Raw genomic sequence first — 69901 nt, forward strand, 5'->3', positions numbered from 1 at the left:
TTCAAGAGGGGGCAGCCTTTCGCCTGGGCAGCCTGGCCCGCCAGGAGCCCGTGTGACGGGGGTGTGTGGATGCCACCGGGGCAGGGGGGGGCTCTGCAGCTCTGACAGGTGCAGAAGCCATCAAGCCCACTGCGCCAGGGACCCACCCGGGGCAAAACGAAGCTCAAAATCTGCCCAAGGTGGCAGGGGGCGGCCACAGAGCGGGGCCCGGGACACACCAGTGCATCCCCTGCATGGTAACACCCAGCACCCAGGACGTGATCCCAAGAAAATCACTCGCAGATTAGAACCCCGTTTGTTGAAAAAGAGTTACCGTCTTCCTGGGCTGCCTCTTTTGGGATGGCTGGCTTTCTCTTGGTTCTTCTCGCTTTCCCCAAGGCAGCCGGCTTTCCTGGCCCCGAGCCACACTTCGCCGAGTGTCTCTGCATGTTACTCTGTTGGAGAAATGACACGGGGCGCATGGAGAATCAGCAGCCCCGACGGAATGCCATTTAGAATCCCACGGGTAAAGACCCAGGCGCTGGAAAGTGGGGAAACGTGTGCCTGGTATATTCTTTCTTTCTTTCTTTTTTTAAAAGATATTTATCTATTTTAGATTGAGAGAGAGCGCGCACTCAAGTGGGGAGAGGTGCAGAGAGAGAGGAACAAGCAGACTCTGCGCTGAGCACAGAGACCACCACGGGACTCGATCCCATGACCCTGAGATCATGACCTGAGCCAAAATCAAGAGTGGGAAGCTTAACCGACTAAGCCACCCAGGCGCCCGATGCCTGGTATGTTCTTGTACAAAAAAGGTGGCTTTTTTAAAAAAGGGGACCCCTCTGTTGTGTTTAGGTCTAGCCAAAAGTGAGCTTATTTTAAATATATATATATTTTATTTACATATATATAAATTTATATATTTATTATTTTATTATATTTATTAAATATATAAATTTATAGTAAATCTATATATAAACTTAGTAAATTTATTATAAATTTATATATTTATATATAAGTATATAAATATTTATTTTTGAGTAAATATAAATAAATAAAATAAAATAAATATAAAAATATATATTTTTTATCATAGAAGTCAATGAGAAGACAATATCTATTCTTCTAGAATGCGTCTACTCTCCAAAGTGAGGCTTGATGTTGAACCAGAGATTCAATAGACTGTCAATTTTAAGAAAATCAATCATACACTGTATGAATTTCACTGCCCTGCCAACCTCTCTCCTGACCTACCATGCATGGAGTTAGGGAACGTATACACAACACTCAAAATTAAGAGGGAAGTCACAGATTTCCCGGTCAAGACGATTAACGATGCATTCCTACATAGGAACACTTAGGATGACTTAAGTTAGGAATCTTCCACTGTTTGGGAAGTTCATATGGAAAGTAAGATCCTGGTGACGTGTCAGTCAATTTGCTGATGATATAAAATCTCCCACCTAATTTCTACTTGGCTTCAGCATGGTGCTCCGCTGGACTGTCCTGGTTTTTATGGGTAGAAGGGGAAGGATTCATGTGTAAGTGGAGGGGGAATGTTACGGGTTACTGAAACTTCTTCCATTTTGGGTTGGCAAACGATGGTCCATGGGTCAAATCCAGTCGGCCAACTGTTTTTGAAAAACAAGTTTTCTGGGGGCGCCTGGGTGGCTCAGTTTGTTAAGTGCCTGCTTTTGGCTCGGGTCATGATCCCGGGGTCCTGGGATGGAGCCCCTTGTCCAGGCTCCCTGCTCGGTGGGGAGCCTGCTTCTCCTTCTCCCTCTACCACTCTCCCTGCTTGTGTTCTCTCACTCACTCTCACGCTCTCAAATAAATAAATAAATAATATATATATAAAGTTTTCTGGAACACTGCCATGTCTATTTGTTTATGAATTGTCCATCTATGGATGCTTTTGTGTTACAACAGTAGTTGGGCCAGAAACTGGTCTGCAAAGCTGAAAATATTACTATCCGGCCCTATACAGAAGAAAGTTTGCCGATCCCTGATGTATATGATGATCATGCACAAACGGAGCCTTTTGGGGCCAAGGATTCTTTTGAGGATATGATGATCGCAATGGCCTCTTCCCCAGCAAAGCATACTCGTGCACACATACAATCTCCCTCCAAATTCATGAAGCTCATGGCTAACGACTCTGGACATCGGCTTTGGATTAATAAACAACCAAAAACACAACCAGCCTTTAAAAAGTAAGTGCGCTAAGATTTTAAGTAAACCAATATGACATTGGTTTACAATATGACAGGGGGCAGAGCGGTATGACAGACATATGCATCAGAGGACTGTTTCTCAAGAGAGGAAGGACCCAGCATTTGGAATCCAGAACAGGGGTCCTCACTGGGGAGGAAAGGTGCTCACAGCCCTATGACATTCTGGTGTGGAAACCACCACATGTTAAAGAATGAGAGTTTGTGAACGATGTACTTTCTAAAAATTAAATTGGATTCAAGTACCCAGATATGCACATATTTCTTTATCTTTAAAGAGTTCATATTTTAGGGCAGTTTTAGGTTGAGAGCATAATTGAGAGGGAGACAGAATTTCCCTTACGCCCCTTGCCCCCGCACACGCACAGCCTCCCCCCATTATCCGAATCCTCACCAGAACGGGGGATGCTTCTGTTACAATCAATGAACCTACATGGACACATCACAATCACCCAAAGCCCGTGGTTTACACTGAGGTTCACTCTTGGTGGTGTTTGTTCTGTGGGTGTGGACAAATGTATAATGACCATATCCACCATTCTATTATCACACGGACTAGTTTCGCTGCCCTAAAACTCCTCCGTGCTGCACCCGTTCATCCCTCCTCCCCAACCCCTGGAAACCACCCATCTTGTTACTGTGTCCATAGTTCTGCCTTTTCCAGAATGCCCCATGGTTGGAATTGTACAGTGTGTACCCTTTTCAGATTGGCTTCTTTCACTTAGTAATATGCATTTAGGGTTCTTTCATGTCTTCACGGCTTGATGGCTCATTTCTTTGTAGTCCTGAACACTACTCCCTTATCTCGATGGACCTGTTTATCCATCACCTACTGAAGGACGTCTTGGTTGCTTCCAAGTTTTGGCGATTATGAATAAAGCGGCTATAAACATCCGGGTGCAAGTTTTTGTGTGGACGTAAGTTTTCTACTCCTTTGGGTGAACAGGAGTGTGAGTGCTGGATTGTATGGTAAGAGTATGTTTAGTTTTATAAGAAACCACCAAACTGTCTTCCAATGTGGCTGCACCATTTTGCATGCTGCCCAGCAACGCCCAAGCGCTCGGTCTGCTCCACTTCCTGGCCAGTGTCTGGTATTCTCAGCGTTCTGGATTTTGGCCATTTTTGTTAGGTGTGTGGTGGTGTCTTGATTTATTTGCATTTCCCTGATGACGTACGACGTGGAGCATCTCTTCCTGTGTTTACTTGCCACCCGTATGTGTTCTTTGGTGAGGGGTCTGTAAAAATCCTTGGCCCATTTTTTAAATCAGGTTATCTGTTTTCTTAGGGTTGTGTTTTAAGAGTTCTTTGTGTATTTTGGATGACCGTCCTCTATCCAATGTGACTTCTGCATATCTTTTCCCCCTGTCTGTAGCTTGTCTTCTCGAGTCAGAGGTCGTGCATTTTAGTGAAGGCCAGCTTACAGATGATTTCTGTCATGGATGGCACCTTTAGTGTTGTCCCTGAAAAGTCCCTGCCAAACCCTAACAAGATTTTCTCTTGTTATCTTCATGGGTTTTATAGTTTTGCATTTTACCTTTAGGTCTGTGATCCATTTTGAATCAATTTTAGTGTAGGGTGTCAGGTCTCTTTCTAGATTTTTCATTTTCGCTGAGCACGGAATCCCACGACCCTGAGATCATGACCTGAGCCAAAATCAAGAGCCAGCCACTCAACCGACTGAGCCACCCAGGCGCCCCTAATGTGCAGAGACTCTGATAGGAATTGCACTGAACCTATAGATCAAGTTGTAAAGGACTGACATCTTGACATTGTTTTCTTATCCATAAACATAGACTAATTTTCTCCATTTATACAGTTTCTCTTAGATTTCATTCATCAGAGCATTTTTCGTTTCCATTGTAGCAATTCTTTGTGGTTCTTTCTTAGGATTTCCATCCCTCTGCTCGTGTTGCTTACCTGGTCTTACATGCCGTCTACTTTATCCACTAGCGCCCTTAGTGTGGGAATCAGGGCTGTTTTAAATTCCTGATGATTCCAACATCCCTGCCATGCCTGCTTTTGCTGTTCTGTCTCTCCAAACTGTGATTTTACCTTTTGGGATGACTTATTAAGTTTTCCTCATAGCTGGACTTGACGCCCCGGGGAAAAGGAGCTGCTGGAAACAGGGCTTTGGGAATGCGGAGGGGAGGTGTGGGGAGGGGGCGTGTTCTGTAGCCTGCGACCGGGTCTCACTGTGTCCGTGAGTCGTGCCTCTGGACTGTGAACCTCACAAGTGTTTCTCGGTTTTATTTTCCACCTCAGGTGGGACCGGAGGGCTGCTGTGGGCTGGAGTCGGGTGTCTCCCTTCCACCGGGTCACTTAGTTCTGATGATAGCCCAGTGGGTTAGGCTCTGGTGAACTAGTTTCCCCAGAGGGAGACCTTGTTTGTTAAGGAGAACAGAAGGTTCTGGGGTATTTCAGATCGCTTCCTCCCCTTTTCCCGGCTGGAGGGAAGCAGAAGCGGATTCTTTTTCTGACATTCACTGTGAGAACCTGGTCGGGCTCCTGGTGGTAAAACCCCCAGTACAGTGGGGGCCTCTGGGACTGGGACTGTAGTTTCTCTCGGACTTGTCCACCTGAGCCTCCAGCGAGTCTTCAATTACCATTCAGGTTTTCCTGCCCCGGCGCTGGTTCCCCGTGGAGGCTTCTGCCTGCAAGTCTCTGCTCTGGAACCCGTGACTCAGTGTTCACCTGTCCGTCTCCATTCTTCGGGGCGGTGGTTGGCCCTGTGTGCTCCCCTCTCCCTACAGATCCTAGAAGAGCTGATTTTTCAATCTATTCAGGTGTTTACTTGTTGTTAAGACAGAGTAGCAACTTCCAAGTGGAACCAGAAATGGGTTGTTTAATTTTTTTAACAGCGTTATTGAGATTTCATTCATATACCATAGAATTCTTCCATTTAAATTGTGTAATTCAGTGGCTTATTCCTAGTGTTGTAAAACCATCACCACCATCAATTTCAGAACTACATTTCAAAAAGAAACCCTACGCTCTTAGGAGTCACCCTCCGCCTTCCTCTCCCCCAGCCCCTGGCAACCACTAAGCTACCTTCCATCTCTGTGAATATTCTGGACATTTCCTAGAAAGGGAATCATAGAATATATGGCTTCTTTTAAGGTTCACCACGTTGTCACATGTACACATTCCTTTTAATGGCTGTGTAATATTCCACTGCATGGATATACAATGTTTTATCTGTTCATCGGTTGATGTACATTCAGGTAGTTTCCACTTTTTGGAGCTGTTTATGAATGACGCTGCTATGAATATTCGTGTACAAGTTTCTGTGTGGTCCTTTTGAGTATATGCCTGGGAGTGGGACAGCTGGACTGTGCACTAACTTTACGTTTCACTTTTTGAGAAACAGCCAGACTATCTTCCAAGGTGGTGTCACCATTTTCAGATCCCACCGGCGCTGTGGGAGGGCTCTGATCTTCCCGCATCTTTTGTTATCGGTCTCCTTTGACTGTAGCCACCCTCATGGCTGGCCCTACATGTTCTCGCTATGATTCTGCTTTGCATTTCCTGAGCAACGAACGACGATAAGCATCTTTTCATGTGTTTATAGGCCATTTGTAGATCTTGTGTGAAGAAATGTCTATTTGGATCCTCTGCCCATTTTTCTTTGGGTATTTGTCTTTCTATCCTTATGCTGTAAGAGGTTTTATACGTAGGCACACCTCATTTTACCGTACTCTGCTTTACTGCACTTGTAGGCGCTGTATTTTTTATAAATGGAAGGTGTGTAGCAATCTGGCATCGAGCAAGTCTACTGATGCTGTTTCTAGAAAGCTCATACTGTATCTCTGCATCACACTTTTTTTCTTTTAAAGATTTTATTTATTTATTTGACAGAGAGAGACACAGTGAGAGCAGGATCACAAGCAGGGGGAGAGGGAGAAACAGGCTTCCCGCGGAGCAGGGAGCCCGATGCGGGGCTTGATCCCAGGACCCCGGGATCATGACCTGAGCCGAAGGCAGACGCTTAACGACTGAGCCACCCAGGCGCCCCTCTGCATCACACTTCTGTAATTCTCGCAATATTTCAAACTTTTTCATCATTATTGTATTTGTTACGGTGATCTGTGATCAGTGATGACAACTTGCCAAAAGCTCAAATGATGGCTAGCACTTTTTAGCTATGAAGTATTTTTAAATTATGGTATATACTTTTTTTTAAAAGACATAATGCTATTGCACGCTTAACAGACTATAGCATAGTGTAACTAACTTTTATATGCACTGGAAAACCAACACATTCCTCTGACTCACTTTATCGTGAGGTACTTTACTGTAGAGCTGAAGCCCACGCTATCCCCAAGGTATGCCTGTATTCTAGGTGCAAGTCCAAATACACTTTCTTGAATGCAAGAAAAGTTTTCAAAACTTCTGATTGTATGTTCTGAGGAATTCTATGAGGCAGACTCATTCTTTTCTCTGTTTTCTGGTTCTTCACACCAAAGGGCAGGCTCTTTACAATGTTGACAAGGTATGAACGCTGGGTTTGGAGTGTTGTCACTACTTGTATTTGAGAATTTGAACTTAGGAGTATTAACACTCCAGAATTACCCAGAAAACCACAAAGAGAAAAGATAAAGCTTTCTCCTCCTAAAGAGTCAACTTCAGATAATTCAAAACTTTTATAAAAGCTAGCCGGGAGCGCATACATTGTCTAAGGGTCTGGCTCATCATCTGTCGTGGTTTTGCAATGACCACAAATTCTTCCACACTTTTCCTTTCGAAAGGAACCCCATCCCCCACCTCTTGAATGTGGGCTGGACCTAGTGATTGGTTTTTAATGAGTAGAAATAATGGGCCACTTTTAAAACTAGCTGACAAAGGGCACAGTTGCTCTCTCCCCCTCTCCCCCTTGCTCTGGGTCATGAGGCCACTCGAGCAGCCCAATGAAGAGGTCCACGTGGTAAGGAACCGAGGCCTCCTGCCAAAAGCCATGGAAGGGCACCATCTTGGGAGTGGAGCCTCCAGCCCCGCCAGGCCTTGGGTGATGTGGCCCCCAGGGGACAATATCCTGACAGTAACCTCATGAGAGACGCCGAGCCAGACCCATCCATCCAAGCGCCTCCCAAATTCCTGCCCCACAGAGAATGTGCGGTAATAAACGTTTGTTGTTTTTTAAGCTACTAAGTTTTGAGGTGATTTGTTAGATAGCAATAGATAAATAATACACCGCCTAAAAAAAAATAACATGGAAGACTAAATGTCTTTCTTATCAGAGCACCAGCAACACTGCTCTAAGAACGTCTCTGAGATATTTTGAAAATTGTGTCCTCTCTGTGAAATAGCCTAAATCTAATTCACAGGAACAATGTTAACATGTTACACTTAAAGCAGGAGTCTTTGCAGATTCTGGGGAGTATGAGAATTCCCTAAAACGATTTGTAGGATTTTGTTTGCAGAATTGCCTTTTTTCACGGAAGGGGAGACCACACTTTCGTAAGATTTTCAAGAGCTCTGTGACTCCAAAAAACTAATAACCACTTCCCTAAGGCAGGACAGATAGTGCCTTCAGACCTGACAAGTTTCTATAATTGGGTTTAAACTCCCTGAGTGTGTCAGTGCCCGTGAAACAGAGGAACCTCTTCGAGGAGGACTTACTGTGACTCAAGTAAGCTTACCCAGCGGGAGAAGCCCTTGCCACACTTGGGGCATTCGTAAACGGCCGGGATGAAATTGGCATCATGGTACTTCTTGAGGTGCACATTTAGAAGTTGCTTCTGTCGGAAACATTTATCACACGAGAGGCAGGGGAACGGCTTCTCTCCGGTGTGGGTGCGTATGTGAACGGTCATATGACGTTCCTAGGAGGGATGGGGAGGAAGACAAGCAGCTGAGCTACCTATGGGGACTTTCTTAGTCCTTGACGTTATTTATTACATACCTTTCCTCCCTCCCCAACGATGAGCATATGATTAAGATAAGTGAGGGCACAGTCTGGCCATCTAGGAACCAAACTTGTCCACCCTGCTGTGAGGCCACCAGCAAGCTCTGGGCATGCAGTGGAACATTCCTTGCGGAGTGAAACGATAATCACCTGGCCCTCCAAGAGAGCTCAGGGATTTGCAGCCCGACTTCTATAACTATTTGCAATGACCTGAGTTTACAAAGGGCAGATAGAGCCTGGACACAAAAATCTAATGTCAGAGGGGAGCCTGGGTGGCTTGATCAGTTAACATCCGACTCTTGGTTTTGGCTCAGGTCATGATCTCAGGGTCGTGAGATCTGCTCTCAGTGGGGCGTCCGCTGGAGAGTCTCTCCTTCTGCCCCTCCCCCTGCTCATGCATTCGAGATCTCTTTTTCGAATAAATAAATAAATCTTAAAAAAATTTTTTAAAAAATCTAATGCCAGAGTTTCAAGTCAGTGGCTACTTGGGGCTGGAAGAATATTAAGCCTCTAAATATTTCCCCTCCTGCTTCCTGATAAATATTAGGACAAATCTTACTATCTATTTAAAAGCGTAACAGTGATAATAACTCTTCTTAGCAAAGAAATAACCAAAAATTTTAACTAAGATTTACATCAGTAAATAATCTCGAGAAGCAGGACACAAATATATATAAGGTCAAGCAAAAGTACCTGTTTTATTTAAAACACTAGGATCACGCAGAGGAGACACATGCCCACTTCTATGTTATTGTTCATAACTGAATGGACCGTGTTTCTCCAAGGCTCCCTCCTGTGGGTACCCTGTTCCCCACCCGCCTCTCCTCTCACCTTCATTTCCAGACAGCGTGGCCCTGGTGGGACCTTGACTCCCAGGGTGGGACTGAGTGATGCTGTCCTGGGAGGAGGGTGGGTGGAAGGGCATGTGGGGAAGAGGGTCCTTTTTGTATTCCATTCCATTTCAATCCACTGATCTATCTTATACTTTGAGTGAATCTTTTACCTACATGCACAATTTTGTAAAATAAGCGACTGATTGGTCATCTGGTAAATCTCAGTTTATTGAGCTATGGAGAGCTTCTAACTGTTGACACATTTCATGACACTGTATAAAGAAATGTTTTCTTAAAATCGCTCCAGTCTCGTTAAAAAAGTCTTCAAGTGTTAGCAAGCTGTCAAGCTCATGGTGGTGGAAATGCAAACTTCTAATTGTTTATTTCCTCGTGACAGCTGAAATCGTATCTTTGCCAACACATCTTCCTTGAAGTGACAGACTCCCTTTATTTACTTTCAAAAAGGCACAGAGTGTTGCCACATGTCTGAGATGGAAGCGGTGGAGTCTGTCACTCGTTCTCTCAAGTGAAAACAACAGCTCAGGAAAGAGTGGCTAGTTGAGCTGGCAACTCGGACAAGGCGCCGGGAGCTTCCGTCCCGATGGCCACTGGGTTTCGGGAGACGGCAGCGGTACCTCATCACTGCAAGTATTCGGGGTCAAGACTGAACGAAGCCGGTGACTGTCACCACCCCATCGAGAACAGTCTTAAGGAAAACTGCCTTTATCTTTGCAGCCAGCACAGGACCGTGAGGAACACAGTGGAGACCAGTCCTGCTTCGTCGCATCGCTGCTCAGCTTGGTTCTGACACACCTTCTGACGCACGCCACTTTGGTACCATCACCACCCAGGTCAACATAGCGAAAAGGGCAAATACTGTGTTGGCGTTAATTAATTAGTTAATCATCTTGATTTACGGCCCTGACTGGTTTCAAGGACGTGCAGGAGTCGTAAACCGTATCTTTTTTTTTAAAGATTTTATTTATCTTAGAGAGGAAAGAGAGAATGAGAAAGCACGCACAGGGAGGGAGGGGCAGAGGGAGAGAGAGAATCCTCAAGCAGACTCCTCACTGAGTGTGGAGACTGACTCGAAGCGCGATCCCACGACCCTACGACCCTGAGATCATGACCTGAGCTGAAGCCAAGAGCTGGATGCTTCACCGACTGCCTCACCCAGGCGCCCCTGTCAACCATACTTTGAAGAACTGTAGCTTTGACGTACTGGCCCCTGGCTGCTCTCTGGTTATTCTGAACACCATCTTCCAAGAAAGCATGACCTTGTTCAGTATTTTCAAAGTGACAGAGGACCCCCTTCCGACCCGCCGTTTTTGCACACCCCGCTGCCTTCCTCTGCCCCCCCAAATCGCCTGAAACCTGGTACCTGCTTGCAGGCATAACTACAGTGTTCACACTTGAACCTCTTCTCGTTCTTATGAGTCTTCTGGTGCTGAATGAGGGCGTAGCGTTCATGGAAGACAGCAGAACAACAGCGACACTTCATCTCTGCGGCCTTGTAAGTATGCAGGTTCCGCAGATGGACACCTAAAATAGCGACAGAACGGGGGGCGCTGAAACCGTATTACTTCTGTTAGCTGCTCTCCCAAGCTCTGTGTCGGGGCTTCTCCATCTCAGCACTACTAGCACCTGGAGCTGGTTTCTTCTTGGGGAAGCTGTCCTGGGCGCTGTAGGAAGTTTAGCAGCATCCCTGGCCTCCTCCCAGTACATACCAGTAGCATCCTTTCCTCCCCGGGTGTGACAACCAGAATGCCTCTAGATATTGCCAACTGCCTCCCAGGGAACGAAATCCTTCCCCGCTGGGTGCTACTGCTAAGAATGCACCGCATGCTGACAAGTCCGCTGAATACCCTTTTCACCACAGAGTGAGATGTCGTTTAGGCTGGGGCATATCGGACCCAACGTGTTCATTGAACAAAGCACCTCGAGAACCTCATCATGGTGCGGGCGGGTTTTTGGGATAATGTTAAGGTGGTTTCACATTAAAAACATATAACTTCTGTATCTTAACTTAAAAAAAAAGCCCAGATGTTCTGTTGGAAGTCAATGCCCTGGTTTTTTCCTCTGTCGTAGCTGACCTAGGACTCGCAGTGAGGTCTGATTGGACACGCTCTAGAATAATTTCTGCTGAACTGCGTCTAATGCGTGGTGGTTTGTGGTCCTTTGTGGAAAAGGCCAACCCCAACAGACACCTGGAGGAGGTACACCCTCGATGTGCTGACTCAGTCACTGAGGAGCCTGATCTCTCCAGTGGCGGCAGAAGACTTCACTGGTTCACAAAGCATCTTACCAGGTACGAGGAGTGGGCCGCCTACTGAAATGGGTGTGACCTACATCATTTCGTGTTTCCTTTCTGGGCAACAGGCTTGTGGTTCTTGTACCCTACAAAGTCCCACTGGGCTGTGTTTTGTGGCATGCCAGTAACTACCGTAACATTGACAGAATGTTCCAGATTTTAAAAAAAGAAAAAGTTAAGGCTTCATAAAACATCCTCACTCTTTCAGAAATGTTCTCAAAACCGTGTATCTCATCTCCGGAATTTCTCCGGGCAGATCGGTGACTTATATTTGTGCTAGCATGTTGAGTGTTACATGCTTTGGTAAGAGAAGTAAGATCACGGAAAATGGGAAGCCCAGGAGCCCCAAAACATAGGAGAGAGGCTCATTCACTCACGGTTGCTCCCACTCCTAAACACTGCCTGGTTTTCCCTGTGGGCAGGATAAAACCCAGACTCCTAAATCTGGCATTCAGAGTCGCTCATCGTGCATTCCATTTTTGCTCTGTGATGTTTCTTGCCATTGAGAGGGCATACCGTATCACAGCAAGGATTTCAGACCATAGGCTGGCCTCTTTTACTGAAGTGAGTTCCCTAAGGAGAGGGCCGTTTAAGTTCTTCCTTTTGTAACCTCAGCACCCTGAACTTTTTAGGATCACAGCAAGAGTCTAAGAAAGGTTTGCAGAGTATCACTGATGAGAACATTAAGAGAGTCAGAACCTACCTCCAGGCCACCTCCCGGCACCCTGGCACCTCCCAACTTAGGGGACCGTGGAGCAATTCATGCTGTCTCTCTAAGCCCCTCCATCATCTGTAAAAACAGGCCTGCTATGGAATGAAACAGTATCCGTGGAAGTGCTTTAGGAGCTTAAATACCCGTGACTGCTTAGCGGGTGTACCTGGAAATGAATGGGCGCTAGGCCAGGACTCCAAAAACAAGCCATGAACCCGCACTTCTGCAATCTCGCCACTAGATGGCACCACAGGACCTCTGAAAAAAACCCCTCTTGAGCTGGTCCTGCAGACCAAGGGCCTCCCTGTCATCAGGCCCAGCGCTCCACGGGTTTCCAGGCTGTGCCCCCTAAGAGCCAACCAGTACTGTCCTTAAAGGAAGTTCAGGAAGCCAGACACTCACGCAGGTCGCTCTTCCTCGCGATGACGGTGGCACAGTGCGGACACTGGTATTTGGGGACATTCTCGCTGTGCTTCTGTAGGATGTGTATTTTCATGGTGCCGCTCTGGGTGAAGCGTGCGTGACAAACGTGGCATTCGTACGGCTTCTCACCTGTGACACGGACGACGGAAGTGACCCTCTGCACGGGGGCTCCGCCCAGCAAGCCCGGATCCTCTCCAACGCTCCCTGGAGCTGAAAGCCTTTCTTTTATCCCCGAGGCCCCTCTCTCAACCCCTTCCTTGTGTATTTAGCCCCACGGTTGGAGCCCGATGCCCAAATCAAGCCCAGACAACGTTACATCAAGTACAGCTGTGGGGACGGCGGCCCAGACCGGCGGCCCTCCTACCATCTGGGGGCTACTCGTCTGCTGGCCACCCGGTTCCCACCCTGGTGTATAGAACGAGACACACACGTAAACATAGTCTTCATACAAAAAATATATATAAAGTAAGTGCTAGAAATACCGTACAATCCACTAATTCCACTTCTGGGCATTTATGCGAAGAAAACAAAAGTAGTGATTTGGAAAGATACGTGCCCCCCGTGTTTATTGCAACGTTACTGACTGCAGTTGAAATACGGAAGCAGACCGACTATCCACTGAGCGATGAAAGGATAAAAAAGAGATGGTGTATATATATGTTTATATATAAAATGGAATATTGCTCAGCCATCAGAGAAGCATGAGATCTTGCCATTTGTAATGAATGACATGGGTGGACCTAGAGGGAGTTACGCTAAGTGAAGAAGTCAGGCAGAGACCATAGGATTTCCCCTGTATGTGAGATCTATGTCACAAAACAGACAAAACAGACTCATAAATGCAGAGAACTTGGGATTGCCACAGGGGCGCGGGGTTGAGGGACGCGCCGAGAGATGAAGGGGATTAAGAGGTATGAACCTTCAGTTGCAAAATAAAGAAGCTACGCGGACGAACAGCTCGGCCTGGGGCACGTGGTCGGCGGTACTGTAATCACGTTGTACATGTGAGCTTGTGCGGTGGCAGAAGGGGACCACACTTACGATGACATCGGGTACAGTATGTGACGGGACAGTCTCTCTGTTGTACACCTGAATCTAGTGTATGTGTCAACCATAGATCCATTAAAAATAAGTAAAAAATTAAGTGCATTACAAAACCAGCACACTTTACATTCTGCCTTAAAATTGGAGGGTCAGTTACCAGGGGACTTAAATCCCCGACACACCCACAGAGGCAGACACGGGACGGCGGTCTGCTTCTCCCCACGGCCCCCCACCCCAAGGCTAAGCGCACATAACGGTGCGGATCAAAGTCCCCATGTCAGGAAGAATGAAGATGCTTGCTCTGACATCTGAGCTTCCCACGGGCCTCGAGGAACATTCTGTCCAGGATCCCTTGGAACAGGGACACCGCACCGAACCAGCGGGGCCTCCCGCGCGGGCCGGCGTTACCTGAGTGCGTCCTCATGTGCCGCTTCAGCTTGTAGGTGTCTTTGCTCGCGTAGCTGCACAGAAGGCACTGGAAGGGGCGCTCCCCCGTGTGTGAGCGGATGTGGCGCTTCAGCTTACTGGCCTGCGAAACAAACAAGGGGCACGGAGCGCCATCAACACTTAAGAGTCCTGAGAGTCTTCCATTAATCAGCATGATAAAAGATCTGGAAATTGCTCCTACGTTAACGTCAGCGCGGATTTCACGGGCCCAACATGGTGCACCGGTCATGACTTTTTGTTTTCCGCCCTGACGTTTTCCGTTTGATGCGTGCATCTGAGGTCCTTGGTGGGTAACGAGCGGTAATTTCAAGAGACTCTCAGACTCAACTTCACTTTACAAAGGGAACACTGAAATCTAGTGGCTCAGAGCCATACAGGATTTGGTTTTCATTTCCAAAGCAAGTTTAGATCAGCTCGCAGAGGCCAGAAGACATCTGTTGGCGTAAATAACGCGGGAGCCTTGAAACAGTGGGTCTTTAATGGACCACAACGTCCCTGTGAAGCATTTCACAGTTGCGAGTTCTGTGGACCCGAAATGGCACGGGAGTGGAGAGAGGCCTCCCTTTCTAGTAAGGCCAAGTTCTAGGTGTTAGTGGTTTCTTTATAAGAAGAAACTTTTAAGTAAAAGGAAGCAACTTCTAATTTGATTAATTACACATCCCAGGCAATTAATTAAAAGGCAAACCTCATATTCCCTCCGTTTGATCTTTTTTTTTTTTTTTGCTTGACTGTTTGATCACCTTCTAGAACTGTTCTTTTTCTGTACGCACTTACTGCAGGCCTTTATCTGCCTCGGGCGGCTGTTGTCAGAAAGCCAGTGTCAGCCCTACCTGCGATCTCAGGAAGGCTAGGCTCGGTCTGGCTCCCCAGTAAGGGACAAGCATTCATAAGCCTGGAGAACATTCGAGAACAACAGAAGACTTAGAACGGAAAACAAGGTCTGAACGGAAAGCTTCAGCTTAGCATTTTAGAAGCAAAGTGGTCGTCTTCAAGTCTATGAGGAGGCAAAACAGAAAGTGTGAACAACTGCAGCATGAAAGGTTTGCTGAGCCGGGCGGCAAAGGCAGCTGGGCAGAAACGTCCTCCGTGGCTTCGGAGGGAGCAGGGAATGAGGGGCGCTCACAAGCCGTCGGGAGTGTGGTAACCTGCCCGCAGCCTGGATACATTCCTGCTGGCCCCAGCGTGAAGGGACGGTGCTAGGGGAGCTTAGGCTACTACCCCTGCCCCTTACAACAGAGCAGCAGGGCAGGGCCTGGAAACTGCACAAAAGGGGTGAGAGCCGTGGCAGAGCGTCCTTCAGTGTAGGTGAGGGACCTGCGTGTGGATGGCCCGTCCCCGAGAAGGGTCTCCGCTGACACGCGAGCTTGTGCTGAGACGGCGCAGGGCACCAACATGGGGGCCATTCGAGTCAGGGAGTCTCAGGTGGCTTTGTGCTTTGAAACCTTCACTGTGTGTTTCCACACACAGCCACCACCTTTAACTCCGATGACAAGTAATTTTTAAAAATAGTAATAGGGGGAAAAATTTCTTGGAACCAAATCCTGACGCCGTCTGTGAGCTTCCCTCGTTTACGAAATGTGGTTGCATCATGCCTATATAAACTCCAGCCCTCCCCTCTAACTCTGTTCCGAGTGAGTGTGTGATCTGTCCCCAACTGGGCTCGGACCCAGGACCCAGCGTGCACACGAACAGAGCACAACGGAGCCCTTAACCCTTCCTTGTAGGGAGCTGACTTTGCAGAGTAGGTGTCCCAGGCGGCTGTCATTCCACTTGGAGTGTGGCTGAGCCAGCCAGAAGGTATAAATAAAACAGTCTGGCCGAAATGACCATGACATACCACTGAAGTCTGAGAAAGGTGGTCTCTCTATAATTAAGAGAGGAAATGGGCCACGTCTGATTCTTCACACAAGCTGTTTTGTATCTGACCAGGTGCCACTGAGGAACGGTCCTAAGTTGCAGTGAAAACTCAGATTGGTTCTGTGTTCTCTTAGACCAAATACCCCTGGATTTTGTAGAACAGAGTTACACTCCGTAAAACGCCAGATAGGACTTTCTAACACATTTGAGAAACATCTCTCAAGTATAAGTAATTTCATTTGTAATTTTGCTGTGGTTTCACTAATTGGGAATCAAAGAAAAAAATTCAATTTTCTATTTTTCTTTCTTTTTTTTTTTTTTTAGAGCGAGAGAAGGGCAAGCAGGGGATGGGCGGCAGAGAAAGAGAATCTTAAGCAGACTCCATGCCCAATGGGGCTCAATTTCGCAACCCTGAGGATCGTGACTTGAGCCGAAATCAAGAGTCAGACACTTAACCTACTGAGGCACCCAGGTGCCCCTCCAATTTCCTATATTAAATTTAGAAAACAGAATGAGTATTATTTCCTGCATAGATTTTGTATGAATAATATCTTTAGTGAAACCTATTTTGTAAGAGATTCTATTAGCGTAGCTTAACTTTCACATCAACTTCTTACTAAGAGTGCCATGAAGCTTTAAGTACATGAGTGAACTTACTTCCACACTGGCGTACTTGCACATGGAACACTTAAAGGGTTTCTCGTGAGTGTGTTTATAACGTCTGTGTCGGACAAGTTCTCCACTGGTAACAAACGCCATGTCACAGTCACCACACTTGTAGGGTCTGGTTCCTGAAAAATCCCATAGTTTATCCTATTAAACAAGGCTTAGCCACACAGTTTCCTAGGAATTTATAACCTATAAATTAGACTCAGTTTCAGAATGCTTTAAAAATTAAGAAGAGACCCTTCATAATCACAAAAACGCCAGACATATAGGAGAAAAATCTTTATAACATTTGATGTTTTTAGGCAAAATCGAAGACAAAACTGAAGTCGTGAAACCAAACATGTTATTTTGACGTGCAGATAGGTAGATTTCGCATTCGTATATAATTTTAACACTTATCCTTAACAGGAAAGATCCTTCTCTTCTGGTTTACCTGTGTGGGTGTTGACATGATTCCGCAGAAGAGTGACGGTGCGGAAGGCTTTCAGGCAAAGGTGGCACATATGGGGCTTTTCAGCGGTGTGAGTTTTCATATGACGATTAAAACTCGAAATTCTAGAAGAGGTGAACATGCAGATATCACAGTGGAAGGTTCGTTTTATTTCTGCAGGAAGAAGAAGATGGAGAGTTTACAGATTTGTAAAAATCTTCCTTGAGATGTTCAAATTCCACTGAAACACAGCAAAGTAACTTGGCATGTCCTTTTTTTAGTGTCATGGGGTAACCCAACAAAAAACATTTCATGCAAACTGTAGTAATAGACAAAACAAACTTAAGACAAAATCTGTTACAAGAGACAAGGATATTATACAACAAGAACAGAGGAAATTCATCACAAAGGTAGACCAATCATAAACATATACGTGCCTAATAACACAGCCCTAAAATATCTGAAGCAAAAATTGACAGAGCTGAAGGTAGAAAGAAGCACTTCAGTAACAGTGGGAGACTTCAATACTCTACTTTCAACAATGGAGAGGACAACTAGACAGAGTATCAGCAAGGAAACAGAAGACTTAACGCTATAAACCAAACAGACATAACAGATCTACAGAACACTCCACCCAACAACAGCACAATAGACGTTCTTTACAGGTGCATACAGAACATTTTTCGGGAAAAACCCTGTGTTAGGCCACACGACAAATATCGATAAATTAGGGGCGTCTGGGTGGCTCAGTCAGCTGAGCGTCTGTCTGCTTTCGGCTTGGTCGTGGTCCTGGGGTCCTGGGACTGAGCCCTATGTTGGGGTCCTGGGATTGAGCCCCACATTGGGTTCCCGGCTCAGCGGGGAGTCTGTTTCTCCCTCTCTCTGTCCCCCGGCTCGTGCTCTCTCTCTCTCTCAAATAAATAAAATCTTTAAAAAAATGTTGATAAATTTAAAAAAAGCATAGAAATCATATGCTCTCTGACCATCATGACATGAAATCAGGAATCAATAAAAGAAGGAAATTTGGAAAATTCATAAATATGTGGAAATTAAACAACGCACTCACAAATGACCAATGGGTCAAAGAAGAAATCACAAAGACACTGTGGAATACTCTGAGCTGAATGGAAGTGAAACCCCAGAGACCAAAGCTTACAGACTGCAGCTAAAGCAGTGCTCAGAGGGAAACTTTTAGCTGTAAACACCTACACTGAAAAAGAAAAAGCATCTCAGATCAATAACCTAACTTTACATCTGGAGGAACTAGAAAAATAAGAGAAATCTAAACCCAAAGCTAACAGAAGGAAGGAAATCATGAAGATCGGAGTGGACATAAATGAGATAGAAAACAGAAAAATAACAGAATCGATAAAAGCAGAAGTGGGTTCGTCTAAAAGATCACCATTAACAAATCTTTACCTAGACTTGCAACCAAGATACAAAGAGAAAAGTCAAATAAACAAAATCAGGAAGGAATGTGGGGACATTACTATCAACTGTACAGAATGAGAGGGGTTATAAGTGAGTACTTTGAACGACTGTATACCAAAGAACCAGATGACCCAGATGGAATGGAAAATTCCTAGAAACACACAAACTACCAACATTGGCTCAAGAAGAAATAGAAAATCTGAATAGCCCCATAGCAAATAAAGAGATTGAGTCATTAATCAAAAAACTACCCACAAAGAAAGCCCCAGGACCAGAGGCTTCACTGGAGAATTCTACCAGAAGCTTAAAGAATTAACATCAATCCTTTTCAAAGTTCCCACACAGAAAAGTAGGACACTTCCTAATTCATTCCATGAGGCCAGTATTACTCAGATACTAAAGCCAAAGACACAAAAGGAAAACTATGGACCAATACCACTTATAAATATAAATGGGAAAATCTCCAATAGAATACTAGTAAACCAAACCCAGCAGCTTATTAAAAGGATTGTGCACCAGGACCAAGTGGAATTTATCCCAGGAATGGAAGGATGGTTCAACATATGACAATCAGTGCAACACACCATATTAACAAAAGGAAGAGGAAGAAAAGCACCATCATCTCAATAGATTCAGAAAAAACACTTCACAAATTCCAATGGCTTTCATGATACAACACCCAACAAACTTGAAATAGAAGGTTTATGGGTTGAATTGTGATCCCCCCAAAGATGCACTGAAGTCCTAATGGCAAATATCTGTAATGATGACCTTGGCAGATGTCATCAAGCTTAGATGATCATATTGGATGAGGGTGGGTATGACTGGCGCCCTTAGAAGAAGGGGAGAAGAAACACAGGTAGACACACACGGGGAGGGAGAATTTTCCGTGACAACAGAGACAGAGACCAGTGACACAACTATGAGCTAAAAAAAATGCCATGATTGGGACAATTCCAGAAGCTGAGAGAAAACACATTCCTGGAACACATCCCTTCCTAGAGCCTTCCAACACCATGATCCCAGACTTCCAGCCTTCGGGACCGTGAGAGAACACCATCCTGTTCTCTAAGCCACCCAATCCATGGTGTTTTGTTGCCCAAGTGCCAGGAAACAAATACAGGTACCAATTAAAAAATAGGCAAAAAGGGGCGCCTGGGTGGCTCAGTCGTTAAGTGTCTGCCTTCGGCTCAGGTCATGATCCCAGAGTCCTGGGATCGAGCCCCGCATCGGGCTCCCTGCTCGGCGGGAAGCCTGCTTCTCCCTCTCCCACTCCCCCTGCTTGTGTTCCCTCTCTCGCTGTGTCTCTCTCTGTCAAATAAATAAATAAAATCTTTAAAAAAATAAAAATTAAATTAAAAAAAATAAAAAATAGGCAAAGGATTTCAGTAGACCCTTCTCCAAAGAAGACATACAAATGGCCCATAAGCACATGAAAACATATCATCTTGCAGTTAATTTTTTACCATCTTCCTACATCATTAGCATCAGGGAAATACAAATCAAAACCACAACGGGGTCACTCTTCATCTCCACTGGGATGACTCTAGTTTTTTTTTTTTAAATGGAAAGAAGTGCTGGCAAGGGTGTGGAGACCCTGGAACCCTCCCACACTGCTGGGGGGAAAATGTAAGTTGGTGTAGCTGTTGCGGGAACCGGGAATTCCTCAAAAACCGAAATATAGACTGAAATACAGACCGACCATATGACCCAGCGATTCCTTTCCGTTCCTATGAACACACCCAAAAGAATAGGAAAAGAGCGTGCAAACAAAAACCTGTACGTGAATGCTCCCAGCAGCACTCCTCACACTGGCTAAAACACAGAAACAGCCCAGATGGTGATGGATGGATGGATGGAGAAACAAAACCCGTGTTATCCGTATGACGCACGGCTACTCAGGGATGAAGGAACGAAGCACTGATAACACTAAGTGAAGAAATCCAGACACAGAGGGCCACATACTTTATGTGTATGAGTCCATTTAAAGAAATGTCCAGAGATGACTGCTAAGTGGGTACACTTCTCTGTTTTTCTTTAGATTTTATTTATTTATTTTGGGGGGGCAAACCAGGGGGGAGAGGCAGAGGAAGAGGGAGATGCAGACTCCCCACGGAGCAGGGAGCCTGACCTGGGGCTCAATCCCAGCACCACGGGGATCATAACCTGAACCGAAGGCAGACGCTTAACCCACTGAGGCACCCAGGTGTCCCTGTGGCTCACTTTTCTTTGGGGGATGAAAAGAGCCTGGAATTAGCGGGGACAGTTGCACACGATTGTGAATAGATGAAAAATAAAATGAGCTAAGAACTGGGAATTTGGGGGTATGATCTCTTGATTTAAATACAAGAGAAGCATGATATATATGTACATATATTATAGCAAAGACTGCAAACTCAGCCGCCTACTGAAGCCAGGGGCCATGAACCCAAATGAATGATTTGAACCACATGTAGGAAGAACAGGCAGTGTGACTTTTAAAAGAGTCACCTCCCGGCCCTGGCACCTGTTGCTGGGAGGAAACAGCCACGTGTGGCCAGAGAGGACTGTACAAATGAGCTAGAAACTGAGGTCTGGGGGGTGAGCTCTCTTGTTTTAAGTAAGTGAGAAACTAGTATTTTCTAAAAAGCTAAACAAGTAATTTTTGAGGGTCAACTTCCCTCCGTGGGCTGCGGCCGCCATGCAATCTTAATTTTAATATGACTTGACTTGAGCTTCAAGGTCCTTCCTAACCTGGCCTAATCTCCCTCTTTGAGAACCCATCTGAGGAGCTGTCCCCCATCAGTAAGAAGCCACATACTTTCGGAGCTACCCCCACAGGCCGCTTCCAGCTGCCTAGAATGGGATCCCCAGTCTTAATGGCTTCTGAGTCCTCTTCCCTGGCCTCCCCTAAGCATCCCCTCCCTACAAGGCGACTCTGCTGCCTTCTGGACATCACTCCTTCTTCTGGTCCTGAGGCCCCTGCCCTTGCCTCCATCAGCCCAGCGCCACCCCTCCTCTCCCCATGGGGCTGCAAACCAGGCGTAGATCAGGGCCCACCTTCTATGTGTCTCTACAGCACTTTCCAGAAGCGTTTCTACTCTGCTTTAAAAACATTTGTGTCCAAGACACAAACTCTTCTGGATTGGATTCACAACACAGAACATTAGTTTAAAGTTTCTCCCATTTCCTGGCAGTTGGAAAGCACCTAAAAGTCAACCACATGAAATTTCAACCACCATCTCGGTCTCCTAAAGAACAATGGCAGCCCCCTCGTACGCACGGTCTCCTATGCTACACGAGCTGGCCTACCCTTCGTCTTTTTTGGTTTTTTTGTAGAGGTGGCTTTCTCAACATGTCCTTGACTTGATGCAGGTTTATCTTCTTGCTCTTCCACGTTTAAGTCTGAAATGGTCAGCACAATTTCGTCTCTTCCTTCATCTCCAGGCTTTGCTTCCACAAGAAAGAGCTGCTCTCCCACCTGCAGATCGAATCCTCCTTCAGCCAGCAGCTGGTCCTCCTCCTGACCTTTCTCAAACTAATAAACAAAAATGAGTATTCACACAAATACTATACTCTTAATGACAATCCATTAAACTCTTTGCCTTGATAAATCCATAGAACACAGAGAGAAACACCAGAATTAAAGCACAGAAGATCATCTATTGCAACCAAAATGCCGACACCATAATTATTAAGCATCCAGGGTTTGGGGAAGGAAACATAACAGTTTTTTAAAAACACAAGGCGCCTTATAGCGTTCTCCTTGGTGTAACTTTTTAAACTCGTCGAAAAGAACAGGTGGTCGCCCAAGATTGTCCCTGGGTGGTCTTTTTACTGTGTGTAATTTAAACTGCAACTTTTAACTCGCTTGTCCCTACCTAATGGTGCACAAAGAGCAACTAAGAAAAGAACAAATGCAGTCTGAGTTTTTTTTTCCCCCACCCTGCCCAGGGTCTGTTTATTCAACCCAGCCATACCTTTAGCAATCCAGCGCTTTCAGCCAGGCTCACCACAAACTTACTCTCTTCACTGGCCACGGCCATGCTGCCTTCCAGAACGTGCAGCTCCATCACCTCCTCCTGGATGCTCACGGCGACGCACTGCTGGGTCCCCTCGCCCAGCCACAGCAGAGACTGCAGCCCGCCGCCGGCCTGCTGGACCATCACCTGCAGGCCTTCCTGGGGCTGCGGGCTGAGCCAGCTGATGTCCTGCAGCTGCATGTCTTCGGAGAAGGGCACCGTCTGCAGGGTCAGAATGTGCTTCTCGCTCTCCTCCGTGCTGAGTGGCGGTTCTTGCTCTCCCTCTGGCACCTTGGCCTGGAGGGGCCCGTAGGGGCCTGGGGCCTGCACGTCTCCGGGGCCCGGGGGCTCCCTCCCTCTGCACCCTCCATCTTCCTCCTCCTCTAATAGGACTTCTGGGATCAGCTCCAGTGCTTTGATTTTGGTAAACTGCTCGGGAGGGACAGAGAGCTCAGTGCCTGCCATCGTGAAGTGGCCTGTGTGAGAAATAAGAGAGCGGTCTTGGTAGGGCACAGTGGGGTTGGATCAAGGCATGACGAGGTCCTGGCCTCCCAGGAGTCAGGACTAAGTTGATTCGGCATAGGCCTAGAAGGGACTGAGCCTAAACAGTGTTTAGGCGAAGGCAGGAGTTAGTCCAGAAGATTCTAGAACTAGTAAGTTTGGGGCTTGAGTAAGCTTTCAGCACATGCAAATGCTAGGCCTAGCAATGTGGGGCCCCAGATGGGCCAGTGCACGCTGCTAGGCCTAGGAAGCTCGGGCCTGAGCGGGCTTTCAGCAAACCCGCACGCTAGGACTAGGGCTAGCAAGGTGGGACCTGAGCACACTTTCCACCATTACACAGTTCCAGGCTGAGCACCATCTGCGCCACGCGGGCTTTGGGCCCAGAGCCTCTAGCTCACGCAAACTTAGCCGAGCAGGCTTCAGACCCGGTATGCCCACCCTCTGGCCTGGGGGCGCCCCCACTCCCGGTCCCTCCCTGGCCCCTTCCCTCCACGCCAAGCCCGGGGCCTCTCCACCCACCCACGTGGGAGCAGCCTGTGTTCTGGAGGGGGCTGGAGTCTAGTCCCTGGGGTGGCCCCTCACCCGGGAGGCGTGGCCCGGCCGCGCAGCCCACCCCGTCTCGGTGGCTGCTGCCTCGTGCCGCGTGCTGCCCGCCACTGCCTGCCGCCCGTGGGCCGCCTGGGCGCGAGGGTCAAGGGCGGCAGTGCGGCAGTGCGCAAGCGCGGGGCGGGAAAAGAGGGGGGGTCGGCGTGTAAGGGGCGGAGCCAGGGAGAGGGGGCAATGGATGCTGGGGGAGCCAAAGGGGGAGGGGCACCCTCAAGAGCTGCTGAGACCTGGGAGGGATGGCTATGGAGGGGAAATAGGGGGACACCCTGCAAGGGGTGCACAAAGACCCCTTGGGAATGGATGTGGAGGGAAGTAGAGGGGGCACCTGCGGGGGGCGCTGAGATGGGGGGCCAATGCAGAAGGAGGGGAAGGGGAGCAGGACCTGCAGGGGGCGCTGAGAGACCCAGGGGTGGATGGATGGGGAGGGGAGTAGTGGGGTCACCTGCAGGGGGCGCTGAAATGGGGGGGATGCACGAGGAGGGGAAGTGGAGCTGGATCTGCACGGGGCGCTGAGAGACCCGGGTGGGGGTTAGATGGATTGGGAGCGGAAGTAGAGGGGGTATCTGCGGGGGGTGCTGAGATGGGGGGCAGGATGCACGAGGAAGGGAAGCAGAGCAGGACCTGCAGGGGGCACTGAGAGACCCAGGGGCGGATGGATGGGGAGGGGAGTAGTGGGGGCACCTGCAGGGGGCGCTGAAATGGGGGGATGCACGAGGAGGGGAAGTGGAGCGGGATCTGCACGGGGCGCTGAGAGACCGGGGTGGGGGTTAGATGGATGGGGAGGGGAAGTAGAGGGGGCACCTGCGGGGGGCGCTGAAGTGGGGGGGATGCACGAGGAGGGGAAGTGGAGCGGGATCTGCACGGGGCGCTGAGAGACCCAGGGGCGGATGGATGGGGAGGGGAGTAGTGGGGGCACCTGCAGGGGGCGCTGAAATGGGGGGATGCACGAGGAGGGGAAGTGGAGCGGGATCTGCACGGGGCGCTGAGAGACCGGGGTGGGGGCAGATGGATGGGGAGGGGAGTAGAGGGGGCACCTGCGGGGGGCGCTGAGATGGGGGGGATGCACAGGGAGGGGAAGTGGAGCGGGACCTGCAGGGGGCACTGAGAGACCGGGGTGGGGGCAGATGGATGGGGAGGGGAAGTAGAGGGGGCACCTGCGGGGGGCGCTGAAGTGGGGGGGATGCACGAGGAGGGGAAGTGGAGCGGGATCTGCACGGGGCGCTGAGAGACCCAGGGGCGGATGGATGGGGAGGGGAGTAGTGGGGGCACCTGCAGGGGGCGCTGAAATGGGGGGATGCACGAGGAGGGGAAGTGGAGCGGGATCTGCACGGGGCGCTGAGAGACCGGGGTGGGGGCAGATGGATGGGGAGGGGAGTAGAGGGGGCACCTGCGGGGGGCGCTGAAGTGGGGGGGATGCACGAGGAGGGGAAGTGGAGCGGGACCTGCAGGGGGCACTGAGAGACCCAGGGGCGGATGGATGGGGAGGGGAGTAGTGGGGGCACCTGCAGGGGGCGCTGAAATGGGGGTGATGCACAAGGAGGGGAAGTGGAGCGGGATCTGCACGGGGCGCTGAGAGACCGGGGAGGGGAGTAGTGGGGGCACCCACGGGGGTGCCCCCAGAGACTTAGGGTAGGAGCTCCGGCAAGGCAGGGAAGTGCCGGGGAGGGAGAACTCAAAGGAGTTTGAAGATGGAGTGAGTGGGTGGACAGGTTGGGGGGGATGGGCGGGGGCGGAGAGGAGGGAGCCTCTCAGGGGCTCTGGAGAGTCTCGTGGGCATGATGAGAACGGCATGGAGCCCCAGACATGGGTGGGGCGTGGACGTCAATGGACAGAAGTGGGAAGGCGGAAAGGGGCCCTGGGGAGGAGATGCAGGAGGCAAGAAGGAAGGACCGTGGATGCTGAGCGGAGCCAGGGCGGAATGGGGGTGAGGCTGGTGGGAGCCCAGAGCGGAAGGAGGGCTGGGGTGGGAGTCGGGAGCTGCAGGACCACTTTAGTCTTTCCCAGATCTTTAGACCTTATAAAGTGCTTTCCTGAGCACCTGAAGGTAGGTGGGAGAACGCCTGGGGGAAAGCGAGGGAGAAACGGAGAAGAGAGGGGCGCACCGCGAAGCACCACGTGCCCCCTCCCCCCGACTGGTCACAGGAGGGGCTGCCTGTTGTGCGAATTTCACCTCCATACATTCTTTGTAATAGAAATTAATAATTTTGATAGTTGGGTGGGTGTCTCCAGCTAGTTACAAAATAAATACAAGTTTGGAGCTAAGGGGGTGATTAAAATCCTTTGCAGTTCACTGATTTATTTTTATTTATTTATTTTTAAATTTTAATTATTTTAAAAGAATTGATTCTTGAGAGACAGAGAGAGAGCATGAGCGGGGTGAGGGGCAGAGGGAGAAGCAGACTCCCCGCTGAGCAGGGAGCCTGACGCCCGGGTTCAATCCCAGGACAGTGAGATCATGACCTGAGCGGAAGGCAGACGCTTAACCGGCTGAGCCACCCAGACACCCCTGACTTTTTTTTTTTTTTTTTAAAGGTGTGGTTTTACAACATTCCAGGGAATCATTCTATTCTGTTTTCACTTTTTTCAAAATTTTAATAAAATTGTAATGGAATTTTCTTGTTTGCTGATTGTGAATAAATTTATTTGGATGATGGGGGAAAAAAAAGAAAACAAAACCAAAACCCTCCAGGCAACTCAGAGGAGAAAGCAGAGTCTCCAGGAGGAGGCTGTGATGGGTTTCCAAAGCCTCGGTGGAGAGTTGTTGGCTTTCCTTTGGCCTGAGCATGTCTTCCACCAGCTCAGGATGGGTTTCTCCCCCGTCCACAGCCAGAGAACTCTCTCTGTCCATGAAAGCGCTTTCCACCTGCCAACCGCTTTATTCCCCACATTGTTTCCTATAGTTCTTGCGATTTTACTTCACATCCTTGTGCATAGTGCGGATGCTTTTTTTTTTTTTTTCCCATTTTCGATGGTACAAAGAAGAACTAAATTCACTTTTTAAAAGAAACTCATGTACCAGCAGTAATGCATTTGTTCGTTAGATGCTTGGATCTGTGTCTGGGGTTTCTATTACAATCTGTGTACTCTACAGAGAAGATAACTGTTGGAAGGTCACTGGGAAAATGGTGTGTTCTAATAACTTCTTTTAAATCATTTAAATGAGTTTTTCTGCTTGAACAGTCACCACCTATTTAGTGCCTTCTCTGGTAATTTTGCATTTATGGTTCTAACACTTCTGGAGCTGCAAAGTTCTGCCGCTCTTTATGTTATAAATTTGTGATCAGAAATTCCAACTACCGATTAAAAACAAATTTGTTAATGGAGACCTAAGGCCGGTGGGAGGATGGATGTGGAGAGGGGAAACTGAGGTAGGCTTGGAGGGGAAAAGTAAGGGCTTAAGAGGAGAAGGGGGGAGAAGGGGAGGTGCAGCAGGGGGAAACTGTCCGGGAAGAGGGGAGGAGTGACATGGAGGAAGGCGACTGGCAGGAGGTAAAGCAGAGGAGACAAACCTGCAATTTTCTAAACTTTGCTCCTGAAGTGGGAAGTTGCACTAAAGATTATATTTGTTTTCCTTACTCTTAGCAGACGTTCCCGGGAGTCATTGGGAGGGGGCCATCTCAGGACCCACTAGGGGGCCTGCCACTGAAAGATGTGTCCCTTTGGAGCTTCTAAGAGGGTCCTGTTTGAGAAGGTGGGGACACCCCAGAAGGTCATCTTCCTTCCAGAGTGTCCAGACAGCCCCACTGACCGGGGAAAGGAGAGGAGCCTTTACGAGTGGATCACGAGGAAGAAAAACCATGCTCAGGGCCGTGAGGTGGCCCACATGGCAGGCTGCCGGGCTGGCTGTGCCTGGGGATGGCTTTAAAAGATCTGGGCGGCAGTATTTGGAGCCTACGTGTGGGCCGGCCTCGATCTCAAGGCAGTGGGCACATCCGGTAGTCCTGGAAGAATCTGGAAAGTCGGGACCTCATTTCAGCAGTGCCAGCATCCTAGGGGTGCGGCTGGCTTTGAGTAGACACTGCAGCCAATCCTCATTCCCTGTGGAATCTGAACCGACCCTTCCCTTTGGACTCCAGAAGCCTCCCTGCGTACTCAGATACTAGAACATTTGTGGGGGGAGACACCTCAGGAAGGAGACGTCGGCTTTCTGCCACAAGGCCTGTGGGGCACAGGAGACTAGGAACAGAAGAGATGTGATCCCACTGGACCCTGAGTGTGTGGAGCAGTTTCTTCCAGGTAGATTTTTGATCCCTGCCGTTTAGGGGATCGAGATAGAGTGCAAGGCAGGGTGCCTGCATTTAGTCTAGAATGAAAAAAAAAAAAAAAAAAAGACAATTAACTCTTGGGTCCACGACCTTCTTGTCACACCTAAACTCCCACAGACGCGCCTCCATTCCTTCCTTGATCTGCCCTCCCATGTCCCTCTTTCCAAACCTTTTTCCTGCGCTTCCTTGTCCCTGCTCCATTCTGATCCACCCACTAAGGACCCCAAGGAGCCTCACTAGATGTAAGCTTTGCTGCTGGACCCTCAGGCCCAGACCTTTGTTTGGCATGTCGTAGGTGTCCCCCAGCATGCCAATGGCTCTGGCGAGGCCCTGCTGAGAGCCAGGAGACCCGGTGGCATCCTCTTCTGGACGTAAATGCTGCTTGGTCTCCTAAAAACGCCCAGGGCGCTGATGGGCTAGCTTGGGTTCATCCAGGGTCTGTCCTACAATTATTGGTCACTTGCCTCCTCCAGGCGACAGTGATGCTTGCAAAAGCCTTTTGTCCCGGGCCAGCTGCCTGCCCAGTGGGTTGCTTGAAGGTTCTCACAGCCCTCTAGCATTGTCATTTCAGCATTTGGGGCGGTATTGTGTTCCTTGGCACTTCCTCGCCATCAGCTTTTGGTCAGCCAGTGTGGCTCATAGTAGAGAAGGGCCCTGGCCAAGGATAGGGTGCATGCCACACACAGGGGAATGACTGGGAAGGCCATGCTGGTGCTTGGCTGCGGAAAGCAGATGTTCTAGTACCTTCTACTCAGCTCTCTTGGTAACCAGCATCCCCTCCGGGCCATGCTTTTGACCCAGTAGGCATAGGATGTGTGGGACGGATAGGATCTCTGATATCACTCAGGAATGTGATAGATTTAAACAGAGAGAGATAAATGGCCAACATAAAACTATTTAGAAAGTTCAAAATAAATGAGTGTTCTGCGGGGCAGGAGGGAACAAAGTAGGCCAGCAGGTGCTTCTGTCTGCTTGGTGCTTCCAAAGTTAAGGGTCACGAGCCTCCCCACTTACTAGTTCCCCGGGCCCCTAACTTGAGTGCAGAATCTTTCCGAGGCACGTGCTAAGCACCTAAGTCTTTGAAGCTCCCAAGTGGGAAAGGAGTTCAATATCGAAATGGGGCTAGAAGACTGAAATTGTCAGCAAGTCTGCACCAGGAGCCCGTGTGAGCTGAAGTATGCTAAACACTTGACGTGTTATCTCTTGAATCAACCAGAAAGCCTACAGAGGGCAGTGTCATAATCCCCTTTTCACAGTGAAAGAAACAGAAAGGCTAAGAGACTTGGGAACTGTGATTCAGAGCGTCTCTACCTTAAATACTGTGTTAATTGGCCCCTTAGTGTGTGTATTGTTTATTGCCACATGGGGGCTGATCTATCTAACTTTCGTCTGTCTGTCTATCTACCTATGATGTAGTTCAAAGGTAGGAGATCTTTGTTTTGCTGACAGTTGTACCCAAGTACCTGGGACAGAAAGGGCCCTTGACAACTCTTTGTGGCCTAGCTGGATGGTGGAGTCCATGGTCCTTAACCATTCTTGTTCTTTTTAATTTTTAAAAAATTTTAATTTTTTTAGTGAGAGATAGAGATAGAATAGGAATGGGCAGAAGGAGAGGGAGGGAAAATCTTAAGCAGGCTCCATGCTCAGTGCAGAGCCTGACATGGAGCTCGATCTCACGACCCTGAGATCATGACCTGAGCCAAAATCAAGAGTCAGACGCTTAACTGACTGAGCCCACCCAGGTGCCCCTTAACTATTCTTTTTTTCAATGCCTCTCTAGCATACAGGAAGCGTGAAGTGGGTTTTTATATCCTAGAATCTTAAGTAAATGTCATGGTGGTTTTCTCTTCCTGCTCTATGGCGATATTTACCCAAACAATTATCTTTGACCTCTTCATTTTAAGGAACCTTCCGGAAACTTTTTACTCCATGCAACAGTTGTTCATTCATGCTGTGGGTATTTGTAACTAACTCGGCTGTCTCCCCTGTCAGGAAATAGGGTGCTCAGAAGGCCTTTCTAAAGGTAATCCAGTGCCCAGAATTTCCAGCTTGGACACTGGATGTGGCATTTCCCAGGATGGACCTCGGGCCTGCTTTAAGTTAAAGAGAATTGAATGCAGAATAGACTAGAAGGTAGTACTGAGATATGTTGTAATTCCCCCAGCTGTGTGGGCTCCTATAATCCGCTCAATCCTAAGGAAAAGAGCCAAAAGTTAAACACCACTTTGTCCAATATTAGGATCAGACCAGGTTTTTGTTCTGCCTGGCTGGTTGTTCTGTATTTATTTATTTATATTGCTCTGCTGATAACAACTGGCACATAAACTGTGATTTAATCCACTCTTAATGATTAGTTGGGCTTCCCCAAGTGTCATAAAGATAACTTGTACCAAAAAGTACGTAAACAGCCCAGCTCTTTTGCCTAAAGTGTTATTGCTGTCACTGATTTCAACCAATGGGTTGCAAAGGAGTGTCCATTTTCAAACACGCCAGTTAAGCTATTGGGCAAATGTTGTTTTTTATATGGATCATTATACTTTGAACTTTGGTATGAACACAGAGCGTGTGTACTTTTATTTAATGAGCAATTCAGAAGTGCTCATGGACTTGGCCAAGGGGTGAGGAGTTTGGGGACAAAGGAGGCCCAGGAAAAAATTCTTAAAATTGTTTAGAATGTTTATGAGAAGGAAAGGGGCAGGGTCCAAGCATGGGAATTTGACTATTAAGTGAAAGTGGACCAGGTGTTCCGGAACTCTCCAGAACTTTATCATTATAATCTCTGCCTTGTCCTGCTTCTACAAGAAGAAGCATTTGGGAAATAAATAGATCATCAATAAAAGTTTTATTACATTTAATCTAGTTACATGGAGTCTGAAAACAAGCATCTTGGGGGAGAAATCTGGGTATGTGTACTCCAAACCATGAAGAGTGGTTACCTTTGGGGGCTGGGGTGCTAAAGGAGCCGATGTGAAGGACTTTCTTTTCTCTGCATAATTTCTCTCAGTAGTACATAGAGCTAGTGCAAAAGAAAAGGTGATCTACTTTTATGTTGTTGGAAAAAAATCTTGGAGGATCAAGTGTCTACAATAAATTCTGACGGTTTATGGACTGTGTTCCATTTGTCCCTACTCCAGGAGGCCACATGCCAGGTCATAAAAATGGTACTCAGCTTCCCAGCTGTGTGGCCTTCAACGGGTTACTCACCCTCTCTGAGTCTCTATTTTCTCCTCTGTAATTTGAGCCTAATAATAGTACCTTCCTAATTTTATTATTGTGAAGAATAAATGCAATAATCCATGTCAAGTGCCTAAAAATAACACAGTGCCTGGGATATAGTAGATGCAAAATAAATGTTAACTCTTTTATTATTATTTTCACTCACTTATGTAGCAATTGTTACTTATAATAAGATTATTTAGCATCACTGGAATTCTGCAAGTTTTCTGAACTTCACTTTCTAAATTTCTTTTGCTGGTTCCAACATTAAATCGTCCTTTTAAAAAAAGGGCATCCCTTGATCTTCTGGCATAGGCCAGATAGAGAGGTATGATATTACATTTTTTAATTTCTCAAATGGGTTTAGCATTAGAGAAAGGTCCGGATTCGGGGGCATAGTTAGATCGCACCTAATTATATGCTAACTAGAGACTGCTATGCTGAGAACTTGAGAGGGATGACACTTGACATCGTCTGGTGCCAAGGACAGTTTGAGGATGTCCTGCTTTTCTGCAGAAGCTGCTCCATTCTTGCTCTTGCTCATGGGTCCGTGCTCGGTTCCCAGGACCCAGGACTCACTTTACTCAACTTCTCAGGGCATTTGGTGCTGTTGGCCACTCACTCCTCTCTTTTTTTTTTAGAGAGAGAGTGAGTGAGAGAGAGAGCGTGTGCGTGTGTGCACATGAGGTGGGGAGGTACAAGGGGGAGGGAGACGATCTCCAGCAGTCTCCATGGCCAGCACTGAGCCCAACACAGGGCTCGATCTCATGACCCTGAGAGCATGACCTGAGCTGAAATCAAGAGTCGGATGCTTCACCAACCGAGCCACTCAGGCGCCCCACTCACTCCTCTTTCATATACTTTCTTCGCTTGTGTTAATATGTTAGGTTATAGGGCAAAGGGGACTTGGCAGATGTGGTGAAGGCAAGGATGTCGAAATGGGGAGATGTTCCTCATCTCTGGGTCTGTGTCGTCACAAGGATCCTGGTAGGAACAAGGCAGGAGGGGCAGAGCCAGAGAAGGGACACATGGTGATGGGAGCAGAGAGAGGTGGGCAGGTGCTGCTGGCTTTGAAGGAGGAGGAAGGGGCCACGAGCTAAGGGAGGCCGGCACTGGGAAGCTGGAAGAGGCCAGGAGATAGATTCTGCTCTAGAACGTCCAGAGGGAATGCAGTTCTGCTGACTCATTTTAGACTTCTGACTTCCAGAACTGTGCGAGAACAAATGGGTGTTGCCCTGGGCCACTGGGTTTGTGACGTGTTCCAGCAACAGCAAGAAACTGGTACTCCTGCACCCAGGACACCCCACCCTGGTCCTCTCCTCTCCCAGGGCGGGGTCTCCACATTTTCAGTGCACGAAGGCTCCCAAATGTCCGTCTCCAGCCCGGAGACTCCATCACCCATCTGCCTGCTCTCTCTGCCCCCGTCAAGGCACCTGATGGGCAAACCTAACTTGTCCAAAGCAGAACTCTTGAGTCCCTTTACCCAAATCCCATTTCACCTCATCTTCCCATTGCAGTTAAGGAGATCCTTCTAGATACTCCAGCCAAAGGCCTCAGGGGTCCTCTTTCTCTCATACCTGCGTGCATTCGTCAGCAGATCTTGTTGGCTCTACCTCAAAATATTCCCAGAACTGGCCCCCTTCTTTCCTCCCCAGCCCCCACCCTAACCCAGGCCACTGCTGCTGGATCATATCTCGGCTCAAAATGCCACCAGGCCGCACGCAGGCCCCTCCAAGCGCCATGAGGGCTGGTGCCCCTGCCCCGCTTTCTCCTCCCAGACTTCAGGCTGCCCCCGTCTCTTCCACCCCTGCTCCCGCCACATGGCCCCTTGCTGCTCCTCATCCCCCAAGCAGGCTGGTGCCTCAGGGACTTTGGACTCTGAAGGATGGCAGAAAGTGCCACCCCAAAGTACACCACTTTGGCACGTGGATTCTTTGGAGATGAAGGCACTTGAAAAACAGCAGGTGCGGGCAGGGCAGTCTGATCGCCCCCTTTCTTCCTGAAGGCCCCACATGGATGATGGGCTCCAGGTACCAGGAAGAGAGGAATGTTCTTATCACCAGGGACCAGTCATCAAGGCCAAGAGAAATCCATACACACAGGCCCTGTTATAATAACTCCCATCCGCCCGCAGTCTCCCTGGATGTGATGGTGGCTTTTCCACTCTTTTTTCCTCTCTTTGCTCGGCTTGGCGTGGAGACGCTCTGGCTGGGTCCCCGTTTCCCCTCGGGGGCTGGGCTCGTGTAACAAGCTGCATGCGAGCCTCCTGTTCGTCAGCCTCAGATCAGCTCCATTCTCAGGCCCCACTGGAGACCCTCAGAGGGCAAGGAAAATATTGCCTCCCCTGCGCCTCGATGTTCTCTTCCCGTGGAATGTTCTTGCCCCACACAGTAGGATGCTGTTCTCCAACCACCCCTGCAGCACATCTCTGTTCAACCCTCCCTTCTCTGAGGCCTTCCTGACTTCCCTGTTGAAAACCGAAACCCCAAAGTCCCTCATCAACTTAATTTTCCTCAGCATTTGAAAGCTGCTGGGGCGTCCTTCCCGAATTGAACGCTGCTCATGGTCTGCTAACAACAAGCGTAACTAGAACGCAAGCTCCCCTAGGGCAAGGGTCCTCCCTGTGTCACCTTCGCTGTTTGCTCCCTCCCTGGGACTAGGTGAGTGCCTGCGGGGCCCTCAGCCCATGTCTTCAGAAGGAATGGGTGCGAATGAATAGCTGTGCAATCATTTTACACAATAGTTTTCCCTGGTTCTAGGAGCTGAGTGTTCAAAATAAATGTGTAGTGGGTTCGGCTTAGCCTTACGTTTGGTTGTCTCTATTGTTTGACGTAATAGGTGTCTGATGTTTCTTCAAATTCTCCGTTTATAGAAATTATAAAGGCCTTGTGCCGTAATAAAACAACATAAAATAGAATCCCCACACCGAGCTAAGAGTATATTCAGAGTTTACCTTTCTCACCCAGAGTAGCTCCGGCTTTTGATTGACACATGTCCCCAGGTTCATTTTCTACAGAATGAAAAGTCAGAATCATTACTCTGGAAAGAGGAAGGGACAGTTTTCGTTTGGAGCAAAGTTCTACATTTGGGGTGTCAGAAGACACAGGAGAGGTGGCTTTGCCCTTCATCTTTGTGGGCTGCCTGCCAAGATGCTGCTCTCGAAGGGCACACAGTCTCCCCTCCACTTTGGGGTCCTCAGGGCTGCACTTTGGAGGGCCAACCAAATGTTCGTGGGAAGAAAGAAGGAGGAGGGCAGGGAGAGAGCAAGCCGTTTGAAAAGCAGACTGGGAGCTCTGGTTGAGTGCCTGGGGGGCTGGCGGATAAACCGGGGTTCCCAGAGGCTGCCCTGTAGGCCGGGCACCCGCCTCTGACCCGAGGGGGAGGGGACCCTGTGAGGAGCAGCTCCTCTCCCACTCGTCCTGAGGGCAGAATAATGCGGACGGGGCCACTGCCCTTGCCAAGCTCCCCGCGGGTACAAGGGGAGACCCCCTCCGCGTTATAACGGGACTGCTCTGGTTACAAAGGAAGAATGCACCTGTTTTCTTTTTGCTTTTTGTTGTTTGTTTATTTGTTTTTGAAGGAGTGGGGCATGGAAGGAAAAGAACAGAAAGGAAGGGGGCAAAGGGTTGGCCAGGCAATACTGTGAAATGGCTCAAACATCGCTTACAGAGCTTGGTCAACGACAAGTCCTGCGTATCTCCTCCCAACCTCCAGCGAGCTCTGTGCACACACAGAGACCTTGGGGCATGGTGTGTGTGTTATGTGCTCTGTGTGTGTGTGTGTGGTATGTGTGTATGTGCAGAAGTCACAGAGAAGCCTGGGCTCCACATATCTGTGAGCATAGGGCAGCCATCTGTAGGGCCAGGGGGTAACGATCCACACATGGATTGAACCCAGAACTGGGGGCTCGGACACAGAGACCAACCCTAAGGATTTTGGTTTTGTTTTTAAATTTTTTTGTGTTGAAAATAATTATAGATTCACAGAATGTTGCAAAGAAATGTGCCCTTTACCCACTCTCTGTCAAGGGTTACATCTTACGTGCCTACCGCATGATGTCCAACCCAGCAAATGGCCCTAGGGACAGCTCAGGTTTTTCAAATTTTCACTATTACGCACACTCCTTTGTGTGCATGTGTGAGCACTCCTATCCCACGTGTAGACCTGCGTAACCGGCAGCACAATCAGGACAGTCACAGTCCCCTTGCCACGGGGCTCCCTTGTGCTCCCCTCCTGGCCCCGCCCAGCCTCCTGCGGAAGGGCACTGGACTTTTCCACAGGACGCTGGCCGAGGCTCCCGCCCGTCTCATCTAGTTAGGAAGGCCGCCTGGATTCTGGTACCACAACCCGGGAACTCTGCGGATGGTACTGAACCGTAACTGACTTGGATGCCTGGGAGCTCACGTTCCAAAGGCCTCTGGGCTCACAAAGTCAGCGGGGCGCAGCCCCCCTCTGCACTGGAAGCGGCCTCTGACTGGGAGGGAGTGGGGATGGCTCACAGGGGTGAGGGTCTGAGGTCAGGGATCCCTACAGACTGGGAACCAAGGCCTCAGGTCGCTGAGACCCACGGAGGCTCCACATTGTCAGATTCATTTCCCTGCACCCCAGAACCCTACTTGGTGCCCCTGGGGCTGCGACTGCTTACGTGAGGAGCCTTAAGGTTATGGATATGTTACGGGTCAATCATGTATTTTTTTTTTTTTAAGATTTTTTAATTTATTCATTCGAGACACAGAGATAGAGAGAGAGAGAGAACATGAGCAGGAGGAGAAGCAGAGGGAGGGGGAGAAGCAGGCCCACCGCTGAGCAGGGAGCCCGATGCGGGGCTCCATCCTAGGACCCTGGGATCATGACCCAAGCTGAAGGCAGACGCTTAACCATCTGAGCCACCCAGGCGCCCCAATCATGTATTTTTAAATGTAGGGAGAGGATTGCACATCTTTTTGCTTTTAGGGACCAGGCAAGTCACTGGCTCTTGGCAGCCGGAGGCGGGATGGGTGCCCTCCCCCAAGGGGATAGCGTTCCCAGCTCCCCTGTGGCCGGGACCTAGAGGGGTAAGGAAATTCTCCCGAGTTTTCAAAGTGGCAACTAATTAAAAGAAATGTTAAGCCCTCTTGTCAACCAAACAAAATAGATGCTGGAACCAGATTTGGCCCAAGCCAGCTGGTGCCCCCGACTCTGGGACATCTTCCCGCTGGTTCTCAGTACAGTCACAGAAGGAGAAAACACAGAAGGACGACTTGGGTGGTTGGCACCTTGGTAGCACTCGGAAGCACTTGATTAGCTCATTAAGTCATTGTTTTTACCAAATGAGAGTTCTGGAATGACAATAACGAACGTTTGTATCTTGCTCTAGGCTCACCAAAGCCATGTCTTGGAATCACCCCCTGGGGGCCGGGGTGTGGAGAGCTTGTCCGAGGGCACAGTGCTGGGAGGTGGGTGCATGGAGCCAGGGTGGTGCGGGGCGCCCAGCCCCCCTGGCCCCGAGCCCCCAGCTGCACGACCGCTACTTCAGCGGGGCTAACCGAAGACACGATGAGCTCTTCCCACTCGGGAGGAAGAGTTGACGATGCTGGCCCTCTAGACTGGAGATGGAGGCTATTGTAACTTCCTGAAGGACTTTCCTACGGAATTTAGAGTAGACCATTTCAACTGTGTGCAGAGCCCAAGCCCCATCACTCCCCTATAGCCGATTTTCCTCAGCACCCTCAAACCCACCTGGTAGGAGCCATTCCCCCAACTCACGCACGCATGCACCCACAGGGACACACACGCACTCCCTGGGTGTTCGCTCACGTGCCCCGTCTCTTGGCAAGCCCAACTCCGAAGCAGCTTTCTTCTGAGTCTGGCCCGGGGCTGCCAGGCACCTCTGAGTCTCTCTTCCTCCTCCTCCCTGTTGTCAGAACCCCTGAGTGGGCAGGGAGGAGGGAGGGCGGTTCCCGCAGGGCTGTGTGCATAGACCACGGGCAGGAGTTGGGCTCTATTTGGGTTCGCTAGGAAGCCACGGTGTGGGGGGTTCAAGCCAGGGGGGTGACACGATCCAATATACATTTTAGAAATCTCCCTTTAATTCTTGTCTCATGGTTGTCCCCTCCAGAGAGCCCACTACAGTGCCTTAGACTTCATCGTGGTAACTGTGATCCTTGTGGATGGGGACGTCTGTCGTACTTCCATCTGCTTTCAGGGACAGCGGATGACAAAGGGCCGCTCTGTGGAGGGTGACAGCCGGACTGGCCACCGTCCGCGTGTGCAGTTCTGAGGGAGCTGTGATTGTTTTCCCGTCGGGTTACCATTTATGGAGATGCTCACTGGGGACCTATTTAGTCTTGACAATTTCAAACAGCCCGGGCTGAAGTGTAAGGATATTCGTCTTTGGTTTGCTGACCTTGAATATTTGATCTAGAAGGAGGCCAAGATGTTGGCTCCTTCTTTTTGGACTGCACTTTCCACCCCGGCTTGCAGCGTCTCCCTGCCCCAGCTCCCGCCAGTAGCTTCGACCTCACACCAGCTCCCCCTCGGCCCCAGCGTGGCCAGGCTCCGGCCTCGTGCTTCCTCCATGCCAACCTGTGCCCACTTTGGACTTTGGAGGCCTCCTCCCTAGGATGTAAGCGTGGTGCCTCCTCTCATCACCGCCGTACTTTTCCCAGTGTAGCTGCTAACCAGAACACTCCCTCCCCAGCGCTTGATTTCTAGCACACCCTGTGTTTTTAAATCTCCTTTATCTGAATCCTTGGTTACCTGTTTGCCTGCTTGCTGTTGGTTTCCCTTTGGGATGTAGCCCCAGGAGAGCAGGGCCCTCTCGTTCAGCTCGGTTCCCCAGAGCCTTGAACAATACCTGGCATTCATCTGCTGAATGAACTGGAAGAGTCCAAATACAAACGTGCTTTTAAGCCCCAAGTTCCTGCAGTGAGCTGGAGTCAAGGCACAGCTGATGTTCTTGACCTTGACAGTAGTCTAACTCGCCCAGCTCACTCTTCCCCATCGTTATCCCTGCGCACGCCTTTAGCTCTTGAGAATGAGCCCTCTCCAACATGCAGCGTTCCAGAGATCGGGGTGCAGGACCCCGTAGTTAATGTGTACCTACACGCCTTTTGTCCTTCTGCTTCAGCGCTCAAGGCCTGCTTTCTTCCCGAGAGTTGTCTCTGGCCTATCTCCAGCAATCTGCCAGGAAGTTATAGACTAAGCACCCTTCAGCAATGAGACTGGACTTCCGTTGTTTTTGCAAGATGAATTCCGAGGTGATTTTCCAATTACCAGCAGTGGTCAGAGCAACAGAGACAAAAGACTGCTGAGTCTTTGCCTCGGCACGGATGGGCCCTCGCGCCAGCCGGAGCTGGGTGTTGTGTCTTAGTGATGAATGCAGGGAATCAGCAGCTTAAAAACCAATTAGCTTTCTGCTTCTTTCGCTCATGCGGGACAGTGCAGGGCAGGGTTTGACTGCTTGAGAGTGGAGTTCAAATAGGGCCAGGCGTGGAAGTTAAGCTAGCAGAACTGATGAAAGGAGCCCGTTTCAAGGACGTACGTGCTCTGAGCAGCCTCGAAATGTTCATCTCACTTGATGGAATGCCCCTGAGTCTGAATCGTCAGGACAGACATTAAGGACGTGGTAGCTATTGATGCCTGTTCTGGGTCATCACGCCTGAAGACACCACGGGGCTTTCATCTGCGAGGGCAAGTTTATCTGTACAGTTGCTATCCACAAAAATGTCAAACGTAGATGCACTGATATCCATAAAGTGGCGTTTGTGTTTTCTCTGCAGCTGTTTATGGGACATTCGGATTTGCTAATTGCTGTGTTTTGTCATGTGGGTTGACGTCCCGGGGTGACCGAAGGCACAGGGTGATGGGGGGGGGTCACCCCGGAGCTGTCATGTAGGCTCAGGGCCTGACGTCTAGCCTTGAATGTCCAGAAATTTGATTGTCAAGACTCCATGATGGAATAACCCAGACTCAGAAGGTATTGGTGTGTGGACTGGGGTACCAAGGTCTTTATTTGCAATAAACGCTCCCTTTCTAGGGGGACAGACCCCACTTCTGCCATCCAGGGTGCATCGTTCCTCACAGCTACTGTGAGCAGGGATAGCCGTGATAGGGTGGGGGACAGACCTCGTCCAGAATCCCAGCTTCACTGAGGGCCCCGGAAGAGCTAGAACCTTTGTGAGCCTCAGTTTCCTTAGTTGTAAGGTAGCCACACACTTCCCACTCTCGGGGCAGGTGGGAAGGGAGATTAAGGGAGAATACATGTTCAAGTGTGGGTCCAGGAAGAAACCGGGAATGGTTTTAATGAAGACAGCCCAATGCAGGGGTGACGAGCAAGACTCCGGAGCCAGTGTATGGATTCCTAGCCCAGCTGCGGTCACCTGAAATCAGCTGCTTCCTATTTCTGAGATTCTGTGTCCTCATCTAGACATCGGGATCAGAATATGATCTACCTCACAGACCTGCTGATGCGCCGAATGAGACACCGTGTGGAAAGCAGGGAGCCCGGTGATCGTTGTACCTTGACCTGGTGAGGGCTCCTTTGAATGGTGGCCACGGTTACCGGGAACATTCGTAGCTGTGATGATAGAAATCGTAGCAGCTATGGAGCACCAACCTGCCACAGAAGCAAAACAGCCTACAGATGAAGGTCGCTCAGTGAGAACAAAATCGAATGGAGAGGCAGACAATTTAGGGCAGAGCTTCCCAACCCTGGCTCTACTGATGTTTGGGCTGGTTGATTCTCTGGGGAGGAGGCTGTCCTGCACATTGTGGACGGTTTAGCAGCGTCCCTCACCTCTGCCCGCACAAAGTCAGCAGCACCACCCAGCTGTGACAACCAGAGATGTCTCTGGACACTGCCAAATGTCACCCCGCCTGAAAAGCACTGGGCTAGGTGACCACTTCACCCAAAGGCTGGAGAAGCCTGTGGTCCTCCCTGGCATGCTGCATCGCCCACACCTGTCCAGACTCCCACCTGCCCAGTTTTTTGCTTTGCTTCTCCTGTTCTCCTGTCCTCTCCTTTGTCCTCCACTTTATGGCAAATTCCAAATGGCTATGATGAGCCAAGGGACCAGGCTCAGCCTCTGCCCTCATGCCCACAGACCTTCTACCTCCACCGGCTTCCGTCAGCGCCGCCCCTGCTCACATGCCCCACGACCCCACAGTCTAGACCACAGATATCCGAGCCTCCCTGCTCGGATGTGTGTAGATGCCCACCATAGGTCCTAGCGTTATAACCTCGGGGACATGAGTCAACCAGGCTGGATCACGGATTCCTGTGCAAAATGGGGACAATGATTGATCTCTACTTTGGGTGCTTGCAAGAGGATTAACTGAGATTCCATGGGTTCCTACCTCTTTTCTCTCCTGTCCAGTGATAATCTTATTCTAAATTGCGGCGGCACTTCTTCTGGCCTCTTGATATTTACCGCAAAATGATTTTTTTAAGGACAGAGTTTAACTTAATGTGTCTAAGCTTCTTTTTTTTTCGTTCTATTACCCCAATGCCTATATTTGTCTGCATTACTGTCCAATTTAAAGTGTTCCTTACCAGCGGAACTCAGTGGTTTGTAAATCTCTATATCATGACTGGAATAGTTTGTCCCCCTGTAATTTGGATTAATGTCTGAGAAGGCCTGGCTCAATGAGTAAAATTTTAAATTATTTTCCAATTAAAAGAAGATATTTTATTACTTGCAAACCAAGCAAGAATTGGTCTAGGAAACCATGACAATAAAACTCTTTAGGGAAATATTAAGTAAACAGATAAGAATGACTCAGAACTTCATTTTGTGAACTCTATATCAATTGCTCATTTTACGTCCAGCTACAATACCCACCAAGAGATAAGCACATATGTGATCCCTGCTCTGCCTAATGTGTTTGGAAACAGCTTGTGGTCTTAAGTAGCTTCAACAGTCGACAGAAATCTTGTTGACACTGTTAATTTGTTTAGCAAAGCCTTTCTTAAAAGATCTTAAGAGGTAAACTTTAACCCAGCGTCTGTCAGAATTACTAGTAGAGGTCTAGAACTGAGGTGGTTTGGCAGCTCGCTGCTCGCTAGGGGCAATCATTTCACATTTCTGAGCTGTGCAATGTTCGGATCCTGACACCGTTTTTATAGATGCTTCATACCATTTAGTTTGGGGTACCCAGTGTTTGTGTCCTGTTTTATCTATTGATTTTTCATTGGAAAAGAAATTAATTTTTTAAAATACTTATTTATTTATTTTAGAGAGAGAGAGTGAGCGCATGAGCGGGAGGGGCAGAGGAAGAGGGAGAGACAGAAACTCAAGCAGGCTCTGAGCCCAACATGGGGCTCAATCCCAGGACCCTGAGATCAAGACCCGAACTGAAACCAGGAGTCAGATGCTTAACTGACTGTGTCACCCAGGCGCCCCTGGAAAAGAAATTATTTTAAAAGGAAATTTTAATTTCCTTCACATGTACCGACCCTCCCTCTGTTCCTGGTGAGTTGAATTTGTCCCCATGAGGTCTACTGGAAAGCTCGCCAGACTGGACGCCAACAGACACAGGCCAGATTCAGGTTTTGTCTCTAACAAGTTATGTTAATGTCTTCGATATTCAGCTTCATTATTTTTGCACAATCTTTGATTTTCCTACCTCTCACAGTTGTGAAGATTGGATTTGGGAAGCAAGGGGATGCAAAGATGGAAAGCAGAAACTTTCCGTACAAAACCCTGTCAACAGGGTCTCACAGATCTGCAAAATGAAAATGGATAGGTTGGCATATCAGAATTTTAAAATGATCTTTAAGTGAATGTACAGAAAGGGAGCTGTAGAGAAAAACAGAAATGTCACCAGGGACATTTCACAAAACATGTTGCCATTTAGAGATAATGTCAAGTTTAAGACAGGAGAAGCAGCTCCTGCTAAGGAGGATGATGGTGCGGGGTGGGGGGGTCAGCCTAGTGATATTTGGTGTCTGGTCAAATCATGACTTAGGGCCAGACAAGCAAGATTAAGAGAAAGCTGGGCCAGCTGCAGTTACTAAGTAAGTTTATGGAGTCATTAAAAGATAAAAAGGGACTGGTCAGCAGCATGATCCATAATAGTCCCCATATGGAAGCTACCCAAGTGTCCATCAGCAGAGGAATGGATGAGCACAATGTGGCCCATCCATACAACGGAATACTATCCAGTCATAAAAAAGTTTGCCGTACTGCTAATGTGACAACATGGATGAACCTGGAAAATATGATGTTGAGGGAAAGAAGCCAATCACAAAAGACCACATATTGTAGGATTCCATTGACAGGAAATCTCCAGAATAGGCAAATCCATAGAGACGGAAAGTGGATTGGTGGTTGCCAGGGACCTGGCAGGTGGGACTGGTGAGTGACTGCTAATGGGGAAAAGGTTCCTTCTTGGGGGATGCAATGTTCTAAAAGTGATCGGGGTGACCGTGGCACAACTCTATGAATATAGTAAAAACCACCAAATTGTATACTTTTAATGAATTTCAGGGTGTGTGAATTATATCTCAACAAAGCTGTTACACACAGAGTTGGGGGGGGAGAGGAGAGAGGCAACCCACAGACAAATAAATGAGAGAAAGCAAAGCAGGTGAGTGTCGTAGGACGTTATGATCACAGAAACGTGTGACAGGAATGAAAGAAAATCAATAGAGTTTCTGCTTCCAGGTGCTGAGTGGCTGGGAAGAGTCTGGGTTTTGGAACCAGGAGACTTGCCTGGCTCCAGTCTTCACACAAGTTTCTCAACCTCCCGGGACCTGTTTCCTCGTCTGAATATTGGGGAGTTGGGGAAGATGATTCACGTGCTCCTTTCCAGCCCTTACTACCTGTCGACTTCCAAGGATCTCTTGCTGTCCTCTTTCTTCCTTAGCATCCCCCCCTGCAGAAAATCCGACCTGCCACCTTGTTGCTGGTACCCACCGGAAGAGAACCCACTGCCTTGTGTAACTGTGATGGTTTATATTTTGGGTGTCCTTTGAATGGGGCATCCATAAAACAATAAGATTCCTTTTTCTTCTTAAACTGTAGCATACGATTCTAAAAATAGTTAGAAACCACATGCACGGGGGCGCCTGGGTGGCTCAGTTGGTTAGGCGACTGCCTTTGGCTCAGGTCACGATCCTGGAGTCCCTGGATCAAGTCCCGCATCGGGCTCCCTGCTCGGCAGGGAGTCTGCTTCTCCCTCTGACCCTCCCCCCTCTCATGTGCTTGCTCTCTCTCATTCTCTCTCTCTCAAATAAATAAATAAATCTTAAAAAAAAAAAAAAGAAACCACACGCATGGATCATGGGGATGGTAACCGTTGATCTACACTTGCGTGACCTTCTGGATGCACCATCGAGCAAGTTCAGGCTAAACGCAGGAAGTGTCTTGACTTTTGTCTTGGGTCCAATATGTGCCTGTGGGACCAATTGATCACCTTATTTTCCTTCTCGATTCCTGTTTATCTCTTCCTATCTTACTCAAAAGGACTTGAAAGCATTAAGTACAGCACTTCATTTGATTAAACTGATTGCTCAGTGAAAAACAAGACTGTCAGCTGGGAGATGCAGATAAGACTTTTTCCAGACCTTCACTGACGCTGTCATCTGAAAGTTAAAGGTTGAGGGGGCTGGTGAGGGGGAAAGAAAGAACAGCAAAGGAGTTACGTTACAGTCAGTAAAGGTTAGAAATGAATCACAAGATCAGGGTAGGAAACCAAGTAATAAAATAAGTGCATAATAGCGGGTTGCCAGGCAGACAGTGGGCTAATACTGAAGTGACAATTGAATACAGCGGGGGCTGAGCAACAGAGAAGAGCAGGCGAGATGGAAAACCAGAGGGAGAAAGGCTAAAAGCCAACACAGAGCGGGAGAACAGAGGAGGCTGTCACTCTGTCTTAGGAGAAATGAAGAAGCCAGACAAATTATAAGTGTACTTTCACTTGGAAACATGATCAGAGAGTCTGAGATTGGCACTCCTGGGGGAGAGGCGGGGAGAGTGGTGCAGTGGGGTCCTATGGGTTGCCCTCTCTGACTTGGCCCCGGGGACAGTCAGGACTTGCCAAAGTTTGCAGGTGTCCGTGAAGTGCAGGACCAGGGTGATGCCTGAGGTTTTGCTGGATCTCCTTGCTTCTCCACTGGGAAAGAGGAGAACAGATAAAGGTCAAGACGGCTACCATGATGGAGGGCCTCTGTACATCCAGCGCTGGCTGCCGCGGGTGGTCTCCCACCATGGCCCTAGGTAGCAAGTACTGTTCTTATCCCTCTATTTCAGAGGAGGACACTGAGGCAACTTGCTTGCTCACACAATAGGGACTCCGTGCTTCTTGCTTCCCTGACCTCTCCCTCCCTGGGCATCCTTCTGTAGCCACAGACCAAGTGGTTAAAGCTGCCTTTCCCTATGAGGGCCAGAGGGTGGTTCCCAGACAAAGGGAGGGTTTTTCACGGATCCCCTAGACTTGGACAACCTTGATTCCATTGGTCATGTCACTAAAAGGGAAATGGGTGGGGCCGCTCTGAACACTTGATCTTCTTTGGCATTTGGTTGCCTTTTGCCTCTCTTCATTGGCAGTGGCTTCATCAGGCTCTTGGTCAAAATAATGCCTTGCAAAGAGGGTGCCTCAGTGCGTCATGGGAACAAACTGCATAAGGAACCCTGCTATGCTCAAACACTGACGGTGCCCAGCCAACCTGGTGGATCTGGTAAAGACCTGGTGAGCTTCAGATGAGCCTCAGGTTCACAGAGCAGTTCAGCTCTCATGTCCTGGCAAGAGTGGGGGTCAGGAGAGATGGGGGCTCCTCCATCAATGTGCCTGGAGCCCACACTGAGTCACGCAGCCATCATCAGCCACAATGGCTCTGCCGATTGAAGAGGGACTCAATCTCCTTCTAGAAGGTTCTCTGCAGTTCTCAAAGGTCATGACCAAATGAAGAAAGGAATGCTGACTCCAAAATTATTGCCAGCTTCTTGGCCAGCACACTCAGAGAGTGGGCCTGTGAGCTTCCCGGGGTCGGACCCAGCTCGGACCCCTAGCCAGTCTGTCTCTCTGCCCCCAAGCAGGACCTCTGGGCAATTCGGTGGCAGGTCCCCTCTAAAGGAAACACACAACAGAACGAAGGAAGTTTCCAGTGGACTGCTCAGGCAGAGCTAAAGCTTCATGAGAATAATAGAAGGGATAATTTGTTTTCTGGGTGTAATTTTATTGTATCTCAATGCAAAAAAGGTAAGATAAATTCCCTATGATTTTATAATAACCCTATTATTTTTATAATACCATGCTATTATCATAACCATTTTACTGCAAATGATGAAGTAACCGCATTTCTTATATATTCTCATATTATCATTTACCACCAAACCTTCGTTTTCTTCCCCTATCCTAATTTTTATACTTTCACTATTGAAAAACTTAAAAATATTTTCGAATATCAGGTCTTATTCAGTAGACTTTCTGTAACACGCTTATACTTCTGCTGTCATCTCTCTTTTCAGCTAGTAAATTACCCTGAAAGTTTTAATGAATAAATGAATAAATTACTAATGACCAGAAAAAGGCCCCATTAACACAGTGTGTGTTTGGGGTGTTCAGCTGACGTCTGGTGAGCGGTGACTGATCGTCTTATGATAAAAGGTGAACTTAAGACCCCCCCACACACACTTCCTGACTCATAAAGAGTTTTTACCGTGGGCACAGTTATATAAAAGAACAGAGCATAAGGGAAATTATTGTTTAATTTCAAAAACACAAATGAATCACTAATATAAAGTGTGCTTTGGCTTCACGCTTTCATGCCCGAGGTGACTCATGGCATGGCGCTGTGTTTTCTTTTTTCTTTTTTTAAGATTTTATTTATTTATTTGAGAGAGAGACACACAGCGAGAGAGGGAACACAAGCAGGGGGAGTGGGAGAGGGAGAAGCAGGCTTCCCCGCGGAGCAGGGAGCCCGACGCGGGGCTCGATCCCAGGACCCTGGGATCATCACCTGAGCCGAAGGCAGACGCTTAACGACTGAGCCACCCAGGCGCCCCGGTGCTGTGTTTTCAAAGAGATGCGCTCAGAACAAGGTTGCGTGTCAGGGATTTTGCGATGTAACGCAATGTAACAGGTAGACAAATGAAGACACAGATGTCACATCGTTATGAGCACCAGGAAGGAAACACAGTTAGGGGACAGTGTGTTGGTGGGGGCCAGGAAGTGCTGAGCCCTGACCGAGAAGAAAGCCCAGCCCCGCACAAACCATGCGGAGGGATCCGGGCAGAAGTGAGAGCAGGAACAAAGGCTCTGCGGTCGGAACAAAGGTGGCTGCTCAAGGCTGGGACCAAGTTTCATTCCCAGAAGGGAAGCTGACTTTGAAGGGATGACCCTTGGAGCTTCCAAGGACTGATGGGACCCACCTACCACAATCTGATACCGACGGCGGGATGAGCTGCCGGAACATGTCACTAAAACAATGGACTGAAATATTCAGGATTCTTCTGGTTGCTCGACCGCCTCCCCACGCCCCTGTCACCTCTCAGATCAGTTAGCGCAGCAGCTGGCCTCCCGGATTGCACTCAGATATGTAGCGATAAGCGTCCCAGGCACGGCAGGAGGTACGATGGGGCAGTGGTGGGCCAGCCTGCAATTTTGTGGAAATGCCTGCAGCCAGAGGTCATGAAATCTCGGTGCTCCCGGAGAGTATGTTCAGATCTCCCTTCCCCTGTTAGGTTTCACCTCTGGCCTTGGGCTATCTTTTTCAGAGTAACAACATACATCACAGTCAACTTTTCTTTGACATGACAATATCTGGAATAATGAGATACGTAAAGAACAATGAGGAGCGAAGCGTTTCTAAGTATATTTTGAGCAGGCATAACCTTCCATCGGTGCCTTTCAAATGTCACTTGCGGAGTATTCTGTTTGTAGCAAAGCACGAAACTTCTTCGCTGTTCTGCAAAGTATCTGAGAATCTTTTAACTCTGCGTTGAACTATGGCAAGTCACTCCAAAATTAAAGCGCTCAAAACCTTTATTTTGAAAAGCCTAAGAGGTGCCCATCAAGGCAGGGAGACCCTTCCCTTTTTGGGTACTTACCGAGCACGCTCCTCTGGAACTGTCAGACATGCCGTCATTTAAATAATGTGACAGCTCAGAAGAAGACATCTGATGAGCATCGCATTCAGTTGTTAAAAGTACAACAAAGAAAGTCCAAGAAGTTTTTTTTTTCCCCAAAGAATTTATCATTAATAATTCACATGAGCTACTTTATATGTGGTTGCCTACTGAACGCAATTATTTCATCGCCGTCTCTGCAAGAGGAAACCGTGAAGACTCATTTGAACATAAAGGACACCTGGGATTTTCACCTGAAAGAAAAAAACAAAGCCTTAAGACTGCTCGAATGGGTTTCACACATTCCAAAATGTATGCGGGAATGTCTAAACGCAGAAGTACTTGATATAAATCACCAAACACACATATTTTAAGAACGTGTTTTGACCCAAGGCGCCTGAATTTTTCATTTACCACCACAGGGCAGTTCACTGAAAATCCAATCTCGCTGGCTTGTGGCGCCTCACGATTTTTTTTTTTTTAAATGCTCAATGCTCAGAATGCTTCTGCAGCTCTTTGAACTTTCATCCTGAGGTTGGAGTTGGCTGCATAGAAATAAACACTGATGTAGGGAAGACATTAGGGTTCGAAGCCGACGGCCAAGAAAGAATTCTTGAGACGTCTTTGGTGCAAAAAGGTGGTTTTATCAAAGCACGGGGACGGGACCTGTGGGCAGAAAGAGCCGCACTTGGGTCATGAGGAGTGGCCCAGTATATACTTTCAAGCGGGGAGGGGGTTAGGGATAGTGTAAGCCTCCCAGGTATTTTGGAAACAAGGTTTCTAGGATCCTGAGGGGGCTGGCTATTGTTAGGAAAGGTCATTTATTATTGTTAAGTAAAAACTCAGTCCTGAGACCCTTCAGGTGTCTATCGGTGGGCCATATGCTTGGGGGGTGACTGCCAACATGTATCTTGGGGGGTAAAGATAAAGGAAATTTCCAAAGGAGTTTTTATATGTTAAAGTAGACTTACAGGATCCTGGGGGTTGGCTTAAGATTGCCTTTGCCCTTAGCAAAGTATCCACAAGGAGGCAGGTGAGTCCCTAGGGGAATGTCACTCTGCCTGTTTCAAGGACTTGTCAATGGGCTGTAGATAGTAAGGAAATGTAATCATTTCCCTTCCACCTTTGTTTTCTGCATCAGACATGATCCTCCAGAGGGCTGCTGTATGGCCAGCTGTCTTGTACCCAAGATGCTACAGGTCCGGGGAGACAAACATTGGGCTTTTCAGTTGGCAATGTTCAGTCTGGGTTGGAGAAGCGGGTTTCTGGGAAGGGTACCCGGGGCACCTGGGATATAAGAGCCTGCTCCGGTGCCTGGAGGTTAGCCTTTCCTGCATCCCTATCTTCCCGTTCCTTTGCTCTCCACCCTTGGGCAAGAATGTAGAGGCCAAATTGCAAAAGGCCCACCTCAGTGTCAAGTGAATTCTTGAGACGGGGCAGCTGAGCCCCGCCCACAGAACGCATCCCCCCTTTCCGTCCCCCACCGCCACCCCGAAACCACCTTCTCGGCACCCACATCCCCAGGGGCCGCGGCCACTGCGAGACTTCTGGGGGATGGGGTGGGGTATCCAGAAACCTGTATTATTAACAGGTTGATTAAGGTTAAACCTTAATTAAGCAGCTTTAGCACAGCCCCTAGTAGAGGAAGCAGCTCTCTGAAGGAGAAAGTGTCCTCTGTGGGAGGAAGTCAAGTTGGGCCAGCCTGAGTCACTGTGCATATTTGTGATGCAGCGAGTGCTGCAGAATTCATTGGGGAGGGGACTTGTAATGAGCTGCCATGTTTCCTCTCGCCAGGCTTAAATTAATTTCTTCAAATGTTCCCGTTAGTTAACAATGACTGATAGAGTGAAGATATTATTAATAAAAATTAGGTACCCAGCTCGGGAATGGACTTTTGTTCGTGCCTCAGCACTTAGCAAAGGGCAAGTGGAAAAGGGTATTTTCAGCAGCTTGAGGTTGGAATGAGTCGGGCAGGTGGAAAATGATTCTAGCCATTCATCAACGCTGTCAAGACCCGTCTCCCACCAGAAGTGTTTACCACTATTCACAATGAGCTCCCGCGTTCTGCTAATAGGAGCCTGTTCGGCCGTAACTCAGGACTTTCTAAAACGGCTTAGGCTCTATGCAGTGCACCTATTTCATCGAAGGCGCGTCCGTCTCCCGGCTCTTGATGGTCGCAGTTATGAGAAAGCGCCGTGGGACTTCCAGAAAAGTAAACGACGCAGCTCAGACAAACGCCTGCTCAGGGTGGCTTCGAGTGAGTCCAAGCAGTACGTGCTCTGGGGAGCTGATGAGTGGGGGAGCGGCAGAATCGGGAGTGAAAAAGGAGCCGGCTATTCCGCACGCGTAATAACATAAATCTGATTCAAGGAAATGAGAGAGAAGACGAGGAGACAGGAAAGCGTATGGAAAAAGTTAAACAGAAACCAGAGGTGATACTGCCATCATTCTATGGTTAGGGATTTATTAGGGAGCGGGTACATTTATTGGGTATATTTACTGTCGGCACAGTGCACTTGGTGCTTAGTGATTGGTGTCTCCCGTGTGTGTAGGACTTGTCCCCCCAGACATTTGCTGAGCACCTACTACGTGCCAGGCGTGGCTTGAGGTGTGGAAGATGTTGAGAGAAGGGAGAACCCAGACTCCTAGAAGTTCGGGGACTTTGCCTTTGCTTTCTTGTCCCCTCCTTCCCATGCCTAGCACCCCAGAGAATTCAATTGTTAAGCCAATAAAAGAATCTGCGCCCATAAAGATGGTGCTTTGTTCCTTCGGGCATTTATGAGTGTTGGCTCAATGGTGCCAACCCTGTTGTCCAGTTACCAGATCTGATCCTCATGACTGCCCCATGAAGCAAGTACTGTAATTGTCCTCGGCTAACAGCAGAGGGAACCGAGGAAGCAAAGAGAGGGTGTGAGTTGACTAGGGCCACGTGGTCTAGAGACGAATGCAAGTATTTGCCTGGGGCGTGCATGCCGTTGGCTACATTTCACTACCTCCCCAAGGACACCATGGGCCCTATCTGCTAGATCGAAGTGTGGAGCCAGTCCCTGTTTCTGATGACCTTAATGGCCAGATAGAATCAATTGCTAGGTGAGGTTGATCGGCCTCTGTATGGGAGTCGGCGTCTGAAAGCCCCTCCCTGCGACCGCTCTCCAGCCTGGAACGGTTGGCCCTGTTGCCTTCAGAGTGAGCCCACGGGGCTGGGCAGCTGAGGCCAGACCCTGAGACATGACCAGGCCTTAGACCCTGCCGGTCCCGGCCCACGCCAGCTCTGGACAAGGCAGAAAAGGGTTCAGAAAGAGGGCTCTTACCTCACAGCTTCCTTGCTCAAGCCAGGAAACGAAAATGGGCATAATCTCACCCACTTTCAGCAGAAGAACTGCAGGACAGAAGTCAACCTGATTGGAAATGAAAGGATCACAGAGTCCACTGCGCACGGAGGGCCCCCCACCCACTGCCTCCCAGGCTCCTGCTTCAGACACCAACTTCCTGACAAGATGAATTGTCCCCGCCCCTGTGGGCTGGTGACTCCGTGCACCCATCGCAGATTTCTCATGCCTCCACAACAATCACACTTTTTCTTTAAATATCCAAAACACAAAAATGAACGTTTCTTTTCCCCTTTACCACTTAGTTTACTTGGTTATCTCTTCAAAGCGATGCAGGCCAGTTTGGGGAAGGGGGCTTATGGGCAGGCATCTTTTCCCACCAGACTCTGGTCCTTGTTCACACAAACAGGGTTTTCTGCATGTGAGACAGGCTTTGCTTCTGTTCCAGGATATGAGAACAGCAGTCCTGGGGGGCCTCAATTTCTATATAATTCAACTTGGAAAGATTTCAAGGCTCTACAGCTAAGTTAGAACCCCCCACCCCCAGCCCCTGATGAGATATGCTGGCTGGACCCCCCACCCCGGGGACTGTGTCATTGAGTCTCCGTGGTATGAATCCTCCCCCCTTGGGAAAGGAGCTGAGTGTGTGTTAAGATTTACTGAGTTTCAGGAATTATTCCCAGCACGGACCAGAAAAGGCATTTTCGTTCTGAGCCGCCACATTACAGGCAAGGGGAAGAATTTGCATAGTTATCAGTGAGCACAAGGGGAGGGTGGTGTTCAGTTCCAGAGGGGCTATCATTATTTCCAATAGAGTTAACTGTGCCACAAAGTGGATCCATTTTCTCGCTGCAAAATAAGCGTGTTGGATTGTTTTTGTGGTAACTATGCAATTAGTTCTTTTTGTCCCCATACTTTGCCGGGCGCTGCAGTCTTTTCTGGGTGAGTGTTTTGGGAGCAGTATTTCACAGCAAACCTGTTCTCACTCTGCATGTTGCAGACTGAGAACATGGGCTGGCTTCCTCTGTAGTTCCTGAAGTCAGCCCTGGGAGGCAGAAGGGCCATCTCAGGTTAGAAATGAGGAAACGGAGATCGTCGAGGAGAAACGACCCGTCCGGGGACATCTGTCCCTCTGCTCATCTAAAACGAGCTCTTACGTAGGTCATTCTGGAGAATGGACAAGAGTACACAGATCCACAGGGCCCTGCCACACAGCTAACACCCTCCACACTAAAAGTCCTATGCCAACAAAGCTTTGAAACAAAAAGGAAGGTGGGATGTTGATGATTTGGGCCAAAACCTGGGTCTGCCCTGTCTACAGCATGCAACCTGAGGGGGAGAGCTAAGCCAGAGTTCTAAAAACTTAGGGCCAATGTGAGTTTTTCATTTTGTTTTGTCTTATCCCCATTAGCTGTCTTTTCCTACCCAATGTAGTTGTGTACCTACACCACCTGGCCTGTGATATTGACCTCCCATTTTATTTTATTTTAAGATTTTATTTATTTATTTGAGAGAGAGAGCCAGAGAAGGAGCACAAGCAGGGGGAGCAGAGGGAGAGGGAGAAGCAGACTCCCCACTGAGCAGGGAGCCTGACGTGGGACTCGATCCCAGCACCCTGGGATCATGACCTGAGCCAAAGGCAGACGCTTCACCAACTGAGCCACCGAGGCACCCCTGACTTCCCGTTTTAACAGGAACAAAGACCTCCCTGGCCTCTGACACGAAGAGAGGTTTAGCAAACACAGTGTCACCAGTCTTCCAAAGTAGGTGAGAGGGAAATGAGACCAAAGCCACCGCCGATCTCAGAATCTGTGACGGCAAATGTGAGTGGCGATAACCCAACAGGACTTTATGGCTGGAAACGGCCTTGGTGCGTATCTTATCCACCTGTACGCTGTGCAGGCAAAGAGGGTGGTCTGATTCCCAGGGGAGCTGGCTCTGGAGTCAACCCAGGGCTCCTGAGTCTGGGTTCTGTGCCGCCTGGGAGAGGGATCCTCGTCTCACTTAGGATGTGTTGGGCGGCAAACTACAGACCATTTCACCCAAGTGGCTTGGGCAAAGTGGTGTCACTGTCTCACACGGCCCCGGGTAGAGAGCAATGGGAGGCAAACCACGCGAGCAGTTCTAGAATCTGCTCGTCCTGACTTTGAGGGCAACTCACCCGTCGTGGCCTGGTGCTGCAGCCTCGGTCTCAGCGTCGGCGTCCCGCAGAGATGACACTGCTCTCTGAAGGGCGAAGTCATTCACGGGATGGATGTGGCATCTCACACTGGAGTCCATCCACCCTGTGCATCATTTCTGCATGGCCAGAGCTCCTTTATGCCTCTCCATAAACCTGACAGAGACATCGCCGAAGAAAATCAACAAGATTTTATGGAGTCACTATTTCCATGGGTCACTAATGATTGAAATGGGAGAGAACCAGCCCTCTGAAAAGGTTCTGACACCTGGTTATTAACATTCATTGAACACGTCTTGTGGGCACATCTTTGTGGCAAAAATCATGCTTTATTAACATGCACCCAGCACAGTGGTTTACCTCTAGATTCATTTTTGTCTCTTCGTCGTGGAAAGAATATACAAACAACATCATCACCCTCCTGAAGGAAGATTCTCAAATGATAGAAATTTTCGTCTCTGCTGGGTGAGTGTGCATGCAGCCCACGATCAAGGTCTTGAGACATCACAAGGCCATTGAGAGAAGTGGAAAGGATTAGGTCATGGGGTGATGGTTGAGTAGGAGGGTGTGGGATACCTGCCTGCATCCTAGAGAGGGCCTCTGATAAACCTCCCCCATACACCTGCTCCCTACACCTGTTCATTGTTCCCATATTCTTCAAAATAAAAGATTGGGCTACAGAATCTTTTTTGTTTCTTAATTGAGGCAAAATGCACATAACATAAACCCAACCATCTTGAAGTGTACAATTCAGTGGCCTTTAATACCATCACAGTGCTCTGTGCGTCCCCCACCTCTGTCTAGTCCCAAGACGTTGTCATCATCCCCAGAGGAGACCCCCTACCCATTAAGCTGGATTAACGTAATATTTTAAGGACCCTTTCAATTACATGATTCTATGCCTCCAAAATAGAAACTCAACTCATTCAACTGTAAAAATACCCTCCAGACTGCAAAGACGTTAGGATTACCCCATAAATGGAGAACATGTAAATATTTGTCCCTAACAAACACACCTGGGATTGCGCTGGCAAATGATTCCATGGCAGATCATGGTACAGCTGAACATGTTTTCTCGCTGTTTGGAAACTTCCATGGCTGGGCCAGTCCATGCCCACGGAGTAGCATCCTGGCAACAGAGACCAGAATTGACTTGTGCATAGACCTTTGGCTCCAGCACAAGACATGCGATTTACACCGCTAGTTTCTTATCACCTTCTGGAAAACAACCTTCCCTTTCCGTCTTTACCAAGAAAGGGTCATGCTTTCCTACGAGTTCAAATTCCTGAACTGAGGGGCATTTTGTGGTCACCCCGATCAGTGGTGGGGTGGAGAGGGGAGGCCCTGATCTTGCAGTTAAGAGCCTCAGCTTGGGAAAATGTCCTATTTGCATCCTCTGGGTCTCAGCTGTTTCACTTCTCCAAGGAAGGAATTGGTTGTGATTGGTGGATTCCCAGTGTGTTTTGGCTGTGGAATTCCTTGTTCAAACAAACACCCAATATGGAAGCCTGATACACACCACAGATGAAGTCAGGACTCCTGTGCGTGAGAAGGCTCTGGGAACGTCTCACTGGGCCTCCCCCTCCCCGCCGTGCTGTGGGGTGTCTCAGTGGAATCCACCTTCCCCCACAATCCCTCCGAGCATCTCTTAGTTCTGCAGGAAGTCCACACACTGGTGTTGATGGTCTTTGGAATTCCTGTCTGTTTGTTTTTAATTGGCTCTCAGATAACGAAGAAACCACCAATATATGTCTCCATCAAACTGTCCTCAGCATCCTTTGTGAGACCCCACCTAAGTGCATGGTTTCCTTTCCACTGTTTACCTGGAAGGCAGCCGTTCCCCGCCCCCACCCTTACCTGCTCACACTATTTGAGTCTTGGCAGCTCTAGACAGCCATCTGGTTTCCATGCTAGCCTTCTCCGCTGCCCCACTCCACACAGGCTTTCCAGAGTCCTGCTCGCTCCTTCCTTGGACCCTGGGGACAGCCAGCCTGCAGCTTCCACAGCTACACGTGTGTGTGGAACCTCACAAGGAGAAGTGAAGACGTTAACTCAGGGGTTTGAAACTATTTTTTTTTTTCCAGTGTCTACTGTTTCTTTCTCCTTCTTCCAACAAAAACAATTTTGTCTCGGTTCCACTTTTTATATGTTGCTAAAAAGAGGAGCAGTCTTGCACCTTCAGCCACCCTTGAAAAATTAGGGGGTCCCCATGGCGTTTACCCCAGAAATGACAAATGCAGCTCACACCGGGAGACCATCTCTAGTTGCAAAGACCCCTTTGGGGCAGGCAGCCTCCCCTGGGGTCCTATCAACAGAAGGCTAAATGAACTTTGTCCATACTTCTGCCCTGCATCCTCAACACCCTCGCTTCTGTCTGCATCACCCTCTTCTAACAAATTCAGCACTTTCAGGTTAATCTGCAACCCAATGTTTGCCTTTCCACGTTATTTTGACGAGGGACAGTTGCAAAGGACTCATGCCAACCTTCCCTGAGGTCAGTGTGGGTAATTAAGCAGTTGGCCAAGGGACGATGGTGGCCCACTGCTCCTACATTTTAATTGAGCTAGCTATTTCTCTCCAGGAAGATTCTGAACATAAACACCTTGAATTTATGGTTAGCATTTAAAACTGCAAATAAGTTCTGGTTTCTCATTTTTGTTTTCAATCTATATACTCTTCAAGGGAATGAAAGCCATCAGTTTTATCAGCAAAATGGGAATCTCTACCCATTTGGTGAGATGGACCGCATTGGCATAAATGTATGTGTTTGCGTGTTTATGGCCGTGCATTTGAATGGCTAATTTCACTGGTGTCAAATGCTAAGAAAGTGTCCCTCAGCAACTGAGCATTACGTTGTGGTTGAATTTAGACATGACACAAACTTATATGGTTGACAGCGCCACTAGGAATGAATTCCAGTCACCTAAATGGGAAATAATTTTATACTAAATGAAAATCTCTCATATGGTGTTTATACTGAGAGATTCATTGGGTTGAATAAGAATCTGAGTAAATAAGACATTGCAATGGGTTGATAATTTCGGTGGAAGATGGTGACATGTGTATACCTAATGTTGCTGTGGGAACTAAGGCTTACTGGGTAGTCCTTTAGATACTCTTGGTCTGAGATTGCCATTCCCAGAATCTTGTATTTCTGCAGCTCCTTACAGACACAGTCACAGAATTATCTCTGCATATCCCATGCTGGCGGCAGGCAAATCCCGACCCAGCCTCAAGGTGCCCACTGACTGCACTGTTGGGTTGCCTGCAGAGAGTGGGGGCCTGGCCCTGTGCTCCTGACTTCTTACCCAGTGCTCTCGAAATGCCAGCAAACAGCTCCAGAGTTCATTAAATTGGACTGAAATTCTTATGGCTTGCAGAGCAAATTCTTTATAGCTGGCATAAAGGTCTCATTGCTCAAGCGTAATCTAGCAAAACCACCAAGCCCCCTTCACTCCCCAGACGCTCAGACTTGCAAGGGCAATGAGAAGTGTGTAGTTATCTCTGCGGGTAACTGCATCCAGCCCAGAAACTGCTTAGAGAATACATGGGAAGTTCCAGAAAAGGAAATGGCACCTCACAAGGGACACTATGGTGGGGTGATCCAGAGCCCCGCTGGCTTATGTTCCAATCTACCCTCGATCACCCTACAACCAGGAGCTGGGAGTAGCCACTTGGACTCTCTAAGCCTCAGTTTCCTTGTCTGTTCATAGGCTGTTCATAGGCTCCAGCTCAGAAGGTGGCAATGTGTCAGTTGGTGCAAAGCATCTAGAACGATGCTTGGCATTCCCTCGTTCGGGGCCTACTATATGCTGGGAACTGTACATACAAAAATTAACAAAATAGGCAGAGATTCCTGCCCTCGCAGAGTTTATATTTGGGGGGGACACACAGGGGACGCTCGGTAAGATTATTAGCCCCCAGCGAGGTCTGACTTTTGCCAATGAGCCATGTGTTCACTTACATTTGGGCACATCCTTCCCCTAGGTCTTGACTGTGTTCTGCCACCCAGCAGGACACAAAATGTGCTGCCAACAACCCTTGCTGTCCAGGAGGTGCCCCCCCCAGCCTTGCGGGGTCCCACCTGCCTGTGCATAGTCTGACATCAGCAGTGAACTGGGTCAAAGTTTAGTCAATCACAAGTTGTGTAAGAACTTGCTGTGGCTGGTCTGGGGACAAAGGCCTCCCAGCACTCATTAACAACTATCTGTTCAATGATTATCTCCCTGGGGCTTACTGTGATGAGCCAGTCCCGAAGCATGACGGACCGTGGCCCTGATCCAAAGTCCTGCCCCTGACGTCAGAGACGAGCCTCCCTGGGTGTAGCCGAGGGGTGGGGCCTTTGTCCTCCGTGGGATTTAAGGCCAGGAGCTTCTGCTACCAAACAGCAAACGGGGCCCTCCCACTGGGAACGCACGTCCGCCAGCGGGAAGAACCTCAAAAGAAACCCTTGGATCTCTCATCGAGATCTTCCGAAAAGAAGAAAGGTAGGTAGAGATTTCTAACTGACATTTCTAGAGATAACACAAACTCGTTTTCTTTTCTCCTTAAGAGCTATGATTGTCTTGTGAGGTGCCGCCCAGTGAAGTATGTTAAGTTTCTTTGAGGGCATCTGTTACTTTGTTCAAGAAGCTGTGTTTTCTCTTTCAGGGAATTTTGGCATCCGTGGTCCTTAGCACGACCCTGCAGAGATGCCTCCTCAGCTCCAAAACGGCCTCAACTTCTCAGCCAAAGTCATCCAGGGCACCCTAGACAGCCTGCCCCAGGCGGTGAGAGCATTCCTGGAGAGCAGCGTCAGGCTGTGCCAGCCTGAGCATATCCACATCTGTGATGGCTCCGAGGGGGAGAACCAGCAGCTGCTGGACCAAATGGAAGGAGAGGGCATGATCAAGAGGCTGCAGAAGCTCAACAACTGGTAAGCCAGCCCCCAGCCTCCGCGTTCACACCCTCCCCTTTGCCACCGCGGGGCTGCTCCTGCAAGAGGTGGACGAACACCCAGTGGGGGCTGGGGTGGGTTGTCGACTCTTGAAAAACTTAATGAAATGGTGGAACCATACAGACTTCAGTGTAATGACATTCATCGAGCGGCTCAAGTCTGCAGTGAGATGGTACATACAAACACTCTTTGCAAACTAAATCCCTGATAGAAATGACAGTCAGACCTGCTCTGTCCTAAAAGACAAGCTCGTAGTCTAGCAAATGTCTCCTTGAAGGCGCCCCAGCTGGTGTGGTTGTCCACAGTTATGGGACATCGTCAGTGTGCCCGGCCTCTGCTCGGTGTGGGAAGAGCACAGTAACGAATGGGACCGGCCCATTCAGACAGGACACTTGGCTGAAGGGAATCCCGGGCACAGATGCAATGCAAGATGGCGGCACTTCCCTCTCCATTCCTAACCTGTGTGTTTTTTATGTTTGCAGCTGGTTGGCTCTCACTGACCCCAGGGATGTGGCCAGAATTGAAAGCAAGACAGTCATCATTACCCAAGAGCAAAGAGATACCATGCCCATCCCCAAAACTGGCCTCAGCCAACTAGGTCACTGGATGTCAGAGGAGGACTTTGAGAAAGCGTTCAAAGCCCGATTTCCAGGGTGCATGAAAGGTGAGTGAGACATTTGTTTGACTGGGAAAAATCAAATAAAGCGAAGGCAAACATTATTATGTCATTCTAATGGTAATTACGACAGCCATGAACACTCCTGTGGCCTCAGATAGCTTTAAATTCATGTATGAAACTGGCAGCATATTGAAAATGTCTGGCTCACTACTGGGATTTAGGATAGCTTGACAGAACCCAGTTGCATGTTTATGAAAACTCTTTCATTTTGGCATTCCATTCATTTTCTAGTGGAGTCTTCAAAATCGGGTGTGGGGGTTGCTGGTAGCAAGGATGTGATGCTGTTAGTGGGGACCATGAGACTAGGCTCACCTGCTCTGTGGTTGCGGGGTCATTTCTCACCGGTTCCCATCTACTGGCCCCCACAGGTCGCACCATGTACGTGATCCCATTCAGCATGGGGCCCCTGGGCTCACCACTGTCGAAGATCGGCATCGAGCTGACGGATTCACCCTACGTGGTGACCAGCATGCGCATCATGACACGGATGGGCACAGCCGTCCTGGAAGCTCTGGGGGACGGGGAATTCGTCAAGTGCCTCCATTCTGTGGGATGCCCTTTACCTTTAAAAAGTAAGCGTATTATTTCAGAATTGGAAGCTCAAGCAACAAATGAGCTTAGCCTTAAACCCCGGGCCTTTGCTCTGGGGATCTCCAGGTGGGGATGTGGCATGCTCACCCGCGATGTGTCCTCCTGTGCAGAGCCTTTGGTGAACAACTGGCCGTGTAACCCAGAGCTGACACTCATCGCGCACCTGCCTGACCGCAGGGAAATCATCTCCTTTGGGAGTGGGTACGGCGGGAACTCGCTCCTTGGGAAGAAGTGCTTTGCCCTCAGGATGGCCAGCCGGTTGGCTAAGGAAGAGGGTTGGCTGGCGGAACACATGCTGGTAAGATGTGGGAAGTTCTGCAGGCACAAGGTGGGGACTCGGAGGTGGGGGCACGGAGGTCTGAGTATGTACGGAAGTGCATCTCCCATTAGGCAAGACCTGACCCGCCGCCCCGAGGAGGACAGATTTAGAAATCCCACCAATGATTATTAATGCTTCCTTTGAAGCTCTTCAAATGCAATGGGACCAATGGAGCTCCTTTAGACTTTATTATTTAAAGAGTTCGTTTTGATACCTAAAGACATAGATCTTGGGAACCTCTTTTTGGGGGGCTTCTGGGCACTCTCCTAGACTGAGCCACTGACCACCAGGAGGGACGGGAAGGAACAGATTAAGGAGGAATCTTGTCCCCAACAGATCCTGGGCATAACCAACCCCAAGGGCCAGAAGAAGTACTTCGCAGCAGCCTTTCCCAGTGCCTGTGGCAAGACCAACCTGGCCATGATGAACCCCAGCCTCCCTGGGTGGAAAATAGAGTGTGTGGGTGATGACATCGCCTGGATGAAATTTGACCAACAAGGTGACTCTTTTAGGCCCAACGGTTGACAATAATAATTGGACCTAAGCAAACTTTTGGGTTTTAAGGTGTGCCAAATCCTGCCAAATCCAGTGTTTGGATTTTTAAGTTAGTTATTTCACATCTTGCAAAGCCTTAGGAATATGTATTGTGTAAGCATTCTTTAATTTAATATAGACTCTGGATTGAAATCGAGCCATATGTTGCTACTTGTTGACACAATCAATTTGTTAAAATAGTACTGGTAGAAATGGGACGAGGAAGAAAGGGTTGTAAAAGTGTGAAAGTAGAAAATAATGCTCGGATGAGAAAAGAGAAATCTCTTCTGGGGAGGAGGGGGAAAAAAAAAAAGACTTGAGAATTTGGTGCAAAAATTAGCCTGGCCAGAGCTGAGAATATATGTTGGGCTTTGTTTGGCATTCACTTCTACTTCTCTGGTTTAAAACTTTGCAGGTAACTTAAGGGCTATCAACCCAGAAAATGGCTTTTTTGGTGTGGCTCCTGGAACCTCTGTGAAGACCAACCCCAATGCCATCAAGACCATCCAGAAGAACACCATCTTCACCAATGTGGCCGAGACCAGTGATGGGGGCATTTACTGGGAAGGTATCGACCAGCCACTAGCCCCAGGCATCAGGATCACTTCGTGGAAGAACAAGGAGTGGACCCCCCAGGATGGTGAGCCCCCTCTGGAGGCCCCAGGGCTCTAGCCTACAAGCACTACTTGTCTGGACAAGACCCTAAGGGGCCTCTCCTCTCTTGCTATTGTAGGGGAACCTTGTGCCCATCCCAACTCACGCTTCTGCACCCCTGCCAGCCAGTGCCCCATCATTGACCCCGCCTGGGAGTCTCCGGAAGGGGTGCCCATTGAGGGCATCATCTTTGGGGGCCGCCGACCTGCTGGTGAGGCTCTCCTTCATTCGGCCTGGGAATGTGGGTGTGTTGGCTTCCAGGGGACATCCATGGAATCTCTCCTTTCTCATGACCTTGTCAGAGGGTGCCAAAGATCTCCAGCTTCCAAAAAGCCAGGATAATTGGCAAGGCACTTGAGAGCCTTTCTGGATCCTTAACCTAATGGCGCTCTATCCAGTTCAACTTTCTGTTGTGTAGCCTCGGTGGTGTATTTGTGCACTTTCGCTTTGGGGGGGTGGGGACAAAATTAGTTCAGTTAGAAAGATACCGTTCGGCCGTGTCTTTCCGTTCTGTGAGATGTCATTGCCAGCCAAAGGGTCTGTGTCAAAGCCTTTAAGGGATGATCCTTTTCTCCCGCTACAGGTGTCCCCCTGGTCTATGAAGCTCTCAGTTGGCAACACGGAGTTTTTGTGGGGGCGGCCATGCGATCAGAGGCCACAGCGGCTGCCGAACACCAAGGTAAATCAAAGGGGAAAACCTACGACCACAGAGAGTGACTGGCCTGCTCTCTGTCTCTCTGTCTGTCTCTGCTAGTCCGTATGTGTAGTGCGAGAGAGACAAAGCCACGCGTGCTTATGTCAACAATAAATGGTACCGATATTGCCCTATGAGAGCGTTTACCAGCACCACCCCCCTCTCTGTTAATAGGCAAGGTCATCATGCACGACCCCTTTGCCATGCGGCCCTTCTTTGGCTACAACTTTGGCAAATACCTGGCCCACTGGCTCAGCATGGCCCAGCGCCCAGCAGCCAAGCTGCCCAAGATCTTCCATGTCAACTGGTTCCGGAAAGACAAGGAAGGCAAATTCCTCTGGCCAGGCTTTGGTGAGAACTCCAGGGTGCTGGAGTGGATGTTCAACCGCATCAGTGGGGAAGCCAGCGCCAAGCTCACGCCCATCGGCTACGTCCCCGAGGAGGGGGCCCTGAACCTGACAGGCCTGGGGGACATCAACATGAAGGAGCTCTTCCACCTCTCCAAGGAGTTCTGGGAGAAGGAGGTGGAAGACATCCAGAGGTACCTAGAGGAGCAGGTTAACACCGATCTCCCCTGTGAAATCGAGAGAGAGGTCCTTGCCCTGAAGCAAAGGATCAGCCAGATGTAATCAGACCCAAGGGCTTCACCTGTGAAATCACCCCCCTCTCCAGTCCATGAGAGATGCTGGGAGGAAGAGCGAGTGGGACGTCCTGAACCGACACCACCCGTCCTACTGTAATGACCACATGGATGAGCAGATTCAGGTTTCAGATAAGACCACAGAGTATAGGCTAGTAACTGTGAAATCAGGGAGGGAAATCTTAGCATGTCTCCAAAATTCACTCTCCAACGCACATTTGTTCAACCCCGAAGACACTGTGCATTAGACTTTCCTGTTTTTTTTTGTTGTTGTTGGTTTTTTTTTTTTTTATCACTGTAGCTCTATCAGTTAGCTGGAATGCACCGATAAAATACTTGAGCTGTATAGATGGGTGTGTGAATGTGTGTGTGTGTGTGCACGTGCGTGTGTGTCTGTATTTCTTGTTATCTAAGATGTATATAATACCTTTGGAAAAATCTTGGGCAAGATTCTCCACTAGTTGTTGCTAGAAAGAAAGGTTGCTTTATTATTAATATGTGTGTTTAAATTATTTTTATATACCCTTGTTACTTACCTTGATGTAATTCCAATTTTTTCCCCTAACTCTTCTTGGAAAAATTACAAAATAAACTTTTGTAGAGAAGATGGATTCATTTGCTTGGTTTTTCTTATCTGGGCCACCAAGAAGCAAGGAATTCTCTGACGAAACATCGTGTGGTCAGAACCCCCTCCAAAGGAGGTGGGGACATCAGGATCATCCCTAAGGAGGGAGTGAGCTGGTGGGGGGAGCGAGATGGAGGAACAGAAAGGAGCCAGATGGGAAGTGGGAGCAGAGAGAATGTCACCCAAGGGTACCATAGCACCACAGTTTGGATTTTCTGAACTAACCACCAGTTAGTGTCTAGAAGCCACTAGTCAGTGTCATTAAATGGTAGGTCTTGTGTCACTAAGTGGGAGAATTTAAAATGTGCTTTTTGGCAAAAGTTTGGGTCTCCCATATTGAGGAAATTGAGGCCAATTTCATGGGCTTTTGTCAGTAAACTTTTTGACGAACGCTTTTTTCAACTGTCATCCACAAGGGAGGAGAGTAGAGAGAAAACCAAGCGGAGTTCCATGGTGCGAGCATTCATTGAGCGCCTTCTGTATACTGAGCAGTGTGCCAACAGTGGGTGGCCCTGAGAGAAACAGGGGGCATGGTTTGGTCTCAAGCCCTCACCTGGTCCCTGGGCTTCCAGGTTTGTTGGGTGGTCAGGAACAACGCAAACGACCCCGAAGCTGGGTTTGGCACATGCATTCGGCAGATAAACACGGCGTCCTCGGCCTGCTGTCTCCCCGTCCAGGCACAGGCAGTGAGCGCGGCTTGACCCCTCACCCTTCCAGCGAGCTGCGTGTTCTCAGATTAATCACCACACCCCGGCATCTCGGCTTTCCTTGCTTCCACTGCCTGCAAACTCGCTCATTGCCCTAAACTCCTTGGTGCCTTGCTCCGCATGGAAGGTGAAGCCGAGAGCATCTCAATCTCATAGATGGGGAAACTGAGGCCAGGAGCGTCCCTCAGAGCTGGGAAACGGCAACCAGAGCGTTCTTTCCCTTTAAAGAGCCAAGCGCTGACCCAGCTCTCCCGACAAAGTGTCATGTTCTAATGCCAAAACAACTGATGGGGAAAAAACCGTTTAATGCAATTAAATGTTATCGCTGTATTAATTTAAATTGGTGGCTTTCAAACCTGTTTTTTTCTTTTCGCAGCAGAACCCTTGCTTGGCATGTGCTCGGACTCAGAAACCGAACGTCTGAGGGAAACAAAGCAGGGGAGCGTCCACCCCAGGCTGGGGAGAGCTGGGACCCAGGGTACTGGGCTTCTGTTTCTCTGCCCCCTGCTGGGCTCCGAGCCTTTCCTCCCCCACCCCACCCCTGGAAGCCAAGGGGCTTCCAGGTAGAGTTTGGGGGCCATTGTTAAGATGCCCTGTTCTGGGCCTTCAGCAGGCTTCTGATCCTCATGGCAAAGCTGGCCATCTCGGAAGATGTTACACCCCTGCGCGGCATCCTCCACGTGCCCAGCGCACTGGCATATGACCACATTGCCACCAGGCCCTGGGAGTCTGGGGAGCAGCCCAGAAGGAGTGCCTTAAACAGAACAAAAGTGTTCAAGGAAACACAAGGACTCAACCCTTGCCTTTGGCCCTTGACTTACTTTCCCCAAACGGTGCCAACTGTGTTCCATCCACCTGCAGGTCCTGGTTTCTGTGCTGGGACCTCTGACTACAATAACGAAGGACGCGATGACCTTGTTTGCCCATATTACCACGTGGTGCCCCAGTCCCTGCAAGGCAGAAAGACAGACAAAGCCCAGGTGGTTTGCGGGTGTGGATTCCTGGTCTGCCCCCTCCCAGCACACACGAGCCCAGACCAACTAGGGCTGATACCTTCCACCAGAATCCAGTGTGGGTGCTGCCCTCTGGCCCCCGTGGGTTCCTGGAGTTGTGCTGGAGACTGGGTTAAAGCCCAGAATACAGTAGGTACACAGCAGATATTGAAAAGGGACAACAGAGCTGCTTTTAAGCTCACTCGAGGCAGCCAGGGGCAGCGGGGCAGGTGGGCGGGGTGGGGCTTGCCAGGGGCACGTTTGGGGCTCACAAGTTCTTACTCTTCTTACCCTCTCTCCTCAGGTCCATCCTCACCCAGAGCCCCCAGGCTGCCCACTCGTCCCTCGGGGTGCCACACAGCATGCTCCTTCTAGAGCTTTAAGCACCGGGCACGGGCCCTGGAGGTTCCCTTGACCTGCTCCCCTGCAGAGGGCACATGATCACGACCTTGGCCATCACGGTCAGCAACTGCAGTAAATAAGGCACCAGGTTCCATCATCTATGGGAAAGGGCCTGCCTTCCCCCACCTGCCCCCGCCCTCCTGCTTTTCCCAGGGGGCAGTAAACACTGGCGACCTTGGACACATCCCAGTTCGACCTCTGGCCAGTGGTGTCACCCAAAGTGACATTTATCGGTGTCATAGGACAATAACACCCTTGCTGGGGTCTGACGAGGATAAAACAAAACAACCCAGCTCAGCATGGACTCTGGGGTCCGGAGGGTCCGGGTGTGAGTCACCAGCATACTCTCCAGTGATTGCACAAAACTCCAAGCCTCATTTCCCCAACTGTAAAATGGGCACCATGACCGTACCTTCTCAGGGGGTTGAGGAGGTCAAATGGGATGATGTGAGGAAGGGGCCTGATACTCAGCAGGCACGTGTTTGCTCTGCTCTAGGTCTTTACTGTGGGCTGAGCTCATGCAACACCAGGGACGGGGAGCTCGCTGTCCCTCACGGCAGCTGGCCCATGGCTGACCAGCCCTGGGTTCCTGAGTGGCTCTGGGGGGCTGTCCCTGGGAAGGACACAGGGTCGCTGGGGGCAGGCTGGGGGGGCACACATGGACCCAAGCAGCCGCCATCCAGGCCAAGGCGGGAACAGGACCAGCCCTCACTCCCCTCAGGGCTGACATTCAGGATGGTCGCGCTAGAGGTGAGAAGCTGAAATCATCCCACTGGTTCCCTAACTGCCCCCCGCTCATCCACCCTGGGATGATGGGACACCCAGACCTTCTCAGCCGAGGGGCTCCCAAACCTGGGTCTGGATTATCCCTGGCAGTCATTGTCTCCACCAGTGGCATCTGTCCTCCCCCAGCGCCGACCCCTTCATACTGCACGAGCCTCCACCCAGACCTTTGCAGCAGACTGGGGAGCTGGGCAGGGGGAGGATCCCCCAAGCTGAGAAGACCCTGAGTCAGCTGACATCACCCCAATGAACTACGATGAAGTTTCCTCCTTGGGGTGAAATGGGAGCTTGAGATGGAAAAAAGCCCAGAGGGAGTAAAATAAAGAAAGTGACTTTTTTCTGCTTTTCTGAAGTTTTGCCTTGACTTTTCCTGTCCCCGCTTGGACAGGAAACTGAACACAGGGGGGTCCCTTGGGAGAGGTTCCACACACGGGTTCTTGTCAAGGACCACCTCCCGGGACCACTGCATGATGGACGTGGCTCTGATTTTTACAGAGCTGTTCCACGCACGATGTTCTCTCTGCCATCTGCCCCCCCCCCGCCCCCCAGCAGTGGGACGGAGCCCAGAGGTTTTCTCTGATGCCGCAGAGCCGGGATTTGGGGCTGCTGCAGAGAAATAATGGACGTCATCGGTCCACGGCAGCACCGTGGCGGGGCCAGGAACACATTTGCTTTGCAGACACCTGTCACCGTTTCTGCACTGATGCTTGTTCCTGGGGGCTCACTTGTCTGCCACCTGCTCGGCGCCGTGTGGCCCCCTGGTAATGGGCTATGTAAATGTGCGAATGTACGCCAGGCACACCAGCCCGCTCGGCAGAACCTTTCTCCAGGCGAAGCAATTTGCAGCAAAATATGCTGTAAATATTTGTTCAGCCCAGGAAAATGACTTTAATTGCATAATTAAACTCGTTGTAGATGCTGCTTCTGGACAAAACGACTGGAGAAAAGCTGAGACCACAGCTGTCCTTCTGAGTTTGTTGAATAGAGGGGACTAAGCATTTGTTTGCAAAGACTTTGCTCAGCTCACACCCACCCCCCAAATTCCTTCATGCAGGGGGTTTCTGAGAACAGTCAGGGAGGACGGAGGAAGGGGCTTGGTGGCTGTGGGAGAGGGGAGAGGGGAGGGGGGAGGAAAAGTTCCCCAAATCAGAGAACCAACAGCAAAGTTAGCCCCCAGGCCCTCGGACAGGATTTGCACTGTGTTTTCCCAAAAGTTCTAGTGAACAGCCCACCTCCCATGGATAACTGCTATCTTGAGCAAATGATCAATTCCCTTAATTGGGAAAATCAAAAGAAGTTTGTTTTAGAAGAATACATTGCATCCTAGCCATTAATTAAAAAACAGGCATTCCTTGCGAAAGTGACCAGATCAACACGTAAATGTCCAGAATGGGCAAATCCACAGGGACTGAAATTAGATTTGTGGTTGCCAGGGGTCAGGTTGGGAGAGGCATTGAGGAGCAAGGAGTGATTGCTAACGGGGATGGGGTTTCTCTTCGGGGTCCTGAAAACGTTCTCAAATTAGATTGGGGTGAAGGTTGCGCAATCCTGTGACTATGTTAAAAACTATTGAATGATGCATTTTAAGCTGATGAATTTTACAGTACATGAGTTATAGCTCATAACGTGGTTTAAAAAGAGAATAAATTCAACAAAAACAAAAGTGTCTCTTAACTGGCATTCGAAACCTGTAGTCTGTCAAAGGCTCTCAGTTGGAGACCTGCGCTTGCCTTGTCAGAAAGGTGACAGGGAAGAAGGAGGTGGTGGGGCAGGTACAACCCACTGAAATTCACTCCCGGAGACAACCAGAAGCATTCAGAGAAAATGGAAAAAGGACAGATTTTCTTATTGTAGGGTTCAATGTCATCTAATGCCAGGCCCGTGAACCTCTCCCAGTTGTTACGAGCACCGTAAAATCATCTCACCAACTTCTAGGAGAAACAGGGCCAGAGAGGACAGAAACCGGCAAAAATCATGAATCGAGCAAGTGGCAGCCCTGGGACCACCAGGAGCCTCGGATTCCCGGCTGGCTTGCATTGGTGTTGACTCCAGTGCTATAATCCCAACCTGGTCCCCAGCAGGGAGAAGGACCCCAGAGAGCATCCCAGCTCTGACAGTGGGTCAGGAAGCTCACGCCAACTGGCTTGGCAATGGAAGGGAGGGTTCAGCTCATGTCACCACATAAGGGAGGGTCTAGACACATGTGCTCTGAACATCAAGGGTTCCAGCCATGCAAGAGGGCCCACTTTCCTTCCCCCTTCCCCTATAGCAGAAGCCTGTGGAAGGGGATCTGGGTTATGAAACTAGTATCCCCCACAACCGCTAGAATCCTGGCATGGTCTGGGGACAGGCTCTTCCTCTCTGAGCCTCAGTTCCCCCAGCTGTGCCGGAGTGCCCCGCCTTCCCCCTGAAAGTCTTTCCACCTCCAAACTGCCATGAAGTTGGAGCCATGTGGCTCCTCGGTGGGACCCTTAGAATTAGGGTTTAGTGAGCCCAGGTCCAGGTGCGGGGAGAAGGACAAGGTGGAGAAGGCGAGCTTCCTTCAGGGACGGGAAGAACACGTCCCACCCGCAAACAGCTCACCTGTCGCTCCTCAGCATGTCTGCAATCCTGCCCCAGGAACACCCCCCACTCCCTGTTCGTCCCACTTGATAACACCATCTGCCCCTCACATACCGCTCAATTCTGCCAACGCCACGTCCCAGGGAAGGGCGGTGTGGAACGGAACGCTCAGACTCACTGGCACATCCCCTGCTCCCCTCGGCCCTCCATCTCGGCCCAAAGCCTGGCTCCCTGCAGGCCATGGAGGGGAGAGATAGGCTCCCAACCTGCGGCTGGTTTGGTCTTCAAGGACACGGGCAAACTCAGGCAGTGGGGTACTCAGCTGGCCTCGAGAGAAGCCCTCACATCTCCTGGGAAGATGAAAGGGACCTTCTCCGGGGCCCAGGGGCAGCCCCAGGCCCACGGCAGCCCCAGGGAAGCCAGCATCTGAAGGCCTTGGCTGCCAGTCAAGCGCTAGCCCCTGCAGGGTTCGAGGCTACTTTTCGGGTCTGGGTGAAGGCCTGACCCCAGTGGAGGCCACTGGCTCGCGGTGAAGTTCTCTGCCAGGGGCTGAGGCTCCCGGATCTGGCTGAAGGGGCACCTTGGCGGCCCAAGATGGCCCCGGGGGACTGACCAGTCTGGCCGGGTTGGAGCTTCCCTTGGGATTGGCCTGAACCTCCCACCCCACGGTCCCCTCGATTGGCAGCACACCCTTCCTGCAGAGGTGAACTCCGGTCTGGCCTCAGTGGGCACAGAAGGCTTTATCACCATTAAGAGCAGGGACCAGGGAGCCAGAGGCCCCGGTGACTCACGAGGCAGCTGCTGCCGGGTTTGTAAAGCGGAGCTCAGAGCCATTAGCCGCTAGGAGATGAAATTTACATTTTGAATTAACTTGGATCATCAGAATGCTTCCTCTCGACCCAGGGAAATCAAACATAAAGTCGGAGGGGCTGTGGGCTGGGGAGGTAGAGGCTCAGCCAAGCATGCCAGATTGGCTTTTTCTTTTTCTTTCTTTTTTTTTTTTCCAACAGGCTGCAGGCAAAAGGGGACGAGAGGACACTGCCACAAAGTCAGGCTCAGAGACGGGAGGGAGATGGGAAGTTGAGATACTCTTTCTCTCTTTTTCCTTTGGGCAGAAGCACAATAGATCTGCGTGGCAGAATTAAATTCTGATCTGTCTGATCTCCTCCATCTCTTCCTCCCCTAATAATGGTTATTTATCGAGCACTTATTATGTGCCTGGCACTTAGCTAAACACTTTAGAGATAAGGCAGAGTGAATTTGTCTTCCCCTGTGCACCCCTTTCCTTATTTCCCCCACCCGAGGCCCTCGTGGGGAGGGAGTCTGAGGGAAGAAGTAAAGAGACAGTTTTATTAACAACACAAGGCTCCCCGAGTTACGTCAGGAAGTTTGTCTTTCGGACGCACTGCTCAGGAACGCGAGGCCCGAATCTGGCCACGAAGCCTGCCAAGGCCCCGCTACCTTCTCCCCTGGTCTACGCGAAGAGTGTGCCCTGGGGTTGTGCAGTGCCCCTTCTGTGTAACTGTCCAAGTTAGAATAGACCTCACAGGCTGGGATGAAAACTCAGAGGGCAAGCTGAAGACGTTTACACCTTCCTGTGGCCTCTGAGTGTGTCTGTGACCTAGCGGGATTTGTCCTTCCTGAAAAGGGGCAGTTTTCAGATGTCCCTCTAGCTTCATGCTGGTCCTTAGACAACGCGCCCCCCCCCCCCCCCCGCCGCCCCCAGCTCCATGGGGTAAGTTCTTTATCTATAGGGTCTTCCTGGATTCATGGGCGAGTTGACTCCCAGAACAGACTTATAAGTCATGTTGCTTTGGGTTGACTAGCTCCAATCTGATGTCCTTCACATCCAGAACCCAGATGGCTCAGAGGAAGGGCCACCTCCCCTGTACCATGGGCGTTGGTTCTTGTAGGGAGACACATGCCCTGGGCCCCTCCACGGGGTGGGTTCTGGCACCATGCAAACATGGGAGCAAGACCGAAGACTGGAGGCTGGGCTGCTCACAGCAGGGTCAGTTTTTCCTGCTGCAGAATAGGAGAGCCCATGCTCCTGATGAGCAAAATGCCTGTGTGCACTTCCCAGCCAGCCATGCCTCCCGACCATGGCAGGCCTCCAAGATCAATCCGTCACTTTCCAATGAATAGTTATTGAATGCCCTCTGACTGCCTGGCACTTAGAGTCGGCCCAAGTGCTTAGGTGAGCTGATCAGGACTGTCCTTCTTAATGAATTGGTCCCATAGGAGCCTCTGTCCTTTTCCCAGGGTCACTGAAAAACTTCAAGCCTCAAGTTATCAGGAGCAATATTTCCTACAGACAAGAATCCATAGGCTCACTTTCTGCCCCTTCCAGAATTCCCGGGTGGTCAGC

The 69901-nt window shown here is 49.4% G+C and overlaps 3 protein-coding genes across 4 annotated transcripts; 1 reads left to right on the forward strand and 2 right to left on the reverse strand.

Moving 5' to 3' along the window:
- Positions 1–272: 272 nt before the first annotated feature.
- LOC135361847 (transcriptional repressor CTCFL-like) lies at positions 273–15218 on the reverse strand. Its single transcript, XM_064573557.1, has 6 exons — positions 15197–15218; positions 13844–13964; positions 12371–12520; positions 10327–10487; positions 7847–8029; positions 273–434 (listed from the first exon to the last, which is right to left on the reverse strand). The coding sequence occupies exons 2-6, from the start codon at positions 13857–13859 to the stop codon at positions 273–275; spliced, it is 672 nt and encodes a 223-aa protein (XP_064429627.1). The 5' UTR covers positions 13860–13964; positions 15197–15218.
- Positions 15219–16339: 1121 nt separating this feature from the next.
- On the reverse strand, positions 16340–22735 carry LOC123850651 (transcriptional repressor CTCFL). Its single transcript, XM_045883898.1, has 4 exons — positions 22229–22735; positions 21561–21786; positions 16842–17012; positions 16340–16530 (listed from the first exon to the last, which is right to left on the reverse strand). The coding sequence occupies exons 1-4, from the start codon at positions 22733–22735 to the stop codon at positions 16340–16342; spliced, it is 1095 nt and encodes a 364-aa protein (XP_045739854.1).
- Positions 22736–56744: 34009 nt separating this feature from the next.
- On the forward strand, positions 56745–62067 carry PCK1 (phosphoenolpyruvate carboxykinase 1). Of its 2 annotated transcripts, XM_045885991.3 has the most exons (10): positions 56745–56902; positions 57066–57330; positions 57834–58015; positions 58399–58602; positions 58732–58919; positions 59277–59439; positions 59890–60114; positions 60208–60339; positions 60712–60807; positions 60997–62067. In XM_045885991.3, exons 2-10 carry the CDS (start codon positions 57107–57109, stop codon positions 61449–61451), a joined length of 1869 nt encoding a protein of 622 aa, XP_045741947.1. In that variant the 5' UTR covers positions 56745–56902; positions 57066–57106; the 3' UTR covers positions 61452–62067. The 2 variants fall into 2 exon arrangements, with proteins under 2 accessions (XP_045741947.1, XP_045741948.1); XM_045885992.3 differs by lacking the exon at positions 60208–60339.
- The last annotated feature ends 7834 nt before the right edge of the window (positions 62068–69901 follow it).

The sequence above is a fragment of the Mirounga angustirostris genome, unplaced genomic scaffold (assembly GCF_029215605.1).
Source record: "Mirounga angustirostris isolate CCGP_5_RB_7025 unplaced genomic scaffold, mMirAng1.0.hap1 SCAF_10, whole genome shotgun sequence".
Classification (NCBI taxonomy): domain Eukaryota; kingdom Metazoa; phylum Chordata; class Mammalia; order Carnivora; family Phocidae; genus Mirounga; species Mirounga angustirostris.

Excerpts from the sequence above, each read along its gene's own strand:
- LOC135361847 (XM_064573557.1), bottom strand. Across the intron at positions 10,488-12,370 it reads CGCGAGGAAGAGCGACCTGC|GTGTCCATCTGCGGAACCTG; the intron begins GTGAGTGTCTGG and ends TCGCTATTTTAG. Across the intron at positions 435-7,846 it reads GCAAGGGCTTCTCCCGCTGG|AGTAACATGCAGAGACACTC; the intron begins GTAAGCTTACTT and ends TTTCTCCAACAG.
- LOC123850651 (XM_045883898.1), bottom strand. The coding sequence starts at position 22,735 with ATGGCAGGCACTGAGCTCTCTGTCCCTCCCGAGCAGTTTACCAAAATC. Across the intron at positions 17,013-21,560 it reads AAAACCAAAAAAGACGAAGG|AAATAAAACGAACCTTCCAC; the intron begins GTAGGCCAGCTC and ends TTCTTCCTGCAG. Across the intron at positions 16,531-16,841 it reads TCATGTCAACACCCACACAG|GAACCAGACCCTACAAGTGT; the intron begins GTAAACCAGAAG and ends GGGATTTTTCAG.
- PCK1 (XM_045885991.3), top strand. The coding sequence starts at position 57,107 with ATGCCTCCTCAGCTCCAAAACGGCCTCAACTTCTCAGCCAAAGTCATC. Across the intron at positions 59,440-59,889 it reads GATGAAATTTGACCAACAAG|GTAACTTAAGGGCTATCAAC; the intron begins GTGACTCTTTTA and ends AAAACTTTGCAG. Across the intron at positions 60,115-60,207 it reads GGAGTGGACCCCCCAGGATG|GGGAACCTTGTGCCCATCCC; the intron begins GTGAGCCCCCTC and ends TTGCTATTGTAG.